The 72,089-nt window shown below is 43.4% G+C and overlaps 1 protein-coding gene across 1 annotated transcript; it reads right to left on the bottom strand.

Annotated features, from left to right (window-relative positions):
* Nucleotides 1–25,503: 25,503 nt before the first annotated feature.
* Nucleotides 25,504–62,027, bottom strand: Nr4a3 (nuclear receptor subfamily 4 group A member 3). Its single transcript, XM_051187774.1, has 8 exons — nucleotides 61,409–62,027; nucleotides 58,032–58,205; nucleotides 55,017–55,981; nucleotides 51,095–51,224; nucleotides 50,461–50,633; nucleotides 39,703–39,902; nucleotides 36,631–36,809; nucleotides 25,504–25,875 (listed from the first exon to the last, which is right to left on the bottom strand). Exons 3-8 carry the CDS (start codon nucleotides 55,977–55,979, stop codon nucleotides 25,628–25,630), a joined length of 1,893 nt encoding a protein of 630 aa, XP_051043731.1. The 5' UTR covers nucleotides 55,980–55,981; nucleotides 58,032–58,205; nucleotides 61,409–62,027; the 3' UTR covers nucleotides 25,504–25,627.
* Nucleotides 62,028–72,089: the final 10,062 nt, after the last annotated feature.

Genomic DNA, 72,089 nt, shown 5'->3' with positions numbered 1-72,089 from the left:
ACTTGATTGTTATTTCTTTAGACCTTAAGATTCCAATTTGGTTAATAATGTTTCTCTTTCTGAACCTAGCTACCTCAGTACTTGCTCTTGTGAACTTGGTTTTCAACAGAATACATTGAACCACTTGTTTTTTTTTTTTTTTTTCTACAAGAGTGTAAGGGGTGGGGCAGGGTAGAGGGGGGTAGCTAGGTATATACACAGCTTGGAAAATCCATCACCGAAATGAGGTGGGGCAAGAGGTATAGGAGGAGAGTCAGAGGAGGTGGAAAGAGACATGGGATGGGGGTGGGGGGTTGGAGGTGGGGAGAGGACAAATAAGCATAAACATAAACAAGGGAGTAAGGAAGTAATAGATTTTCAGTTCCCTATTGACCACTTTGAAGGCTGAAGTAGATTTCTGTTAGATGTTGATTTCCCTTCAAGAATGTTATCTCAGCCCTCAGATTTTGCTGTCACCTGGTACTAGAATGTTCCAGGAGGTGATGACTAAATAGTTTCACAAACTCCAGAAAAACCTAGGTTCAGAAGCAATATAAAGAAAGATGATGGATATTTAGTATATACATAAAACAGTTTTAAAAACTAGCTTAATAAAAGACCTGTAAGCATGGGGGAATTGTCTGGTGAATGCTGAAGCCACTGGATGGTGGGGATGGGGGGTATCATTTTGTGATTGCTGTCTGAGGCTCAGGAAGTGAGGGAGAAACCACTCCACCTTCCTCCTCATCTCCATTGCCAACACATCCTATTTGGGAGATACAGTTCTCAGCAATCCAGAAAAAAAAAAAAAACTAGCTTAATAGAATAAACAATGAATGTGGTAAGCCCATTATAACAAATCTATAACAGATATTAATGCAAATCACCATGTAATTTTAAGATATCAGCATCTCTGGGGGATTATGAGCCACACTGGCCACATTTGAGGCCACACTGACAAGTATTGCAGTTTATACATATTCACAGCAAATATTTTGTTTCAGTCAATAATCTCCTTCAGTGGGAAGTATTTGGCTCTTTGTTATCATAAAAATTCTTTTTCCTTTGTGGACTTCATTGGTTTCCTACTTCTGGTCCCCTGTGCTGCCTCTATTGTTCAACGGCTCCTTTAAGCAGAATCTGCTATAATTGTTTCTTAGTTTTTCATCATATTTGTCCTTGTTCCAATCTATGTATTTGGAAAACTTTTCCTTCCCAGACTAACTTCCCCAATCTAATTTTGTTGTTGTTGCGACATGGTGTTGCTATTTAGTCCAATCTAGCCTAGACTCATGATCCTCCTGCCTCAACCTCTTGAGGTTATAGGTGCATACCACAAACCCACCACAATTTAACTTTCAACAAAATGCTGTGCTATCAGGCTCCCAAACAGAACAGGATTTCTATGACTTGGCATGTATTGCAGTTGTTGAGGGACATGAAAAGAATTTCTCAAGGTCCAGATAAGAGAGAAGTTCAGTTGTAATATCATTCATCTGAGGCAAATTGAATTTTCCACAGATGACCAAAAGGGTTATCCTCACACCACCTGCTCTTCTTACAGTGTGACAGACTATCCTTCCAGGGAAAAGTAGAATCTGTGTTCTTTCATGATGTCTAGATGGGCCTTGACTTTGGAGGATGTTACTTGATTTTCAAGGTCAGATGAAATGTGATAACTGTTCTGTTTGGCTATTATGAAATACTTTCAGAACTTGGCCATGAAACAGCTACAAAGAAACTCAAATTAGCTCATGCAGGGACATCTTATCCAGAGGTCACTGGTACTTCTCCAAGTCAACAACCCGACTGAGGTCCCCACCAAAACTAGTATCAGCTATGGACACCCTTCCAGGCGATGTGATCCAAGCCACCATGGCCTGCAACCTGACCCCAGCCCTCATGCCTTCACAAGCATACACGAGCCTTCCTTGCTGTGGGCCCAGACTTCTGGGACATAGGCTGTGATGTTAACAAAGTTTTGGTTTACATCACTGAGGTTTTAGTGTGACTTTTAGGTAGACATAATTGAGGAATTGTCTTCTTCTTAGTGTGCTACAAATTATGAGGAAGTGCGGTGGCTCAAATTTCAGCTCCTCTGTTCCTTAGATGAGAGTTCCTTGCCATGGGAAGCATCTCCCTCAAACAGTTTGAGTCCTTTCTACCTGTGCTCTTATTGAGAGTTTCACTTTCAATATCCCAGAATCCTCACTAAAATTCTCTGTTTCTTTCAGGAGATCTGAAACTTCCTTGAAAATATTTCTGTCTTGTCATTTGCAGCCTGTTTCTCACTATTTATCATTGGCCATTCATTCTACCATCTGCCCCTAGGAGTCACATCTTGGTACAAGTGACATTGGGAATTTTACCTCTTCAGAAGACATTCCAACTGATTCACAGAGGTGTGACCTCACCTTCAGGTTCCAACAGGGCAATTATATGTTGGATGACCCAGTGTCAGTATTTTCTAGAGTATTCATTTTTAATGCTAAGATAATGGATCTAACATTTATTGAGATACTGTGTGTTGTGCTGAACTCCCTCCATGCCCCTTTGGTAATGCCTAAGATGGTACAGAATTGGAAATGGTTGAGTGGAAATGAGTAGCTTCGAGGTCTAACAGTTAGGATTGCTGTCTCAGTCATATGGTCCATGCATAGAGCATTAAATATCTGACAGTCAATGAGTCAATGAGTTTGAACTTTTTTAAAAAAAACTATGCCAGGGCAAGGTGAGTGTTTCTTCCAAGGCCCTCCTGTCTGTCTCTTCCTTAAATCTTCCCGTGTGTGCACACAAGGGCACTAGATGTCCACATAACCTGGGTAAGGGTAAGTGTAAGCCATGGTTCAGTTCTGTACAGAGAAAATAAACATTCTCCTAAAGATGCAAGAGTCGGTGAACCCGTCACTCTGGTTGCCAAAATCTTTCCAGGACAGTCTACATCAGAGCACATTCTTTTCACCTTTCTTTTTTCCTTCCTTCCTTCCTTCCTTCCTTCTTTCCTTCCTTTCTTCTTTCCTTCCTTTCTTCCTTTCTCTCTCTCTCTTTCTTTTTTTCTTTCTTTCTCTCCTTCCTTTCTTCCTCCCTCCCTCCCTTCCTCCCCCCTATTTTTCTTTAAGGCATCTGGGTTACATCATGAACAGGTGAATACTGCTTTTGAGTAATGGGCTGGTTGATTCAGGCTTTATCTGCCTGAAACAAAGAATAATCTGTTTCCACGTGTCTTCTTGAATGGCAGAAACTATTCATTGCTTCTCTGCAACAGTGCAAAACATTGTTGCATTGGCCAATGCCACTGGGGTGTGTAGCAGGCTCCCTGGGGCAGTCAGAACTCTCACTCCAAGCCTGCTACTGAAGCTGCAGCCAACACAGGTATTTTCCTGGTAGAAGTCTACCAACCATTCCTTCTACATGTGGATAGGAAGAAGATATTTTTGCTGAACATCTCTAAGGGGTTAATGAAAGAGTGTTTATATGACAAAATCATATTTCAAACTTTAATAAAAATATATTTAAAGGTATCTTCTCCACACCCCCCCCCGTGTTCTGTTGTGGGGTTCCTCTCCAGAAAAATGACTGTCCTCCATACTCCTGTAACTCTACAGCCTTATTCCACATCTGCCCATAACTCCAGTCTCAGATCTACCCAGAACAAAAGCCTTTCCTTTAGAAGAGAGAAGACCATGTATATAGCAAATATAGTTTTCCCCAGTAACAAATATATTTTTAAACATGTAACTTGATGGGAAAACTTTTGAACATCAATGTTTAAAGTTGATGTTCTTACACACAAAGAACAACAATTTTCAATTTTTACATTAATTTATTGATTTATTTACTTATTGTGTGTGTATATAGGTATATGTGTGAGCATGTGTATGTCACAGTGCATGTGTGGACGTCAGAGGCCAACTTGAGAGAGTCATTTCTATTACTCTGTCTTGTGGATTTCTGAGGATCCAACTCATGTTGTCAGGCTTGGTGTCAAGCACCTTTCCCCTCTGGGCCATCTTGCTGACCAAATATTAAGCAACGTATATACACATGCTAAAATTACAAAAAAAAAAATATTGATCCATAAAAGCCTTGTCTTGCTTATCTGAGTCATCTTGTTTGGCTGGGAATGGGGTTTTCTCAGTTCTGATCCAGACTCAGGGTCATCGTTGGCCTTACAGGGGAGTGTGCACGAACACACAATGGAGTTGTAGCAGCCTTTATACATTGAAGGTTGTCAGTGTCTGGATGAGTTAGGCAGAGGTTTCAAAGCTGGAACAAATGGCTAGGTGCCTACTTAACATATCAAAGCAGACACTGGCCTCCAGGTTCTCCCAGCATCCCTCAGTTCCTACACATTTCAAGGTGAGGAGGAGAGCCTCTTGGCTGGCATAACCCACCCCCTACCTTAAATATCTTTAGCCCAGGGGCTTGGCTGCTCTTTCCCCAGCTGCTGCCTTTCCCTATATAATCCAACCATTTTGGTTACCTGGCCTTTTCATCTACTCTCTTTGGGCCTCCTGGCTGCTGTACCTGATTTGCCTCTCTTCCCTTTCCTCTCTCTTCACATGACCCAGCTCAGTCTGGTCAGGTCGACTTGGTACTCTCTCAGATGTTCCTGCCTCTAGATATGAGCTCCCTCATATCTATAATAAACTTTCTTCTCCACTAGACCTAGGAGCAGTCGTGTCTTTCCTTCTTTCCTTCCTTCCTTCCTTCCTTCCTTCCTTCCTTCCTTCCTTCCTTCCTCCCTTATTCATCTGGTGCCTGGGATCAGTCATTTCCTTTCATTTATTTATTTATTTTTCTTTTGTTCACTCAGCACAACCCAGCTTGTCCTTTCTCTCTTAGCCACACTTTTTACTGCCTGTCTATTCCACTGTGACTCTAAAGGGTTCTTGGCTGAAGCAAAACAATGTTTCCTCTGATAAGGACTGATAGGGAAATGCCTTCTCCTCAATGTCTACCAGTAAAGGCCATGAAAAGCAGGAATTCAGGCCAACAAGATCCAGTGGTTCTCAGAATTTCTGGTCAGAGCTGTGAATAACAGGTCATATATATGTTGTGTGTATGCACACAGGAATTTGGAGCAAAACTGTGCCATTCTTTCCAAATTGCTATTCTGAAAACAGCCTATGGCATGCTCCTGGACCCTGATAGAGACTAATTACTTATTTGTGGTGAACCACGTTATCATGTGACCCAAGCTGCCCATCAAAGTAGATCATGATTGACTCACTAAGCTATAAGGTTGAGTTCATAGAAACACTTCATCATCAAGTAGAATCCATGGAATTGGCCTCAAATATACCCAAAGTCATAAACAAATTGCATTGGCAAGTAGCTCAGATCTCCATGAGCCCTGATTCTGTTATAGTGTCTCTCTTAACCTGTGTCCATGGTCTCACGGGGTATTCTTTATGGCTAGTTGATTGAGAAAGAATACAATAGGGTAAACTTACTGATGTCTTATAAGAATGTTAGAAGATGCTATTATTGATTGCTTATAGTGCTATAACTCCACTGTGATATAGCCATGAAAGATGGTGTTGAAATGAGAGTCTCAGGGCTAGTCAATTTGTCTGGTTTGTCAACTTAAGACAAACTAGAGTCATCAGAAAAGAAACCTCAGCTAAGAAAATGCCTCCATCAGACTTGCCTGTGGGCCATTTTCTTAATTGATGATTGATGTGGAAGGACCCAGACTACTGGGGGCAGTGCCATCCATGGGTACTTAGCCCTGGGGTGTATAAGAAAGCAAACCAGGGAAAGGGTAAAATAGTAAACTGAGACAGCCAGGAGGAACAAGCAATTAAGCAGCACTTCTCTATAGCCTCTGCATCAGTTCCTGCCTCCTGGTTTCTGCCTTCCCTTAGTGATGGAGTGTGACCCAAGAACTGTAAGCTGAAATAAAACTTTTCCTTCCCCAAGTTGCTTTTGGTCATGGTTTTCAATCACAGCAATAGAAACCTTAACTAATATAGACAGATGGTCACAGTCCCAGGTGTGTCTGTGAATCTATTTAAGAACAGTTTGGTTGACTGACTGGTCATAAAGTTAGAAGAAAAACGATTAGAAAATTGGAGATAGCAATGTCTACAGAAGTGTTGTTAATACAGGCTTTTCTAAATGAACACAGAATATGGCATTTGTGCCCGAGGTGAGTAACTTCACCAAAAGGTAGCCTTACTAGGTAGACAAGATGACTTGGTTTTTGGATGTCAATCATTCTCTTTCCTATTTACTTCTCTTCTTGCTCAGTGCACCCATAAAGTAGCATGGCTTCAAGGTAGAGGGTCTCAACCACCATTGAATTTCTCTAACTTAAGCCTGTTTGGTTTCTTCTATGGTTATCTCCAAAACTGGTACCATTTTTCAGGCCAACTGGTTGAGGATGATAATATTGGGTCATCTCCATCAAAGAAAAAAAGCGCATTGCTCCAACAGAATGCCTTGTTTGCTGTGACCCCTTAATTTTTCACACAGTCTTGTTTCTGGACTGAGGAATTCATTTTACAGAGAATTAACATACTAGTCTTGTCATGGAAGGAGTTGACCTAGTAGTTTTGTAATAGTGTTTAAAGATTCAGTTCAGTGCCAGATAAGTGGCAAAATACATTAGCTCAATCATGTTCTATAGCAGTGTGATCTTGCTTTTGTGTTCATTTGGGAGTTAAATATAACTAAAGAAGTGAATATATGAACATCAAGTTGACAAGGATGGACTGTTCCAGGTTGTACTGTGCCAACATGGATATACTGAGAAATACATTTCCTCAAATTCCACTTCTTAATGGGAATTTCAGAGCTCTCCAAGAGAAGAACCTGGGCTAGATTAGAAAGGCAAAAATGAATCCATTTTCATTGTTTCTTAAATGTTGCTGGGTTCGGAAGTGGAGATTCTTAGCTACAGAGGTGTTCAGAGGCACCAGTGTTATCACATATTAGCACTTGGCATGTCTTCCTTGTCTTTCAAGCCTCTGTTTGACCTCATGTTCTTCTATATCCCAGCTTTCCTTCTTTCCATCTAGCTGTGCTCATTTTCACCTTTCATCTTGATCTCCTGTTACTGCCTTGGGCACCTCCTTCTCGCTGAAGCCTCCCTTACCATTCTCTGTGTACCCATTCATTTTGAATTTTTATTCTATTATGGGGCTCTCAAGAATATATCTACCCATATTTGTATATTTGGGTACATATTCAGTGTCTCTCCTTGGCTGCAGGTAGGTTCAGTGTAAGTCTGCTTTTAGCTCATTTCATCGTTATCTCCCCTCAAAGGGGCAAGACTTTCATGTATCAGAGAATAGCACCACCATCCAACTTTGTGTCCAAATCAGGGACAAAGCCCGAGAGTTTCTCCATGTCTCCCTTTCCTTGTTTAGGTTACCTTTATCTCTTGTCTAGAAGAATGGAACAAGAGTTCTTCTGAAGCTGTAACTATATGATGCATTAAGAATGCACCACGCAAACATTATGGTTTGTCTTCAGGGTAGATGCATCCTAACCTGAGAGGATAGGAAAGAAATAAATTTCATAGCCATTCATGAGCTAAGATGTGCAAAAGGAAAATGCCTCTGTGTGATAGTAGTAGATCTGGTGGTAGCGCTGTGCTATTCACTTCACAAATATTTATCTAAAGTTCCTCTCATGCACAGGAACTGTATACCTTTAGGAGAAGCAGCCAAAGCAATGCTTCACTGTGCCATGTAGTTAGTACACAGAAACGACAAGGAGGAAAAATTCAAGGTCTCTATTCCTGAAGGGCACTTGACATCTTCCACTCTTGCTTCTGCTTAATGGTGTCTCAGATGGTCCCACCTAATGTGAGCTCCTCCCCTAGGCAGTGTAGTAGTGAAGTTCTTTCCAAGATCTATTATTTCAGAGAATAAATTAAATGGAGAGGAGGAGAAAGGTCCTATTTCAAAGTCAATCTAGAGACATGTGTAGGCTGTTGTCTAGATACAAGGATTCTTTTCCAGTGACACATAGGACCCACCTCCTTAAGACCTGAATTAAATTGCAAGCAATCTCAGTAATGAATTCAGCCTTGTGTTCAGCCCATTCCCAGAACCTCTGGCTTAATTATGAGAAGAAAACCTATTTATTCTGGGACATCACTACTTTGGGATAAATTCCTGGAAGCCATCAGAAAAGCATAGGGAAGATCTTTCTCAGAGTCGCTCCTTTGGATTTCTGAGAAAGGAGTATTTCATGTTTGGCCTGTCAAGTTGCTTTTAGTCTAAGCTTGTGGATTCACCCTTTATTTAATTCTCTTTGAACTTAGGTCTCCCTGTTCATAGAGAGGCTGCCTGTAAGAGACTAAACCAAGTTTTGTCTTTCCCTAAGCACGTGTTTATGTTATTGGTTGTAACAAAGTAATAGTTCTTCCATAGTACCTCATATTTTACAAAACTCCTTTCAAGTATTTTTGTTAACCTGCATCTTAACAGTAACCCAGAGAGGCAGAGCTATGAGGAAATGAAGCTTTGAAAAAAAGTAATTTTGTTCAAGATCACAAAGCTATGTTAGATCTCACAAAGGACCTGTCCACTCCCCACCTTTCCTTCCTGTATTCATCCAGTGACCAAGGCCATTGCTAGCCACCCTCAGTTTTGAAATGGCTCTGAAATCTGAATGAAACTTACTGACATGGGGAGCCAAGGAGAGCTGCTGTTTCTCATAGCATCTAGCTGAGTTTCGAGAACAGATGAATTCCCTGTGTAAGTCTGAGCTCTTTTTAAGAGCAAGGAGATGCAAGGTGGGGTCTGGAAGCAGTGGTTCTCACACTGATGATACATGAGCAAGGAGATGCAGGAGGACCTCTGGAAGCAGGGCCTCTCACACTGATAATACCTGGGAACCTTAGAAAGAATATTGAATCCTGGCTTACAGCCCCAGATTCTGATCTTAGTCACATGGTTAAGATCCCTGGGTGACACTTATGTGCACCAGGGGTTGAGAAATGCTACCTAAGAGCTCTGCCACTTACCTGTACCTTGTAGGACCTGTGGGTTCATTATTTCTTTTTGTCTTTGCTAAGTGTTTATTATACTAATCATAAATAGTCACAGAGTAAAATCTAGAAAGTACAAAATACTCATAGCTAGTGTTCATTATGTTATCATTTAGGTGAATATTCTCGTACACATACACACACACAAATAAACCTACATTCATTAATAAAGAAGAATATGCATAGTGCTGTATGTTTTCTATTTTTTTTATTTTGGTCATTTTCTTGTGAATTTCAGTAATTTCAAGTTAATACCATTGTCAAAGGCTTCATAGTAATCCATGGCTGTATTTCATTAGTCTTCAATAGTAGGAGTCTTAACTATAGCCACTAAATTTCTTTCTTTCTCTCCTTTGTTTTCTCTCTTCTTCCCTTGTGACCTCCTCCCCTCTTTTCCTTTCTACTTCTCAACCCCCACCCCGTCCGCGCTCCTGAGGGTTTTAATGTATGTGCATGGTGAATGGTTCATATAACCCATAATGCCAATGGATTCCTCATGTAGCAGAGAATAACCTAGAATTTCCAGTCCTCTTGCCTCCACCTCTCAAGTGCTGCTAGGATATAGGAGTGTACCACCATGCCTCTCCATTTTTACTTCCCTTTGAAGAGATACCTGAAATATTTTTAATAGAATCTGGTAAAGAGGATCAGATTTTGTTCATCCTCTCATGATCTGAGCTAAAATGTTAATATAATATTTTTACTTATTCTTTGAGAATATCATACATGCGTATGATTTTTTCAAACATGTTAAGTTGCCCTCCTCTCTAACTCCTCCTCTCGTCTCTCTCTTTTTCTTTTATAACTCACTGAATCTAATTGTACTGCTCATGTACTCATGAATGTAGGGCCACCCACTGGGTCATGACCATTCCACCCAGTGCCAACTGCTAGTGAAAACTAACACTCCCTCCTCCAGTTGTTAATAGTTCCTCTGTCAGGGTGGGGACTCATGAGCCAATCCCCTCAACTGCTGCACTTGATCATGTATAAGTAACCACAACTGCTATGACTTCACAAGGGCAATGGTCCTGTCATGTCCAGAAAACACTGTTTCATCCCATTTCTCCCTGACCTCTGGCTCTTAGAATCTTTCCACGCATTCTTCCATAATTTTCCCAGAGCTTTAGGTGGAAGGTGCAATAGAAATATTTCATTTAAGGCTGAGAATTCCACAAAATACTTGTTCTCAGCAGTTTGGCCACTGTAGTAATCACTGTCCACGGCACAAAGAAGATCCTCTGATGAGGACTAGGGGCTGTGCAGACGGGGGAATGCCCTTTGGTCGCGTTGGTGGACCTGCTGCTTTGTCTCCACAATCCTGGTTTGGGCTCCACTTGGTGCTGATTTCACCAGGCTTATTTTTCTGTTATGGACTTCAGCTCCCCTTGTGTTTTTCTGTTATGGACTTCAGCTCCCCTTGTATGTGGCATTTCTTGGTTTTGTGAGCCAGACAGCCCAGGCAAACTCGGCCCAGCTGCGGTTGTTGTGATCCCCACCCAGCAGGCAGTAGTGGTTATGCAATAGTGGAAGGCACTGTTTACCGCGCCTGCTTAGTTCTCTGTCCCAGTGCTGATTATGGTCTAGGCAGCAACCACTGGGAGCCCCTTCTATAAATCCCTATCATGGTTTGTAGATTTCCTCGTGAGGGTTTTTAATCAGCTTGCAAAAGGTCCAACATGATGGAAGAGAAGCTTCATGGATCTGATAGTAGAAGAGGTTTGTGGGAGTCCTGATTCGGGGACTGGAGAAGCCACTGATTGAATGACAAAATATTTCCACTCTCTTTTGCTTCTCTAGTTATAATCAGCTACTGGTTCTGAAGTGGTTTCTAAGTTGCCATCTTACCCAGAAGTCCTGAGCTAATTTTAGTTTCCCAGAAGAATCACAGGTAGTAACATTGTACAATAATTTGGGGAAAGGCCTTGTGGGAAGTGTCAACTTTATTAATACCTCAAACCCAGGAATTTTAAAGAGCAAAAGAAACTCTAGGTTTTACAACCCTCAAGGTTTCCTTATGTTTTTAGCTACCTGAATTTTTTTCTGATTATAATTTCCCCTTAACCTGGATAAGCTTACCAAGGAAGGCAATGTCATAATGCCAGCAACGATAGTCACTAAAACTGAAAGCAGAGCGCATGCTCAATCTTCAGTACCCAAACAAACAGGCATTTACAGATCATTTAAGAGTGAATAGGATAGTTCCAAAGTTAAATACAAACTAATATAATTTATTTAGTATATCTATTGAGAATCAATGTTCCAGGCACTGAATTAATTTAATACAGTGCTCCACTATGGTATATACAGTTTGTGTACAGTGGCATTATTATCCTCCTCCTATAGGTGAGACAGACAAGGCCCAAGGAAAACTAGGTTGTAAGCACAGATTGCATCAAAGCCTTCTCTAGTGTTGTGTTTTAGAGCCTAGCTCAGCCTAGCAAACAATAGGGCTTCAATATGCAGTGGAAGGATGAATGAGCACCTACCTGGCTGATTTGATTTCTGGACCTTCATTCTCTAGCAAACATTACAGGATGGTGACTGGGCAGCTCTAGAATCCTCTTTGTTTTCTAAGGCAAATCATTCTTAGACTAGGACCACTGACTCAACAGCATTGGCCTTGCCTGTGAACCTGTTAGAAATGCAAATTCATGGACCCATCTTCAGTCCACGGAATCAGAATCTCTGGGCATGAGTACTGACACACTCTCAATAAGCTTTCTAGATGGCTCTCTATGATTACAAAGATGAACATTACCATTTAAGACTACATGCTACAGCTGAATGCCTCTTTGTTCCGAGGTTCACAGTAGTTAGCTTGCATGGGTGGATGGAAGAGCCCTTTGCAGTGATTGGGAAGATAGGAGCAGAAGTGAGTTTGGAGCCAGAGAGTAGATTTGGGTCTAGGGTGGTGGATGGCCTTTGCAGTAGACTGATGAAGCTGTCTGGAAGCATCTGGTACTCCCCTCCCAGGAAAAGACAGAACTGAAGATAGGCTGACACCACAGAGAAGATGGCTCAGGAGAGTTGCAAGTGTTGATGGTGAGGTGGGCCATTGACATACCTGCTGCAGCAGTGTTGATTCAGGAGAGATGGGGAGGACGGCACAGAGGAAGAACTGGAGGACAGTCACTCTGCCATGTGAGTGACTTGCATTGGAATGTTTGCCTCATCTTCCCTAAGATCCTTAAAGACAGGGACTGTGTAAACTTCAATAAGTCCCTCAAACAAAAGTACATTGCTGCACTGTCTGCGAATAATCAGTGAATTCCCACCAGGATTCTTCTTTTGCAGGAATTCAATGTGATCAGAGCCACCAGTAAGACACATCCCCCCAAATCACTTATATAATTTCCCAAAGGACATCACGGCAGATTAAAAATAAGTGAGCAAACAAGGGGCATCCCATGTAATCCACCGATATCCATGCTAATCACATTAATCAGAGCGAATTAATTACACCTGAAAACAGATGCAAAGTTACATTCCTTAGAAAATCAATTCATTAAACTCATATTGGAATGCACAGTCAACAGCCCCCATGTTTCAAAACTATCAGCCTGATTTGTGGCAACTTCTGATTTACTAACGAAACTGCTTAAAACATTTTTAAAGGCAATTACAATTACTGTCTGGCATCTGACAGAAAGAAATCTCGTCAGCATTGTCCCTGTGTGTCAACTGTCACAATTTTCTAAAAATTTTGAGGCGAAAAATAGGCAGGCTCTACTATTTGCTAGCCTCGATTAGGGTTAATTCAATGTGTGTCTGCAAATAATAGTGTTTAATGTAATCTCTCTAATTACAGATAAAATGCATTTTCAGTCATGCTCATCACTGACAGTATTTTGCAATAAGTTAAACTGACAGCTGCTTTCTAAAGGGAAGGCAAAAACAAACCTTCCTCGGGGTTGTGTTGATTTTCTCTCGCTTGCTCACTTGCTCTTTTGCATTGAAGTTCAGAAAAAGATGAAACCAGACACTTTGGCTCTGGACACCAACTTTGAAAATCATGGCACACTTTCTTCCTTGGGGAATGTTCACATTTTTCCACTTCCATCCCCCATCAGTGAACATCTAGTCTGAATTCACTCAATGAGAATGTTCTAAAAAAATTTTCCCCTAAACCAGGTGTTGTGTTTGGTACTGGAGAGGGGAAAAAAATGACTCCATTAAATCCCATGACTGCCCATAAGCCAGGTCAAGCTTCCATCCACATCATACACAATACTTATCAGTGTCTCTAGCTTCTCCAGAGTGCAACTGTCCAAATCAAGCTATTTTGAACTAGAGAGATGGAGCAGTAGGTAAAGTGCTTGCTGTGCAAGCATGAGAACCTGAATTTGGATCACCAGTACCAGTATAAAAAGCTGGGCATGGTGGTGTGATCTCTGGGGCTAGGGACACAGAGGTAGGTAGATCCTTAGAATTTGCTGGCTAGCCAGCATAGATGATTTGGTAAGCTCTTGGCTTAGCAAGAGACCCTGTCTCAAAAAAAAAAAAAAAATAAGGTGGAAAATTATTAGGTAAGATACCTGACATTGACCTCTGGTCTCCATCTGAATGCATATGTGTACACATATATGAATACACACACACACAACCACAGATTTTCTAAAGGGTTAGTGGTTAGTGCATGCAGTGCTTGTCCCTCTTCAGCCACAGCTGAGCACACCAGATACCTACAAGAACCTACTACTGAATGTCCAGCATCTCTGTGGCCTAACATGAAGAGTTAAGCCAGACCAATCAGCATTTCCCTCTTAGGAACTGAGAAATGCCAAATGAGATGAGTAAGACATAATAAGAACATAATAAAAGAAAAATCATAAAATGGAAGACAATGTTGAAAATACACTACTAGGTCTACAAGTTATAAGGAAAGAGAAACACAAGGCCTTGCTCAACACTGAATGAATAAAGAAGAAATGCATGTGGTCTTAGATGGCGTCTTCGGTGGCTTCAGCTCTCAACTTGATACAGCAGAATCATCTGAGAGAGTCTCTGCTAAAGGATCGCCTAGATTAGGCTGGTTGGTGGGCAGACTGTCGTGTTGACTAATATAGGAGGTCCCAATCTACTGTGAGTGGTGTAGAAGAAAGCTAGCCGAGTGTGAACCAGTGAATGAACCTGAGAGTGAGCCAACAAGCAGCATTCCTCTATGATTCTTGCCTCCAGGTTCCTCCCTCTGACTTCTTTTAATAATAGACCTGAACGATAGGCCAGATAAATCCTTCCTTCCCAATTGCCTTTGGTCAGTGTTTCTTCACAGCAACAGAAAGAACACTAGGACACACATCTTGGTGATTTATTTTTAGTTTCTCCAAAGCATGAGTGACTCATGCTGAGTCGTTGTCCTTAACATTCCTGAGTCTTTCCCACCTGTCTTTTACAGAAGCATTTTTCTTGTATCCTGTGTGTTCTTTTTGGGATATAGTTTGTCTCCAGCAACAATGGTTTAACTCAGAGTCACTTTCCTCTCTCGGGAAGAGTTTATTGATCCAGGGCTGACAGGGTAGGTAGCTCTGGTTCATAGAGCCCTCAAAAACTCAATCTCTTCAGTTCACTTCTCTATGGTCTGTGGGAGGTACTTTTGTCTCCTTGGCCTAAGTGGCATCCACAGCCCTGATGGAAGGGTGGATAGAAGGATGGAGAAGAAAAGGCAAATTACCACTTAAGATAGTTTTGTAGAATTTGATAAAATCTTACCAGTAATTTGTAAGTGGAAATATGTGAAAGTTCTAAGTCCTTCTAGCAGCACAAGAAACAGACACAACACCAGGAAAAGAGCAAGAAGAGAGCCATGAGCAGAGCTGAAGAAACACAAGTGGGAGCCTGAAGCCAGAGCTGGTATAGAAACGGGCAGAATTTGTAGCTATCTTAGGAGGTCTTTGGACCTTCCTATTTGTGGAACGGAGTTTAAAATAATCTCTTCTAGATCCCAGGGAGAAAGGGTCTTAGCTAACATATGGGTTACAATTCAAATCAGACAGATTCCAATACCAGTCTTTCGTTTATTTATAAACCGTCCCAAGATACTGCCTATCATGAGTGTCCTTGACTCTCCTCCAAGTTGATATTTCCTCAGACAGAGCCATCGCTGGGCCAGTTGTACTTTCTCAAATGCCTTCTAGAAAATGCCATGGCATGTGAATATAGCAAAGACATTTCTAGTCTTCAAGATGGCAGAAACTATACCCTCTTGGAAATGGGGAGTAGTAAAAAAACTGGGAAGTGGAGAATTGGTTAGCTCATTTTGAAAGGTAAGGGGCATGCATTGTTTCAAGCAAATTAAGTTTATTCTTTAAAAAGAATAGATGTAAGACACCATAAGATGTTAATTTCTAATCACTGGATTAATAATTATAAGATAGTGTGAGGTAAAGTTTTGGGGAAGGTGCAGCCTAGTAAGTTCTCCTCTCAAAAGTTGCTGATTCCGTTGGTCTGGATGAGGGTCAAAAAGTTGCATTTCTAGAATAATTTCAGAGGCAGATTGCACTTTTAAAACAGAGAGGAGGTGCATAAAAATTCTCTAACATGAGTTTAACTGAGAACCTGAAAACAATGCATTGGCTGAAGCAATATGAATAGAGAATTATATCCCTTAAGAGAGGTACTATGGGACAGCCACAATTAGCCACAAGAGCTCTACACATCATAGACAGATCTCAAATACAGTTTTGAACTGAGAAAAAAATAGTTTCCAAACACTAATTATATACTCACAATATTTAAGCCATACCTTGCTTAGGTATATTTATCATAGCCAATGGTAATCTAATGTTCAGAAATGAGGGAAGAAGAGAAAGTTAACTGGATACTGGGAATTCTAGATGTTCTCATGTTGGTAATTAAGTTTAGAGATGTTTGTTACGTCATTTTGATTGTATAACATATTTTAGTTATTTTTGGCTTTTATTTTTATTTATTTATTTATGTATTGTTCTTTTTGTTTTTATTTATTTATTTATTTATTTATTTATTTATTTTTGAGACAGGCTTTCTCTGTAGCTTTGGAGCCTGTTCTGGAACTTGCTCTGTAGACCAGGCTGGCCTTGTACTCACAGAGATCTTTCTGCCTCTGTCTCTAGAGTGCTGGGATTTAAAGGTGTGTGCCACGAACACCCTGCTATTTTTGGCTTTTAAACAGATTTTATTTTGTGTATGTTAAAAGCTTCACCTTTAAATCAGTTATGTATTTCCAATTTTTATATCATTTTAATTTACCATAGAATCTTGGCAACATGAGAAATAAAGATATAAATGTAAGGTTAATCATCCTTTTGAAAGAAGAAAGACTGGGCCAGCAAAATGGCTCAGTGAGTAGAGGCTCTTGCTGCCTCTACTCACTGACATGAGTTCAATCCCCTGGACCCATGTCGCTGAAAGAGAGAAATGACTCCTGAAAATTGTTCTCTGGCCTCCATATGAGTGTCACAGAATTCATGTTTCCCATATGTAAAGTGCAAAAAAAATTAAATAAAACATTAAAAATTTGTAAGTGATTAAGATAGTAAAAACTGTAGAGGTCTATGAGATGACATGGACACTAAAATGATTGCTGTTCCTACATTTAGATCCCTAGAGCCTATGTGAAAATCCAGGGCCATGTGACCTCAGTGCTTGTGGGGGCGGGGCAGGGGGTGAAGAGGTAAATAGAGTCAGGAAGATTCTGTGGGTCTTGCCAGCTAGTTTGTCTAGATGAATTGGTAAACTCTGGGGTTCAGTGAGAGACCCTGTCTCTATTGTGAATGAATGAATGAATGAATGAATGAATGAATGAATGAATGAAATGAAGGGAGATAGAGGAAGACACCCAACATCAAGTTCTGGCCTCTGTATGCCAGTGCACAGGTACACACACACACACACACACACACACACACACAAAATCACTACCTCCCACAAATAATAAAAATAAAAATCTGCTAAATATGTATGTATTGATTAGAAGGATATACATGTGTGGATGTACTCTCAGACATAAGCACACTCTTGCACATTTAGACAGGCCTGAATTATTTAATGATAGGAATATTGTATTAGTCAAGATTCTCTAGAATAGCACTTCTTTTGGGGGATGTTTCAAGACAGGTTTTCTCCATGTAGTTTTGGAGCCTGTCCTGGCACTCTGTAGACCAGGCTGGTCTCAAACTCACAGAGATCTGCCTGCCTCTGCCTCTCAAGTGCTGGGATTAAAGACATGTGCCACCAGTGCCCATCTTAGAGTAGCCGTTCTTAACCTGTGGCTTGCAACCCTTTTGGGGGATGACGTATCAGATATCCTGCATATAAGATATTTATATTGCAATTCATAACTATAGCACACTTACATTTATAGAATAGCAATGAAACAATTTTATGGTTGGGGTTACCACAACATGAGGAACTGTATTAAAGGGTGGAAATATTAAGAACTTTGAGAATCACTACTCTAGAGTAACAGAATTTACAAAATAAATCTATATATATATATGTATATAATGCATACACACATACACATATATGTACATATATGTGTGTATGCATATGTGTATATAAACATACATATATGCCTTGCAGGATGTGGTCCCTCTAGTCCAACAATAGCTGGCTGTGAATGGAAAGTCTAAGAATCCAGTAGTTACTCAGTCCACAAGGCTGGATGCTTCAGTTGGTCTTCAATATACACTGGAATCCAGAAGTAGACTACAGTGCCAATGAAGGGATGGACTTACTTGACAAGGCAAGCACAAGCTGGCAAAGAGTAAAAGCTTCCTTCTTCCATGTCCTTTATATAGTCTTCCAGCAGGTGTGGCCCAGGTCAAAGATGTGTCTTCCCATCTCAAAGATCTGATCATCTCACTTTCTCACTTCAAATGATTTAATTAAGCAAAATAAATAAATAAGTAAAAATTCCTCACAGGTGTGCCTAGCCACTTTTCGGTATTAGTTAATTCCAGAGTTGTCAATATAGCCATCAAAAATAAGTTCTGAGAATGGTCTGTAGGTAAGTGCCAAATATGGAAACATAGTGTGTGTGTTCAAGCGTGTATGCGTGTGTTCACAGATGACATGGGTCAGTCACAATACATGGCCTCTGATACAAATAGAAGGCACAGTAAACATGAAATGCACAAAGTCACAGCTGGAATAACACTGCACACTTTGGTACAATAATTTGCTTTTCAAATTTATTCTTAGAAAATTTCATACATGTATACAGTGTATATTTCTTTTTCCCAGATAGAGTCCCACTATTTAGTCCTGGCTGGTCTGGCTCACCCAGATGTCCATGTGCCTCTGCCTTTCAAGTGCTAGGACCAAAGGTATGAGCCACCAGGGTTTATAATGCAGTCTAATATCTATTTTTCTTTCTCTGCCATCTACACCCTTCCTTTTTTTGAAATTCATGGCCTCTTTTTTTCATGAAATGTTGTTACACACACACACACACACACACACCTGTGTATACATACATATCCCTAAACACAAAGATATAACCTTCTCAGTCTAAGTGATTTTACTTGCATTTATGCTTCCAGGGATGACTGTTTGTTATTAGATAACTAGTTGGGGCACTCTTCCCTGGGGAAGACTATTTCTCTCTCTCAGAATTCCGTAGTTCCCTGTAGGTGTGGGAGTTGTACTGTAGATGTATCCATTGGAACTGGGCTCCACAACTCTGCATTTATATTGGTTGTGGTTTTCTGTATCTGTCTCCACCTGCTACAAAAAGATGCTTTCTTGGTGAAGGGTGAGGTTCATACTTATCTGTGGGTATGAGGACAATTATTTAGAATGTGGTTAGGGGTGATGTTGGTTTAGTAGAGTGTCAGTTATAGGTTCTCCTCCAAGACTGATGACTTCACTAGTCCCAGGCAGTGGGCTAGGTTTCTAGTAGCCAGCATGATTTCCCTCTTGTTGAGCAGGTTTTAAGTCCAATTGGAGAGCTGTTGGTAACCAACAAGGCATACAGTTCACTACTGCACCCTTAGGATTATTTATGCCAGTGCTGGTTATGGTTCATAGGCATCAGAGCTGGGAAGAACTGCTGGTTGCTTCTCCCTTCTGGAAGCTTGCATGGCACCTTCTGGTCCTCAGGGAGAAGGCTCTTATGTCCATTCCTGCACAGGGGCCTCTGGGCCCAGTGTCTGAAGTGCTTAGCAGTAGGGGCTTAACAATGTATCTTGATCATACCCATCCCTCACTTCTCCCTTCAAACTTCCCCCAGGAATCTGCATCATCTCTCCCTTTCCCTCTGGACTTCATGTCCACACCCCCCCCCCTTTTTTTTAAGTAGTATTTTACTTATTTATTTTAGCCCACTAAGTCCAATGCCTGCTGCCTATATACCCATAAGCATGGTATCATCCACTGGGGCTTGGGAAACCTACTGGTAGCCACATACCTAAAGGAAAATGATGCCCACTCCCAGCAGCCATCAACTGTCAATAACTCCTCAGATAGGGGTAGGGCCTCAGGAGTGGAAGTTGTAAGTCCTCTGAACCTTTGGAGGCAGTAGTGGTATGTGGGAGTCTGCTCTGAGAAGAGAGAATACTGGTGTTTTAAAGGAAGGACCTGAAAGGGGTCCAAGAAGCCAGTGCCTGGGCCTTACACAGTCCAGCTGGCATGAGGTTATCAAGGGATGGGACGTGAGAACTGGGGGCCTGAAGAGAATCAGGCAGTTTGAGGAGTTAGTAAAGCAGGAAGGACAAATGTGTGCTGGAGTATGGCTATGGTTCTGGGGTGGAGTTACTATTCTTTGCTCATGAGCAAGGAAGTGAGTTTAAGTGGCTCCACTTCTTTGCAGGCACAGGTGCTTAGTGAATGAATTCCAGAGGGCAATGAGGGGTGGCAGGGAGGTACCAGCCTATATTCAAATTCCATATGCTGTCTGTGGGATCTCGGGTTATAGCTTTAACCCCTCCCAGCCTCCTTCCTCCTTTTTAGACTAAGGAAAACCACATTTTCTGAGACATACTAAGCGTTAGATGGCACCATGGGTAAATAAATGGGCTTGCTAGAATGTCTGGTGTAAAGAGTAGGAGATTAGTCAATGTCAGGTCTCCCTTTTCTTCCCTGAAAATCAACTATCTCTGGAGGTGTGAGGGGTAGGCACATCATAGCAGGTGGCAGAAGGAGCTGATGATCCCTTGACTCTGATGGAATCATGAAATGGTCCTGGTACAGAGACTGGAGCAATACATAAGGTTAGGAGGGCATGAGTCATGCATGGTATCACCATCAGTGTCACAGAACTGACTTGAGGACAATGCTGATGAAGGCCCTAGGAAACATTTCCCGAAAAATTCTGTCTTCGTTAGGGTCTTTAATTGCTGTGAAGAGACACCATGACACAGCAACCCATAAAGGAAAATATTTATCTGGGGTAGCTCACCTACAGTTTCAGAGGTTCAGTCCATTATATCAAGAAGGGAAGCACGGCAGCATATAGGCAGACATGGTGCTGGAGAAGCAGCTGAGTACTACAGCTTGCAGGTAACAGGATTTGGACTAGACGGTATCCTGAGCATGGGAAACCTCAAAGCCTGCCCCCACAGTGACATACTTCCTCCAACAAGGCCATTCCTTCTCCAACAAAGCCACACCTCCTAATAGTGCCACTCCCTATGAGATTATGAAAGGCAATAATATTCAAGCTACCACACATTCTATTCCCCCCTGTGGGGGTGTTGAACAGTAGAAATGCAGAATTATCCTGTGACACTTGGGATCCTTCTATTGGCTGAAGGCTTTCAAAGACAATATCTGGACCAGTACTGAGAGCCTCTCAGATTTTAATTTTTTTCAGTTTTAGTCTAGCTGGAGAACAGAAGTTTGTAAATATCCATGATTGGGGAGAAAATTTCAGATCTTTTCCTGAAGGAAGGAACCTGGTGGGGGAATCCCCTGAAATCAGCAGCTAAGGCAAAGTGAAAGCAAAACAAACACAAAATGCCAAATCACCAAACCAAAACAATAACAAAATGCACATATAATCAAGACTGTCCCAGGAAAGCATTCAAGTCCTACTTAGGACCAACACTTAGCCAGAGAGAAAGCAGGGTGTGAGGACTTCAGAACTCCTCTTTTTGTTATTCACCTGCTACTTACCATAGCCAGAAGGTGGGTACAATTCAAGTACGCACTGACAGAGGAATGGATAAGCAAAATGTGGACTACACATTACACTGGCGTATTTAGTCTCAGAAAAGAAATAAATTCTGGCACGTGCTGCAGAACACTATGTGAAATCAGCCAGAGAGGGACAAATCCTGTGGCCAATTTACAGAGGCAGAAATGTCTCAGGGGCTCTGAGCAGAAAATCGGGAGGTGCTGTTTAACTGGTGCAGTTTCAGAGTTGCAAGGTGAGAAAATTCTCAAGACTGCTTGCTCAGTGCAAATGTACTTAACACTACTGACCTGTATGGTTCCCTGTACTGAACTATGCGTGGTGTCACGCACCTGTAATCCCAGCACTCGGGGGCAGAGGCAGGCAGATCTCTGTGAGTTCAACGCCAGCCTGGTTTACAAAGTGAGTTCCAGGACAGCCAGAGCTGTTAAACAGAAAACTCTGTCTCAATATATAAATACATAAATAGCTTTCTATGTGATGTGTGTTTTCCACAATGGAAAAAAGTTAACAATGAACTTTCTGTGTTTACCCCTGTACATTTAAAAATTTTAGCTACGAACAAATCTGATTTATTGTCCCTTCCTATTCAAATCAGGTCTTTGTCCTTATGGTCTCCAGAGAAGGGCTTTATTAATTATTACTATTATTGGTATTACTTTTGGCCTACTGTTTATTTCATACCCAGATGGGGATCTGCTGTATCTCTCCTTCGTTTCTTACTAAGCATATGTTATAGTTGAACTAATGAACCTGTTGACAAGTAGGGAGAATGGCCTGGCTCCTAAGCTTCACATTGGATTTAGTTGTCACAGAAAATGCCTAATGTGGGGACTGATGAACTTCCTTAGAACAACCACAATATTTCTACTTTCAAAGCATCAGTACATAAAAAGACAATTGTACTGAGACTTTATGAGGTTTTGGGAGGAGTTAGAATAAAAATTGAGTTTGTGGCCTTCAGAAAGAAGGAGCTTTGGTCCAGGCAGCATCAGTGAAATAAAGCAGGACGAGGGGATGGGGTGAAGCAGAGCACACTGCTCAGTCTTAGAAGACTACAGCTTCAATTCGCACAATTTTGGGTCCACGAACAATATCATCTTGATGCAAAAATGATTCTTCCTTGCCTCTAAGAAGACTGTTAGGCAACAAATGGTTAGTTCCAACCACATTATCTGCAGTTGGAAAGAAAATGTAGTTTCACACAGTGCTTGTGTGTGTGTGTGTGTGTGTGTGTGTGTGTGTGTGTGTGTGTGTCTCCTAGGTACACCCAGCATGCCTTGCCCCCAGGAAACAGTCAATAAATGGTTATTGAATTTAGAGCATCCTTCTTCCCAATCACTGAGGTTTAATCTATTCCCAATTCAGAATATCTATTAACTTTGCAGCATCACTAAGCCTTTAAAAATAATCCATTTGTGGATGCATTTAAAGACTTCTCAGTAAATATTACTATACCGATTAAGAGAAAGCCGTTAAAGGAAGCATGCCCATTCAACACACCGGTAGCCGTTGGTAAAATGTAATTTAATTTAATTATTTAAATTTACATTGTTAATGTACAAGAGCATTTTTTTTTTTTTCAAACCACAGGTTAACACACTCTAAAAAGCAATGTTGTTAGAGGAGAAGGGCTTGGGAAACTCAGCCATTTGAAACAAAAGCAAGGCACTCTCCAATAACAGTGGGTAGAGTCCCGATTTCCAGCTGTGGGTGGCTTCACACTGAGAGAGTACTCCCCCAAGGGGAGGACTCACCTGCCTTAATGCTTATTCTCCTCAGAGCTAGTAAGCCATCCACTCTGTGTACACTTGTGTGTCAACATTAAAAAAAAAAAATTGAACAGCTAGATGACATGAGAGGCTCTCATAGTTGTGATAACTATGGAAGACAGAAGAACACTGGCTGTCTAGTCTTTCCTTTTAGCACTAGTGTCTGGCCCTGTAACTAAAACAGCTCCATTATTTCTTCAAATCAGCAGGTATGACACCTAGACAGTCCTTTCCCTTCAATTCGATGGGTTGACAAAAAGGAACAGCATTTTCCTACAGCACTGTGCTGCTGTTTTGCTTTGCTTTTCAGACAGGACAAAAACAAGGATTAACTTTCAAATACTCAAGGTGCACAAGAAGGTTACATATGCTTAGTACTTCTAATTTATTCAAATTCAATTTGAATTTGGTCTGAAGCGATTTTGTGTGAAATGTTAGCTTTCCTGATATTTAATAATGTTTATTATGTTTGCATATAAGCTTAACAAATCAATGCCAAAGTACTACTTTATTCAAGGCTGTCTGCAGGTAAAATGTTAACATGAGTGACAATGCTTAAAAAAGTCTATTTTCCTATAGATGCAGTGTTATAGGAGAAGGACTAAGCAAAGGTAAATAAAGTCTTAGTCTCAATTCTGTTACAGTTGTTGGCCCTGCAACGGGGCCCCAGTTTTCTCCATTGCGAATTTCAGGAGATCTGATCAGATAATGAGCCAGGCCCCTTCCAAGTCTGAGGTTCGAACTCCTAGTATTCCAGGCCCTGTCATCTTGATAGAAAAGTAATATCTTTCATAAAATCCCACACAAACAAAGTACATGATCAAATATCTGGATGATTTGGGAGGGAAAAAAAGAAAGGATATGATTTGTTATCTGGGTTATACTTTGCAGCAATTAAGCAATTCATTTGGCATTTGTTTGATTGTATAATTTAATGACAATATAAACAGCATAGTTTTGTTATTTTTTTAAAAGACTAAAGCAAAAATGATTTAAAGCTAACAAAAGCTACTGTGACAACAGTTTGACATTCAAAGTTTGATTCTTAGCAAAACGGCCAAAGGTACCTTGACTTGATACAGAGTATATAATATAAAGACTTTTAGACCTAAAAATCTTCAAACATTATTTGAATTTAGCAAAACATAAGCAAAATTTTCATATCAAAGTGCTAAACAGTGCTGCCTTAAAGGTCACTGCAAATGAAGGATAAAATAATGGCGTGGGAAGTGACATTTATTGTACAAATGGTTAATAAAAAGACACATTATAAATATATATGTAACTGCTATGTTTATATATATATATGCTTATTTAATTTCTAATTGGTGTATCCAAGTCACCACAAACACCCCATTTGATTATTCTGTCACTCAGCCTCCAGGAGCTGGTGGTCTTGCAATAAATACAGGCAAAGCTATTACAATATAACGTGCATACAAATGTTCATACAAATAAGGACACTATGCAACAAATTATTTCATAATATGGCATCAACAGTAGAAACATATAAAAGGGGGCACAAACACGGAATGTTGAACTGCAACCCACTAATCTTTTCTAGTACTCACGTTAATACTATGTTTTTATTTTTTATTTTTTTAAAAAGATGATTCACTTGCTTCCCAAAATTGTCTCTTTAACCAATAACAAAAATTAAATTTTATATATATATATAAATCCTTATCACCTCTGGTGCTTACCCTGTATGACCCAGTTCCTACTCATTTGCATGTTCTCCTTGAAGGGAAGCAAACGCTTGATTGATTCACCCAACACTTCTTGGGCTTCTGAATGGATGAACCAGAAGTCGATACAACCTTAGTAGGCTTAGAGAACTATGTCCAGGTTGACAGAATACAATGAACGCAATTGTATGCAATCCATTTTAATAACATGATCCCCCTGCAGGAGAGCTGGATAGTCATCAGGGGGCAAATTCCATCAAGATGGCCTGAAAGTCTTAGATGGGCCACACCTCTGAAGATTTCTACAGGGCAGGCAGATCAAACCTTTGCTAGGAAAATGAGCATGTCATTTGCTAACATGACTGCCTCCTTATTTTCATATAAAATAAGGGAGAGTTCACAAACAAGACTTAGTAAGACAGCACTTTAAAAAATTGCACTTGTATATAGAAGCAAACAGCCGTTATCATTTTGCTAAGTCTGATTTGTAGATAGTCTTCCATCTTTTGCCATTTTTTTTTTCTGTTTTCTTTTTTAAGAAGAAGAAAGAAATGTAGAGAAGGGAATTTTCTGCCTTGTTTGCATGACATATGTACCCTTGATATAGGAAGTATATCATAAAGGGATCAGTCTTAAGACACAGTCTACCCTGGTGAACAGCCCTTGACTGTTCTTGTTTGTAAATACAAAGCAACCATAATTGTATTCCCCAGAAAGAGTTTTAAACAGTTACATTATCCTTCCCCCCCCCCCTGCTGGGACAGCATCATCCAAAAGTGCTTTGTCAGCAATTTCTTAGAAAAGCCTCATGAACTATATACCCCTCCCACCCCACCCACCAAAGCCTAAATACAAAACACAACCCCAACACAATACTCTGCAAGGTTTCTGGCTTTAGGTTGTAAGGAAAAGTGCCAGAAAAAAAAAAAAAAGAAAAAAAAAAAAGTCTTTGCTTTCTATGGGAGCTGCTTTTCCCCTGAAGGAAGGACAGAGTGCCAGGTGTTCAGACCCATCCTTTTGCTAGCTTAATGATCAGGTGGCAACAGAGCAAGGGGTTCTCTGCTCAAAAAGGCAGGGTATCAAGGAAGAGCTTGTCGATTATAGAAGGTGGGGCCACCAAGTCCTCCAGCTTCAGGTAGAAGATGCGCTGGAGGCCCTGGGTGCAGATCTTCCTCAGTTCCACCAGTGCACGAAGGACCTTGGGTTCGGTGGGCTCCAGGGCCTGCCCCTTCCTCTGATGGTCCTTTAAGCTGCTTGTGATCTTGTTGCATAGCTCCTCCACTCTCTTTGGTTCTTTTAACCCATGTCGCTCTGCAGAAGGACAGAGGAGGGTAAGTTTGGGTGGGGGCAGGTAAGTTTAAGGAAGGTCCTTCTTTCCTGTCAGATGGGTTAGGTATTTTACAATCAGAATGTCCTTTGTGGACTGGGGTGATAGCCCTGTTAGTAGCTCTGTCACGATCAGCTTTGGATTCTTCAGAACCGCCAAGTGATGGCGCATGCGTATAATTCCAGCACTTGGGAGGCAGAACCTGCAGCACTCCTGGGGCTTGCTGGCCAGCCAGTATTGTCTACTTGGCACAGAGTTAACTTTCTGTCCTGAAGCAAGAGGGAGCCATTGATGTGAGCCTCTCAATGCCTGATCCTATGTTTCCATGCTAGCTGGTTTTGGGAAAAGCCAGCTTCCCTTTCCTTGCTTTGCTTCTTCTCTCAGAACACTCTGACTTATGCCTGGCACTCGACTCTGGAACTCAGAAGCAGAGAAGGAAAATTCACGGCACAGGGGGCGTGGGGGAGCGGGGAGACAAGGAGTAGACACAGAAAGCACCTCTTATTTCCACAAAACTATACAGGAAAGTATTCCCATGTTGACGTTCTCCAACACACAGTTGCAGAAAGCTGGTGTTTAAAGCCCATTTTCCAGGCAGTTTGTCCTCTGGCTGAAAAGCGGGGTTGGGATCTCACTATGATACAGGAGCCAAACATCCTATACAAGTGACTTTGCTCTCACAGCCTGTGTAGAGCAGAACCTCTTTTCCAAGAGAAGATTGGGGTCTCCTTTATCCCAGTTTTCCTCTGTTGGTATATTTATATCCAAAAACCGTGTGTGTGTGCATGTGTGCGTGTATGTGTGTGCGCGCGTGCACGCGTGTGAGTGCCAGAGAGAGAGACAGAGAGAGAGAGGAAAACTATTTCCCTGAAGCAAAAGCAAAAAACAAAACACAAACAAACAAACAAAAACAAAAAAACAAGTATCCAGGCATTTTTCATTCTTGTCCCAAAAGGAAGAGGCTTGTAAACCAGGAAAATTGCCTTCTCAGTGTGGCTAGGGTGTACGAGTTGGTTAAGAGTTTTCCTCACTAGGGCCTTATTAAGGGAGGAGGCTGGACACTAAGGCCCCTTCCAGAGCTGATGGGTCAAGATGTATTGAAGTACAGCAGGGAAATCACTCCCAGTGTCTCAGTGGACTGTGGCTTGCAGGTTTCTGGTCTAATGAAGTGTTCTATAGAAAAGAAGCCTGGGGTTTAGAAGTGAATCCAGTTCTGACTCTGCCCTTTACCCTGTGTACCTGTCTCTTCGACTCAGTGTCTTCCTAGCAAAATGGGAGTTACAGGGTAGAAAATGCACAGGTTGGAATCCTACGCCTCCTGTTCAAACATTTTGTAGTGAATTGGCAGAAGAGTGTGATCTTATATAAATGTCCTCCAACTAAGATGATGTTACAGATGCCAACTGTAGAGTGCTACACACCAGGATAATCAACACCTGAGACAATGGCTGATGCTTGGTGAGTGCTGCAAGACCAAACAGAAAGCAGAGCCCCAACACCCCAAGCTCTGTGGCTCTTAACTTTGCATGCCCTCAGAAACTATCGGTTACCCAGGTGCAAAACTCCCCACTAAATGCATAGCCCTTGTGTTTCAAGCTCAAAAGAAACACCAAGAGTGAACCTTGAGGGATTCTGCTTTCAGTGGTCCTCTGCTGAAAGTTTTATTCTATGCCCAAAGTATAGAACCAGGTGGCAAATTTGGCAGTAAGTTTCAAGAGGTATAGTATGTTCATAGCTCTGACCAAGCTACCCCATTCTTGGGAACCTATCCAATGAAGAAAGTCAACAGAAAACAACATTTGCATTTGTGGAAATATTTGGTGCAGCATTTATCTATTATGACCCCACACCCAAGAACCCAAACAAAGGAAATACTGGGAGAGATACAGGGTTGGAGAACAGGGAAACTGTTGAGTAAATAATGGCATGTCCACACAGTGGAAGATCCTAAAACTATCAGGGATAATGAAGATTATTAAACAAGATAGAAAAATATAAATAACACTAAATGAATAAGAGAATATTAAGTAGCGCCTAGGCCATTATCACACCTATGCAAAAATAATACTAAAAATCTGGGCTTGATGAGATGGCTGAGCAGTTAAATGTATTTTGTACCAACTCTGATGCTCTGAGTTCAGTCTCTGGTCTCCACATGGTATAAGGAGAGATGTAGCTCCCCCATGTTGCCTTCTTGATCTCCAAAAATACACTGTGGAATGTGCACGCATTCCAACATACACACAAAATAAATAAGTGTATATTTTTCTTCACATAAAGGATGAAAAGAAACAAAATGTGAAAATATCCATGAGATAACTGGATGTCTCTCTTACCTTTCTTTTGGAATTTCTAGGTTAGTGTTATTTGGAGAATAATGTTAAGATAGAACAAGGTGGGTGATAGTCCTGCATGAAGCCCTGCCATATGTATATCACAGCCAAGCACTAACTTGCTGGTATTAAATTCTATTAGTACTGAGATACATTAAATCTGATTTACAAGCTCAGGAGAGGAGGTGTCTACCACAATCAACTACCAGTCCATTAACTGAGGCTTTCCCATCCTTCCAGGGCTTCCTGTCTCAGAGCATCCAAGATCCCACACTCATTATCAGGATGAAGAAACTGAGCAATTTGTCGGGTGTGATGCGGGAGGGGGGTCGATTGATCGTGGGACCTTAAAGCCAGACTTTCTCATGGCCAAACTCACAGACGGGAGCATGGAGTTTTCTCTGCTCTTCAGCCAGTCTGGCTGCTCAATAACTATGGTAACCATTATTTATTCAGCGAATTGAAGTGGAGATCGATACCTCCTGCCAGCTGGAACAACCAGGCCTGGAATTCCTTGAGGAATTCATAGACACTCCTATTAGGAGCCAAAGGCACCTCATTCCTTCTTTGTTGTTGCGAACACTCACAGGATCTGTGGCTTCTTTAGTTTTCCATAGGAGCTAAGATAAAATTCAGTCTCTGTGTATACTCCTGCCAGCAGCCAGCAAGGTTTTCAGATCACCAGGGAGTCACCAAGTATCTGGAACCTTCTCAGCAATTTAAAATTCCTTAAAATTCTAATTACTAACATTTAGTTGAAGGGACACCCTCCTGCCCCCCTTTGCAAATTGGCAAATAGCTACAGAAATGAAATCCAGAGTTCATAAATACAGAGGAAGAGGGAGAGTCAGATATTTGGATTTTCTTCTTTTCTAGATAATTATGTATAGAAGATCAAGCTTTTTCTGGGCAGGAGGGGTGCAGCTTGGTGGTAGAGTACTTGCCTGGCATGTGTGATGCACGAGGTTGGATCCTCAGCAAAGAAAATAAAATTTCTCCCTATGGTTTGATCCAATGAGCTTTTTGCATTGGATGTATACAATATTCATCCTGCCTTTCAGTATTTTAACACAAGCATTATGTTTCCAAGACATAAAAAACTGAATTCATAGTCACAATTAAGTATTGGCAATACGTCACAAACATTGTGTGTACATTGGAAGGGATTTAATCCGCTCTGTTTAAATTCCCACCTAAGAGAAGAATGTCCACTACAAAACCAGAGTCAGGTTCCAGCTAGACTGGCAGGTCAGTCATTTCAATCTGCTGAAATAATCATCTAATAGCTCTTGGATTATACTCTCTTACTTGGATTATTTTATCTCAGAAAGAGACAGGACTGTTAGCTTTAATTAATATATAAGAAGACTCAAAGAGTTAAGTGAAATTCACAAGTGGCCAGTTTCTTTCAAACCACATCTGAGAGAACTTCGCTCATGGCCGGCTGGCTATCTGCCTTTGACTGTCTTTAGTGGTTAGAAAGTTTCTCCTCATTTTGATATGAACTGGCCTTCCTTTAGCACCCCCTTACTATCTATGTATTTAATTACTAGTGGCTAACTACTTCTTTCAATAGATGTTTATTAAGGACCTAATCTGTGGCAAGCAGTGCTGTAGACAATGTGCTCTGAGCAGTGAAGAAAACACAGCACACGCCACCCAGTGGGGCAGTTCTCATCTTAAGACAAGTTTGGATTCCTGTGCCTGTTAGCTATCCATGCCCCCAGATGGCTCCCTCCCCCCCCCCCCCCCGCAGGAAGAGCTCAGGAGGGAGTTGGAAGAAAGATAGGAGGAGAGGAAGGAGGAGGAGAGTTGGAGAGAAGAGGGGAGGAGGGGGGAGCGGGTGGGCTGATTGAGTAAAATAATGAGACACTTAAGTCCATGCCCCTGTCCTTCCCTCTTCAGCTGGTTAAGATTCACTCATCTCAGATTCAACCCTCCATCAAGGAAACTTCCTTCTTGGCTCTTAGTCTAGGTCAGATCCTCTTATAATACAGGATCCTCTCCCTTCCCAGGACATGCAAGTTTGAAATCTGACATTCATGTGACAATTGCCTGTCTCTTTCATTAGTTTTAAGCTCCCTGGAGAAATGCCCTATATTTGCTCACTGTGGTCTCATCTCCTCTACCAACCCTAGCACATCAGGGACACCTAATACACATCTGATAGGTGAATCTGTAAGATGGAAGACCAAAGTTGTTTAAGAAGTGGTTAAATAAACTCTAAATGTGGAAGTTGCTCAGATTAAAAGGATGAGTTGGGAGTTGCTAAGACACCTGCTCACAATAGTAGAATTTTATAAACTCTCAGACTTCCCATGCAGGAGCTCTCTCTCCACACCTCTCAGCTCTGTCAGCTATTAGCCGGGTGACTTTGGGTCTGTTTTCACGCTTGTGAAAGAGGGCTAAAACGGCAGTCACCTCTTATCTTGCCGTGAGAATTAAATGATCTTTACATGCAGAGTACTTGGAATAGTGCCAGGCATATAGTAGGCACTTAATAAATACTTGCAAATACTCTGTGCATTTGAAACTCAGTTCATTACCTTCCATGTGGGCCATAGCTCTGAGTTCAACTGCATGGAGATCTCGCCCCAAACTCTTCTGGGGATCCCTTCTGGGGGCCATTAATTTAACCTACCCCAGTACCTTCAGTTACTGTCTGTGTGGTGTTCCTCACATCTGTGTTCTTCTCTCAATTCCAACTTCCCCTGGAGAAGATCTCTACTATCTGCTGCCTATATTGTTTTAATTGCTCTTGACGGGATCCTTGCTGGGATCCATCCCAGGTACTTCCAAATGTATTAAACATTAGGACTGCACATGTAAAACTCTTGGCACAGTGCCAGGTACTGGCTAAGAAATACTTGCTATTATTAATATCAAAGAATCCCAAATACCAATAGGTTCTCCTGTTCCTCCAAGAATGGCTGCCATCCCAGCAGCATCAACATAACCTAGGAGCTTGTGAGGAATGCAGAACCTTGGGCCCTGATCCCGGGCCACACAACCAGAACATGGAACCCTATATCTAGTGCTCAGTGCCCTGTATGCTGGGTGGGGAAGCTCAATCCTAGTACCGACGAGCTGCTGGTCAGCATCTCTACCCTGCTGTGGGCACCTAGTCTCAGTAACCTTCACTTCTCAAGGCAGCTTATTTTAATTTCATGTGGTTCCACCTGTGAGAACTCTCCCGAGGGAGTTCATTCCAACTACAGTTTTGCCTTAGCTTCTTATACTGAGCTAACTTCTGCTGTTTTACAGTTTTCATTTCTGCACCAGGTTCTCATCCTCAGAGCAGAGAGTATTGGATGGAGAAAGGGATGGACAGTATCCAGCAGCAGCCCATCCCCCTAGACAGCTTTTTGAGCAGGTCTTGGGACACTGGCCAGCTTAGAGATGACACAGTGCCAGCCAACAAGGAAGAGAAACGGGGCCGGTACTGAAGCAGCAAACATCAAACGGACTTCCTGCTCTAACCCCAGCCTCTTTCTCTAGGAAGTCATGCTGCTGCCCTTTGCTGTGTCACATGTCCTCTACTGACTGGTGGGCAGTCCCAGAAGTCACACTAGTCAGGAAGCCACAAGTCAGGTGGAGGTGGACAAGGGCTTTCCTCCTTTGAGTGGGTGTCTGTCTCTTTAAGACCATGACTCTTTAATGGTAAGGGACTATGTACCTGGCATATGGCAGATGCTCCATACGCATCAAATGAGTTCATCTGAATTGAAATTGGTCAGCTCTTGGGAAGTCAGACTATTTTCTAACAACAATGGTAGGCTAAAAATAATTTAGGTTTTCCTAATTTGAGACTTGCTGATATTTACAAGCCAATTATTCAACTATATTGGTCATGTATTAAGGTAATTTTAAAGATTAATGAGATCCTCTTTGCCCTAAGGCTTTTGTTTGAGCACCAATGTGTAACCCAAGTGCCTAGAATGTGCCACAGTAGGAAATCGTGTGTGTGTGTGTGTGTGTGTGTGTGTGTGTGTGTGTGTGTATTCATAAGTGCTTGTATGTATATGGAGTTGGAGGGGGAGGCGTAAATGGACCTTCTCTACAGTCTTTCCAACCATTGCTTTTTTGTCTGGGGGAAAGCATGTATGTATCATTGTATATTCAAAGACTGGAGAAAAATGAAGCCCATAAAAAGACATAAACAAAGAAAACCCCAAATGTACCATACATACATACATACATACATACATACATACATACATATATTTGTATGGGAACTAAGTATATTCATAGATTCTGAGAACAGTTAGCTCTTGCTGAAAAACAACATTTAGGATAATAACAGTGAAGGCCTGAATGCTTTTTTTCCCCCTTCTGTAGGGTTACACACTAGTTTATCTTTATAAGAATCCTACAAATACATGTTTTTGTCTGCTATAATCTGACTGTGCCCTTCATCGTGTAGTGAAATCAAACCTCAATGTGACAGTATTAAGAGGGGGTGCTTGGAAGGGGCCTCCAAAAAGGCGACAGGAGCTTCTATTGTTTATGTTACCCATGCTGTGGCTGTTTGTCATAGAAACCTAAATGGTCTAAGACCTTACCTCCATGAGAAATAAAAAACTGATTTTCAGAAAAGACAAGGGATTGCTCAAAATCATGCAGTTATGAAGTGGCCAGATAAAGATTTGAGCTTCTATCTCTAGTCTCCAAATTCTTCAACTGCCCCCTTTCTTTTCCAAACTACATTATTCATCCATACTTGCCTTTGCCTTGAGTTTGATGAAAATTCAGAAAGGCCATGTATTCAAAGTGAGCAGAGAAGCTCTAGAAAGACAGGTGGAGGGATCAGCCAACAATTGATCCTGCCATATCCCCTAGATCCTGCCTTTTTTCCTCCTCTGTCTTAGAGGTCATGTCTCAAGAAGATCAGGGAAAACAGATAGAACAGAAAGGACTCATTGTTTTACTTGACAGAAGGCTTTAGTCAGGAAAGGAATGCCTTGGGGGAATTATCAAAACATTTGGGCATCAAAATTTCCTCTGCAACATGGTTCCAAAGGACCTGTTTGATCACATTTCCCTATCAATCACTGATGGGAAATAAAAGCTTACAGTCCAAGGTTAATTCATAGTATGAGGCCACAAGGTAAATATCTCAATAAATCAGTTGTTTCCCTGAAAATCCTTTACACTTTCTGAGAGTTCAGAGAGTGAACTCAAGCTGGTGCCTTCGGAGGCAGTGAAACTGTCTCCCAGAGTGGACATATGTAGATTTAATGTCTGCCATGAATTCAGTTTGGCTACATCATCAACCTAGTTTTTTGTAACCTACACTGCCACCCTATGGAATGGATGTTATTATTCCTATTATGTGGATGAAGAAACGAAGCACAGAGAAGAGAAATGCGTTACTCAATCTCCTTTGCTGATGAAACACCAGAGTCCAGATTAATAAAAGAGTTGCTAGAACCTATGCTTTTCCTGCCATGCCAAACTGCCTCTTCCTCTAGCAAATGTCTACCTGGGCAGTGGGCTGGTCAACTCTGATCACAAAACAGCTCAAAGGGATGAAGAGACCAGCATCATCTTCCTCAGTTCCTACTCTGGACTCTGTGGACTTTAGGTTGGAAACACCTGGTACCCTCATGTCCATTAAGTTCCACAGTAAAACAGAACTAGAACTTGGCCTCATGGCCACGCCCTCCCTGAGAGCTGCGGTCCTGACACTGTGTAACTTCCTCCTACCCTAACCAACATTGTGCTCAGAGTTGCCTGCTATTGTAGATCATTCTAGAACGCAAGTCTGGCTATCTTGTTCCTCTGTGCAAAACTTTTTGTGATCTTCCACTGATCTCAGGACAGATCCCATCTGTTTGATTAGGTGTGGAAGGCTGAGGAAAGGCTCAGTATCCTACAACACTCTTCTCGTCAGTCTAGGGCTTCTCCCATCACTATTTCCTCTGTAGGTCAGCCATATTCACAATGGCTTCAGGAAATTTTCGTGTATGCCTATAACTATTATTCCCTCCACAGTAGCCTGGAAACACTTTCTGCTTCCTCGCCTGTGGTCTCTTGACATTTAGTCCCACTCAACCCTCTGCATCCTATGGATTAATTTACACACGCTATCTCCTCCAGGGATGTGTGCTGTCATCTTTGAAAACCCAGTGACATGTGAGACAGCTCCTAGACCAGTGAACATATATTCAACTCCCATTTCCATAGTGATAGGGCAATGAAGTGGTTTTAAAAGTTACAGAAAACTAACACAGGTTCAAAACAGTTTGTCTCTGGGCATTGGTGGTGCACACCTTTAATATCAGCACTTGGGAGGCAGAGGCAGGCAGATCTCTGTGAGTTCAAGACCAGCCTGGTCTACAAGAGCTAGTTCTAGGACAGGCTCCAAAGCAATACAGAGAAACCCTGTCTCAAAAAACCAAAAAAAAAAAAAAAACCAAACAAAACCAAATAAAACCAACCCCCACCCCCACAAAAACAAAATAAAAACAAACAAACAAACAAAAACAAACAAACAAACATTTTGTCTCTTGTAAATGAACTCCATTCTATACTTTCCAGTTTTGGAAGTCTAACTGTCCCAGAAATGCTGAATGGGTCTGATATGGATCTGAAGACCTAGGAGACAAGGTGACCTTGGGGCTAGTCTCATTAGTCTCAATAGTATTGGGAGTGAAGTGCTTGGGTCTTGCACACCAATTTTATTTGATTTTTTTTTTTTTTTTTTTTTTTGGTACTCTGCTATGACATCAGAAAGCCCTGTCAGTGGAATACATTTCTTCTGTCTTTGCTCTTGTTTCAGTTTTGGAAGACTATGACGGCCCTTTTAACAGCTGAGCTTCTTACCCTGGTTCAGACCAGGAGGAAAAAGTCAGGCATATGGCCAGCCTGGCATCTACAAACATACAAATGCATGCAAACCATGCTTAGGCTAGTGGTTCTCAACCTTCTGTAACCCCTTAATGCAGTTCCTCAAGTTGTGATGACCCTTAATTATAATATTATTTTTATTGCTACTTCATAACTATAATTTTGCAACTGTTATGAATCATAATGTAAATATCTGATATGCAGATTGCCTTAGGCAACTTTTGTGAAAGGGTCATTCGTCAACCCCTTCCTGCTTGGGGTCATGACCCACAGATTGACAACCACTAGATTAGGCAAAGCAAGGCTGCATCAGAAAGAAGAGGCCAGTTTGCTGAGGACACAATCAGTACCACCTATCTAGCTGGGAAATGTTTCTCTAGTCTAGAGCATATGCACTCTCAACTGGATTTGCAGTCAATCAGCCTAGCTGGGCTTGGGTCTGACCCCAAAGATGAGCTTCAAATCCTGTCACTGTCTCCCGATTAAGATGAAACCTAACAAGAAACTTCATGAAGGATTAAGGGGAGCCAGAGCAGTGCCTCCAGAGCACAGGGTGATGGGACAAGGAGCAGGAGAGCAGAATAATATAGAAATTGAACTTTCTTTTTGAGATAGGGTTTCCCTGTGTAACCCTGGATGTCCTGAAACTTGCTCTGTAGACCAGGCTGGCCTCAAACTCACAAAGATCTGCCAGCCTCTACCTCCTGAATGCTGGGATTAAAGGTGTGTGCCACCACTGCCTGGCTGAACATTTTTTTTTTTTTTTTGAATGTGTGTGTATTTTCTTGGTGTGTGTAAGCCAGAGAACATCCTTGCTTGGGTCCTTGAGATTATCTTCTTTAGGAATACCACCAACCTTTCTTATTAGCCTGGAGCTCACTGATTAGCCAAGACTGGCTTGCCAGCGATCCCTCAGGGATCCTCCTGTCTCTCCCTCCTCAGTGCTGGGCTCACCAGCCCACGCCACCACATCCAGCTTTTATATGGGTTTGGGGATTGAACTTGTGCTTGCAAGGCACCCCTGGAGCTAGTTCCTCAGCCCCAGAAACTGAATGAAGTTTACACTTCTGTTTTTGAACATTAAAAAAAAAAAACTGTGGAGTTGAGTCATTTTCATTTTTTTACAATAACACACTTTTTTTCCCCTCAATTCTCTCCCAATCAGGATTAGTAAATGAAGCTGTCTTCCCTATGCCTGTAGTTCTTTGATTTACTTTAAGTCTCTAGGCAAGAACAGGGAAGGGGCCCATAGGAATGGCAGGGTGGTTAAGGTTATCTTTCTAGAAACCATGAAGTAAAAACAGCCTTGAAGTAGCTAGGTCAGCTGCCAACAGCTCCAGAGCAATCGGGTTTTGAGGATAACTCAATAGCACCAACTCTTTCTCCTACAAGCTCTTAAAAGTAAGCTGGGGATGCATGTTTCCTTTACTTAAACTAGATAAAACTTGGTGGACTTCAGAAAAGTGGCAGTCATTTTCCTAGTTAGTTGTAAAGAAGTCCAGAAACCACCTGGACACAGGCAAGAGAAAAGGCTGACTTTTAGAAGCTGGCACTTACCTGTGATCATGCTCAGTGCTGACAGGCAGGCTAAGGCTTGGATATCAAGGTTCAGGCTCTGCAAATTTAAAGAAAAGTCTTTAATGGAGTCGAGCCACTCCCCAAATCCACGAAGGCACTGAAGTCGATGCAGGACAAGTCCATTGCAGAACACAAACTTATCTTCAGCAGTGTTTGACCTGGGGGGGGGGGGGTGGGCAGAGGAGGAGAGACACATTAGATAGGGCTTCTCAATCTGGCTAACACCGCAACACCATAGTGCGCAGGTACCAACAGCATCATTGGGCAGCAATGGAAACTGTGTGCCATACCACCTGGAAAAAGGCACGCTCCTGGGACTGAACAACCTGCACCGTCTACCCGTGATAACATCCTGTCCTTAGGGAATATGAGCTGACACACCTGCTGTCTGGTGCTAGAATCAGCTGCTGGCTTGTCTGGGATGGAATGTGGAGAAAGCAAGCCCTCAAAGAATATCCAGGGCAGTGGTTCCCAAACTGTAGGTGGAAACCCCTTGGTCAGGGTCAAATGACCCCTTTCACGGGGTCACCTAAGACCATCTGCATGTCAGACATTTACCTTACGAATCACAACAGTAGCAATATGAAGTAGCAATGAAAGTAATTTTATAGTGGGGGAGAGGGGATCACAGGAGTCCCTCACAACACCAGGCCCATTAGGGTCCCTCACAGGACTCAGGAGAGAGTCGTGAGATCCTCACCTGAGATTATAGCCACGGACTCCCTCCGGCCTTTCTACACTCAGAAGTGCTCCATCCTGCCACGTGCAGTCAAGAGAGCTGCTGATGTGGTTAGAAGGTAGAAAACTGACTTGGAGGGGGTGTCCATCTATGCAGCCTTTGCTAGGTCATTATCCATGCTAGATGTGACTTGTTGGTGATATGTCTTCAGGGGTGGGTGCGCATATTCTTGTAATCAAACCCTCATATATGCTCCTGTTAGTCTTAACCCAGTAAACATACTGGTTCCATCCTGAGCCTGGATAAAAGCACTTCCTTGGCTTATTGTTGGTCCCTGTCTGGGGTGAATAGACCCTTGTTATGATGTTTCCTCAAGAAAAGTCATACAATGGCCTCTCTCTGTAGTGAAGAGAAGACTTCCCTTTGAGGTTCTGGAGTCAAAGCTGCCCCCTTATTTTCTTAATTGCCAGAAGCTGATAAGGCCCAAGGCTAGACTCTACAATTCCATTATGAAAATTCAAAGCAAGTTTCTCCAAGTGACAGTCATAGAGTCAAAGGTAGCAGAACACATTGTCCCTTTGAACTTAAATGAGGGGGCTATAGAGGGCTATCTCTAAAACTGCCAATGGTTTATACTGTGTTTGTGATTGTCCCCTTTCTCTCTTATAAAACAGCGCCCTGGAACATGTACTTGCACGTGTTGGCTTAGTAGGGTAACCTTGGGCACCCCTTTCATCTCTCTGGACTTCCTTTCTCTTATCTATGAAACAGGAATTCAATCATAATTTCCTAAGGTTGCAGAGGGAATTAATAAAATGAAAGCTTTTTTTTTTTTTTTTTTTTTTTTTTTTAGCCCATGCACAGTGCCTAGCTCACAGGATGATTCAGAGAATATTAGGTGTAACTGATTCTCAATTCTGTGGGATCCTTACTTTAATCTTGGATTTTCCTAAATTTTAAGATACCTTGCTCCATATTTCTCTCTAGGTCGATTGCACTCATAATCCAGCGTCTTTCTAACTGGGCTTCTGGATGAATAGCTGTATTCATTCCTTCACTCAGCAGGTATTTACTGAGCACCATAGATGTGCTGCTTCTAGAGACAGGCACTGCAGAGAGCTTGGTGAAGTCTGTCGTCCACCTGCATGGGGCTTATCTTCTGCATAACCCTTTGTTACATGCCTAAGATGACAGGCACATCTCTACTGGCTCCCACATGCACTGGACTGGCTGAAGTTAAGCTAAAACCTGGCACTCTAGCCACAACTCCATCCCATCCTTCCCTTGGATCCCTCCACAAGGGGCAGATGGACAGAATGTTTCCATCTCAGGGTCTGAGCGTGGACTTCCAACCACTGGTTTCAGAATTAAGAGAGTATGAGTTAAAACGAAGATTTCAGTATTATTCTATACCCTACTCCACCTCAAGGCATAGCAACTACATTTTAAGCAGGGGTTTCTGGTGTCACAATATGAAATGGGACCAGGTGGTAGAGAGTAGAAAGGGGAGAATGATGGGTTTTCTTATAACATCTGGCAAAATGTAGATGCTATCTTTGAAATATATAATTGAAATGAAGCAAGGAAGATGGAATTACATATGCCCTGGGTCAATAAAAACTAATTGTGTGTGTGTGTGTATGTATACACACACACATACACACAAACACACATTTTTATTTAAAGGACATGTGTGGAGAGGAGCTTAAGTCTGAAGTTCAAGCTATTTGAAAAGTCACTTCCTATTGGTCAAGGCAATGCACATCTGGGTCCTAGCACTCTGGAGATTAGAGCAAAGAAGTTTCCAAGCTCAAGGTCAGCTGTGAGTCTAAGATCAGGCTAAGCTACGTAGTGGACTTATATATCTGTAAGTAAATAAATAAATTATAGATAGATAGGTAGAATTCATGTTTGCTGCCTGTTTGCTGCCACTGAACACTAGAGAATGAACAAAATCGTTTGACCCAAGAACTCAGCTGTGGAACTTTCAGAGGCCTTCAGGAATATTGCAAGTCACTTGTGAAATAAAAACTCATAAGGCAAACCCAGCATTTCCACAAACACCATCCGCACCCCAAGAATAGTCTTAGAGCCACAGACTTGAGGAACCACCAGATCCATCCTCTATTTTGCACAGAAAAGATCTGGATTTCTAGTGAGGCATCACTGTGCTCTGAGCCTTGCAATGTGTCTACTCCCATTAGACGTCAGTCACACTGGAACCCAGGGTCCTGAATGCCACCCCAACATTCTTTCTATTTCCCCACTGCTCAGTGTTTTAATGCTTGAATACGTTTCATCTCAGCTTCTTCAACAAATTCCCCATGGTTACAACTGAGAAGGCTGAGGGAAGATAAAATAATAACACATACCTGATGGAAAGTCTAAGAACAAACAGCTCCAAAAAGGCTGACTCTATAAGTAACGTCTGATCTTCTTTGGGGAGATCAGTGAATCCTGGGATCTTTTCTGCCCAGCTTCTGGATACATCAATAGAGGCCGTCAAGAGGTTGTAGAACTGCTGCACGTGCTCAGCATCTGTGCCTGCAGTGGCCTGGTCGGTGGGACAGTACTGGAAGGAATATACGGAGAGCATTAGCCTGATTGCATGGGGATGGTGCCATCTTTTGAGACTGGCTCTGCTCAGATGTCAATGCCTAAATCCTTCCCCCATTATAAGACCCATTAACATTCACAGCCGCATCTGATCCTCCAATGGCCCTGGGATTTATTGTTGTTATCTGACATATAGAAGTCCCTTCAAGTCCCATCAGGGCAGGGGGCTTGTTGATGTCACCTGGAGAGCTTTATACAGCACTTGTGTCTTAGCTCTGTCCCCAGAGAGGCCAATTTAAGTGAAGTCTGCCCTCTGGGAACTTTGAAAGCTCCTCAGATGATACCACAGAGCATCCCTCAGGGGAAACCACTGTCCACATGGAAACCATTGCCCTAGGGTTGGGGGTCTGAGTAGGCCTTCTGGCTCTGTGAGTTCTGCTGTTGCATTGTGGTCTCCCAAAAAGATGCTCCCAATAAGGAGCCAGGGATTTTCAAAGTATAGTCTCTAGATCAGTAGGGTCAGCAACACCTGGTAGTGTGCTAGAAATGACAACCCCAGGCCTGCTTCATTAGAAACTCTGGAGATGGGTCCAACATACTGCTTCGGATCAAAGCTTCTTATAAAAGCTGATGGCTTTAATGTACATGGAAGTGTGAAAATTGCACAATTAACCAATAAGAAAGAGAAAAGATGATTGGGTTTTGTTTGCTGCTGATGAATTTCTATGAGATAAATCTGGAAGTGTGTGTGTTGGGTGGGGGATTCCTCCATGGCAGAGCCTAGAGAGCTATATGCCATCATACTTGGGAATTATGGTTGCTTATATTAATCAAAATTAGATAAAGTCAAAAGTTCAGTTGTTGTTTTTAAATCACATTAGCCATATTTCAGGCGCTTAAAAGTCGAGTAAGGTGGGGTACATCCTCATCATCACGTAAAGACACACTAGACAGCACAGACCTAGGAACTTGGGAGCAGAAGGTGAGGAAGAAGAGGAAGACAGGGGAGAAAGACAACAAAAAAGAAGGGGGAGGAGTGGGAAGATGAGTGGGGAGGAGTTCTCACCCAAGCTTTTGGCCACTCTGGTAGAGGCACAGGTTTGCCTGACTCAATGCAGACAAAAACTTTCTCTGCATTAGGTGGGATGATCTATGCGGCACAGGAAAAATCAAGGGAAAACAACAGCACAGAGATGTGAGAGACGTGGTGTGAACAGGCGCATCCATCACTGCCCTCTCTATGTTCACTGTGAAGGGCAACTTTGTAGCACCCACCACTTGATCCTCAGGGAAGCTATGAAATGCTCCCAGGGTACATAAGTGATGATGGTAAGCCAGGGCTTAAGTGCCTCGGATTTTATGCTCTTTACCTCTGGACTTTGGTTTTTATATTTTGAGACAGGGACTACTATGGGGCCATAACTGGCCTGAATCTCACTACATAGACCTCAAACTTGCAGCAATCCTCCTGCCTCTGCTTCCTGAGTGCTGGGACTACAGGCTAACTGTTGATATGTCTGCTTACTACTTATATGGAATGATTAAGACTCTGATGTTTAATCCTCTGCATCCCTGAAGCATTCCAAAAAGGCTTGATGCCAAGGATCAAACTCACTGCCTTGTGCATGTTAGGTAAGTGCTCTATCACCAAGCTGCATCCCCACTGACTTCATTTCTTTTTAGTACAAGAAAGTGTGTCTGTTTTTGTTTGTTTGTTTTCCCCCAGAAGCAGTAACACCTAAAAGTACAGATATCAGATGTTGAGCCCATAGAATTTAACCCTAGTTTTATTTGGGCCCCTAATTTGTGAAATACTGTAGGGATGCCCAGTTTTCTTCTCCATGGAGTCGGGATAATAACATCAACACTCTTTTGTGATGGCCCTTCTATAGGAAGGGCCTGAGATGCAGAGAGAGTTAAATAGCAGATGATGATGATGTTACTGATAGAGTTCCCATCTATTGATTGAGTGGGAACTGTATTGTATTAAGCAGAAGCTTTCTAATTTTCACCTTAACCTTCTAAGATTTTGTAAAATCAGGTCTAGTTCAGAGCCCTGCCTCCTTTGTTCCCAACAATCCCACAGTTTGCCTAGGATTTTATGAAGCCCCAGATACCAGGTGGTATCATGGAGGGTGGGAAGAAGTCCAGGAGAAGGAGGCAGGTCCTTTCTGAAGGACATTTGAAAAGGCTATAAAACCCTGCCTGAGCCCACCATCTTTTTAAAAACGAAAACGAAAACAAAACCGCGAGCTCTCTTAACTGGAGGAGAGCTGAGAAAAGAGATTGGCTGTGCATCTATCTCTAGATGAATCACACAGTAGGGGCTCTGAGCCTGTTGTAGTCTCTGGGTGACCAGCAGATTAGCTAATTGCTATGATTCCCCTGCCTTATTCATTCAAAGGTCTAAATATTGCTAAGTCACACCAGGTATGATGTTATGGCGTAGAACTGGACAGTGGTCTTGCATGATTTTGTTTTTAGAAATGGGTGGAATGGAGGGAGAAAAGCCTAAAGGGCTTGTAAACTCCCTGCTGGGAAAAGGAGCCTCAGCTTAGCGCTTCCTGCATTGACTTCCCCCCAAACCAGGGCTCATGAATCAACAACAGTTCTGCTTCCAGTATTTGCTGAGAACCCACCAGAGCATGCAGTTTTCACCAGAGTTCTCTGCAGACCCAAGCCCTGCTGGGCTCCACAGCTCATGCCTCCTGCACTGCTTGGGGTGCTAATGTTACTTTGACAGAGCTCAGCAAGGAAAGAATAAAAACCCAGCAGGCCCAGTCTGCCTCACTGCAAACCCTTTGGAGTTCACCTGCATCATTTTTGTTCAAGTCCCTGAATTCTGGAAATTAGCACCCAATGATATGGGGAGAGAAGGATCATGTATGTTCCTCTGAACATAAAACTTACAGAAACAAACCAAAGATCCCACATACTCTGCCTGGCCTAGCCATTTAAATCTGGAAGTGGAAGAGTTGAACCTCATCTATGCCTTACAGTCCCTACAACTCGGGCAAGATAGGTTTAGGACCACAAAGACAAAAACAAACAAACAACAACAACAAAAAAACCCTAAGGTATTTGGCCATTGACTATCCCACTCAAACACAGACCAAATACAGAAAGATTTTTTTTTTTTTTAAATGAGCCTCTTTCTCTGTTTCCACCGATGTTTAATTCCAGCCTATCCGAGCTCTTGATCCATCAGGATCTGGCTTTAGTTCTAGTCAGAGATGTAGCATCCCCTTCACTAACAGCCATTGCACAATGGAGATTTCTACAAAGGCCACAGAAGGAGAATTGTTGTCTGCACACAACAGCAAATGGAGACGGGTTTTAACCCAAACAGCCTGAACACTGTGTTCAGCAGCAACTGTGGGGGTCAGGTTTCAGCAGTGGCCTAGGCCTATAAGTTATTCAACTGGAGAAAAGCACTCTGAAAAATTAGTGATGCTTTAATAGCAAAATGGAGCTGAATATGCATCACACATTCAGCCTTCAATAAATATGCGAAATATCCGAAGGAAATGAATTCCCTTCCCACCCACCCCCAGTATGTTACTTTTTCCTCAGCCTTTATATTTCAATAGATGATAGATGTGACCATTATAGGAGTCAAACTATATATACATAGTCAGGTTTTGTATGTTAGACAGGGCAATTTTAGGGCTGGAGAGATGGTGGAGTTCATAAAGCACTTGCCATGCAATCTCGAATAACTTCTATAAAACTCTGGTAGACATGATGGCCCACCCATAATCCTAACATGGTGAAGATGAAGTAGACAAGAGTTTCCTGGAGCTAGCTCCAGGCTCATGAGAGACCCTACCTCAAAACGTATGGTGGAGAGTGGTGGAGGAAAATACCACACATCAACCTCTGGACTCCACATGCTTTGTGCATGGTCACCTCTGCACCCATATACATTGGAACACATGTACACACCACACATATTTAGGCTAATAAATGTGATAAATTTAAAGTGGCAATGAAAAAAGATTGGTGATGAATATATTTCTCCCAGCTTAATTTGCTTTTATCTGTCTGTGCCCCTCTATTAGGAAAAAAAAAAGTGTCCCTCCTGCCACTAATGGTGTCACTGCAGGGTGATGCTCTAGAACCTTCTTTCTCTTTCACTGGCAGGTAAGCTCCAAGAGGGCAGTGCTTTGTCAGACCTACTATACATGTGCCCCCTGCCCTATATATTTGTTAAGTGAATTTAGTGCTTCCTGGAAATTTATAGCTCATCCTTTCTCATTCCTAAGAAAAATTGGGGCATTCAAAGTAATGTTGGATTGTTATTATTAAACTACATTGGTGGCTCTCAAACCTTACAATGCCAAGAATCATTAGAGGCTATTGTTAAAATAAAGATTATTTCTGGCATCCTGCTTTCAAGTCTGCAATCAGCAGGTCTGGATGCAACCCAGGGAAATCTGCATGTTAAAGCAAACACTGCCATTCTTTGTGGTTGAGGCAGTCTGGGTACTACACCCAGGGAGATGCTGGTCCATTCTCACAATGGACCTGCATGTAGCAGCTGTTATGATGGGAGGGTTAGGGAATAAGAGGACTAGAAGCAGTGTTCTTAGTCTCATCTCTTTACCATTCAAAATGAAGACTGTCATGGTAGGAACTGGCTGATGCCACCCAGTGAACTGACTGGGAAACATTTTCCCCAAAACTTCCTGAAATCAGTATTTGCAGCCTTCATGCTGTGGTCTCCATAAGTCTACCATGTGCTGGCCATGTTGGGTCTTAAGGCTATCTCATTAGCATTTAAGTGACATTTGCTGGTGTCTTGTTTGATGTGAGCAATAGTTCTCGTAGTTGCAGTCTGTTACTGCACTAAGTGGCACCGATTACCAGAAAACATCCTGGCATGCTGAAAAATACTTGGAATGACCAACTAATGAGGACATTAAGTATATTTCCTCATTAGTAATTATGCAGGCGCTGAAGCCAAACCCAGTATCTATATATACTTGTATTGCTAAATTAAAAGCAACTGTGGGGCAGGGAATAGCAGCATCTCGGGTAGAAACAAATCAAAAGTGACATGTTTTGACTGCGCTGATGTACAATGATCTGAGCTCATTTTTGAGGGAGAGAAGTTTGGCCCACAGGAGAAGTGAAGGTTCCAGAGCCAGGAATGCGTCACAGAGCTCAGGAGCACTTATCCCGACCTCTTAAAACATTCACTCCCTCTGTGACTTGGAACAAAACCCTTCCTTTTTCCACATTCAGGGAGAAAAGGGTTCACTCAGATTTTACCTTTAAGGCACATATCCCGCTACATGGAGATTAAAAGGCACTGGCTGGCAGACACTTTCTTCTTTTTCTGTTGACCTAATCACTGTGGTGGTGGTGAGGGGGAGCAGCTAGTACTATTAGTAAATTGTATTGGCCAAATCAACTGTCAGGCTCAAACTTGACAAGACCACCTCTTGTCTAACATGCAATAAGCTATGAATACATACTAAAATGTTAATATTAGTTGTTGAGAGAGGGATTGGGTGGTTGCCAATGTACATAAAACAATGTGTTTCTTTGCATTTACTTCTAAATAAGTTGATTTTTAAAAAGATATAAGGCTGGAGAAATAGATCAGGGGTTTAGAGCACTTTCTGCTCTTTCAGAAGACCTATATTCAACTCCCAGCACCCACATGGGAGCTCACAACCATCTAACTCCAGTTCCTGTTTGGGTACCAGGCACACACAGACATACATACATGCAGGCTAAACACTCATATATGTAAAAAACATTAATAACAATGATGTAATGCTACCATATAACATTATACCATAAGCATAATGGTGTAATATAAATACATATTACTATTATTGTACTTTTGGAAAAAATCAAATGAAATTTCTACTTTAAAAAAACTAATAAACTGTCATTAGCTAGCAGGGATATATGAAGACATAGCAGCATCCCTTGAGTGACTATCGCATCTCAACCTTGCCACCAGTCTTAGGCCACAGAACTAGCCCTGCTGAACTACCTCTGAAAACACAGTGGGGGTGTGGGTCATTCAGTGCTGTGATTTCATAATTATAAAATTTTAAGGGGAAGGTATTATATAAACTTAATTTCAGGCAATGACAATCTTTAAATAAAGTACTGATATTATAATTTTGGTGGCAGAGTTGAGGGCTTGTGGGAAAATATTTACCATGGTGTGTGCCTCAAAGTAGGCATTTTGTTTCATTCATTTAGAACATTTCTTTTCTTTTCCTTATTTATTTACTTGGGTGTATGTGTGTGAGCACTCCAGTGTCATGGTATGGGGTTTGGTTGTCTCCATGTATCATGTAGGTTCTGGGTATTGAACTCAGGCCATCAGGGTTGGCAGTAAAAGCCTTTGCCTATTGAGACATCTTGCCTGTTTCATTAATTTTGAGTTCTAAGTGTGTGTCTGCACATCTGTATATAAGGCATATGTGTATATGCTTCTGTGTGTGGATACCAGATGTCAATATCCAGTGAGTTTTTTAACAATTCTCCACCTTTAAAATTTTCTAATTATTTGGAAAATATTAATTCTTTGAAAATGTCACATCTTCATCATCTTAGTCACTTTCTATTGTTGTGGAGGCCCCATAACCAAGGCAACTCATAAAAGAAAGCATTTAATTGGGGGTTTGCACATAATATCACAGGTTTAGTTCATTATCATCATGGCAGGAAGCATTGCGGTACACATGGTACTGAAACACTAGTTTAGAGTTATATCTTAATCTGTAAGCTGAGAGAAAGAAACTGGGCCTGGTGTGAGCTTTTAAAGCCTCAAAGCGCACCCCTAATGCCATGCTTCCTCCAACAAGGCCATACCCACTCTACAAGTCCATACCTCCTAATCCTTCTCAAACAGTGCCACTCCCTGATAACTAAGCATTCAAATAACATGATCCTATGGGGGCCATTCTTATTCAAACCACCATGTTCATACAATGTATTTTGATAATATTCACCCCAACTCCTCTCCCCAATCAATTTTATTTTTGAAGAGGGGGCTCTCACATGGAACCTAGAGTTCACCACTGGCTAGGCTGGATGGCCAACAAACCCCAGAGATCCTGGGATACTGACACCTCACAAGCTCTAGAATTTCAAGTGTATGCTGCTAGGAATTTGAACTCAGGTAGGGTGGTATGCACTTTACCAACTTAGACATCTCCTTAGCACCAATTCTAATATTTCTGATAGATAACAAAGTCAAGTTACAAAATCATATGGATTTTATATATATGTGTGTGTGTGTGTGTGTGTGTGTGTGTGTGTGTGTGTACATACATGCATACAGAATTATACATATTCTTGTATATTTCTGCATGTACTTACATTAAGGAACTAAAAAGTAAACTTCAGAATCATAAGATCTTAAGAGTTAAAAGGGACTTTATGTCATGCAGACAACCTTCCCTTTGTGGAGAGTCCTGTCATGTGCTGTCCTTGATTATGACTTGGTTTGCTGACCTCACTCTGACAGTAGTTGGTGTGGGCCAGAGAACTTGTCCTCAGAGCAGCCCTGAAGACCTGCCCCCCCAACCTCTGATGCTATCTTCTTTCTCTAGATTTGCCAGGGGTAATACAGGGAAAAGAGTGACCTAATTTCTACCAGCCTCCCTTCCTGTCTCTATAACTTCCCCTTTTCTCCAACCACTCCTTACAAATTTCCAGAAACAGTGCATCTACATTCCCCTTAAATCTGGTCTTGTATTGGATGCAGTCCTGAAGTGTGATCCGAAAGGACAGAGTCCATGGGACCATATGGAAGTGGATTCTGGCTCCATACTTCTATGGCCACAGCAGGTAATTTAGCACCCCTCTCTGCTCCCACATACACACACTTTGCTGGATCATACTGTATGTCTGTGGAATAAACTCCTGAATGAACCACTGACAAGCCAAGCTTCTCCCCTTTAACAAAATCTAAATGTTGAGCTTCACATTTATTTTTGTTAACTTTCTTCGTGATGGTTTCAGCCCTTCCTGTTCCAACCTGTCGAGATCATTCTGCATGTTGATACTGACATCCATCATATTAGCAGATCCCTCCCAGCTTTCTGTCATCTGCAAATGTGATCAGCATGCTCCTGTGTCTTCTTCCAAGTTTTTGATGAAAGCTCACTGTATTTTTTAAAAAGTCTTTTAATTTAGTTGATTTTGGTCCAATTTTTGATAATTTTGTAGAGCTATCTAAATGCAGGAGAACCCAAGCAATGAAGATCAACCTGATTTCAAAACAATGCAATTAAAATAAATATGCTTTGTAAAATTGAGCTGGGCCTCAAAGGTAGCATCAGCATGACCCAGACTTTGGCATGGACGATCTTTTATTTGGGGCAAAGCTAACAATTAAATTGGATAAATGTTTGTTGATGAAGATGATGACTCCAGACTAACAGACTGAACAGTGCAGAGACAAGCAAACACACTGGATTGATTTCTTTCAATGTAGAGACAGTTCCCAGCTGGGACAACTCAACGTACTGGAGAGATATTGCCACTGCATGAGAAATTAGGCCATGGAGACTGATAATTGGATAGTTTGGGGATATAATATCATTCTGGGGGGGGCAACTTTTCTGGATTGACCATCAGTAGGAATGCCAAATGCCTTGGGAAGATGTCAGATTGCATGCCACAGTCTTAGCTAAAACAGCACCTATAGGCTTCACTGACACAGATGAATTGCAGAGGGAGAGGCAGAGGTGCTTTGGGGAGGAGAGTCTTCATGTCCAAATACCCTTGTAGTTCCTACCCTCGCTGCAACCAGAAAGTATGAAGTATGGCTCCTAATTTGACCTGTGATGGATGTGTTTCGCCTTGTGACCTTGGACCAGTCAACTTTGGTTTCCTTATTTGGACCATGGGGATAATAATACTTATCTTAATGGTGTTGCTACATGGCATTGGACAGTCTAGTTCCTATACTTATTAGCACATTTGAAAAATAGCCAGGGTAAAAAAGTGATCAAATAACAATATACAAGGTACCATGCTGAAGTTTTGACAAATGTCATCATATTTAATCTTCACAGACAATCCAGGGAAGCAGATAATATTACCAAATAACCAAGATGAGGAAACTGAAGCATTAAAAGGTCGGTTTCTCAAGGTCACTCAGCTAGCAAATGCTGGCACTGGGATTTTCACTTAGATTTGCCTGCTTTCAAACTCTGAGCCCTTAGTCAGAGCATTATTCTGTTATACTATTATACTATTTGAGACTTGACTTTCATCAAGAGATGCTACTTACAATCAGAATAAGAGTCCTCAACCTTTGGTGCTGAGAATCTACCAAGCTACTTATAGGGAGTCTTGTGATCAGGTGTAGAGAGGGTTTTGCTGCCTAGAATGAGGGTAGGGAGGAGGGCAAGAGAATCTCAGCATGTACACCATCATTTCTGTCAACACTGTAACCTAAAACGAGGCCACACATCAAGGGCATACTCCTGTTCTTTGTCAGGCATTCATCCAGATGCTGGAAATGCTGAAATAACCATGGAAAGGCAATCAGATCAACCAACTGGAGACCTCCACACCAGCATCTCTTCATTTGTGTTTCTAAGCATATCTTCAAGTGCAGGTAATGCCCCTTCTAGCTCATAGAGGTTTGAAGGTTTCAAGGGAGCAGTGAGATAGTGTGATATCGTGTCTAATGCAAAGAATTATTACTCAGTAAGTAGGACCATTCTTTCTCCTCTTCTATCTCTACTGACTGTATTTTACTAGAACTCTGCTTTTCAAAGTCCTACAAAAATGGCCTTATCATGTTTGTAATTTTTCTCAAAAACCTTCTATGGCCCTTTTGAATGCTGTTTAATTGAGGGAAATTTGCAGACTTCACACTGGTGATATTTTTTTATGATGTCCTATATTAAATTAAAATGTTGATATGTTTTGGTTGACTGAAATAACAACACTGGTAATCATTTATGTTTTTCAAAACGGTTTTGTCATCCTTGTGTGACTGAAGCTCAAAACCCTCCTCTGGTGTTAAATATGGTAATCATTTCCACTGCAGGGAAGAGAAAGCCAAGCACAGGAGCCAGGTGACACAGGCAGGAAACAGAAAAGGCAGCATTCCATCCAGACCTCCTGATGCCCCCTGATGCCAAGACCAGTGCTTGCTCCTCCTCATGGTCTAATCTTCCCAAATAAGCATCAAGTCAATAAATGAGGATGGAATTGGGTAGGCTGCTTAAGGATGATTTGGGTTTGATCACAATTATGAGAAACACAACAGTCACAATTCTAAAAGATGGAAGAACTACAAATTGTAGTTCGCCTGTGCAGCTTTTCCTTGGCACCGCCAGGAATCCTGCAACCATAGGTGTAACAGGTGTAGCCCTGTCAGGGTCATTGTTAAAGCATTTAGAGATTCAATAAGGCAAACATTACTTGGTATAGTGAACGCACTAGCTGCTAAATGAAACAACAACTATAGAAAAGGTAGGCTACTGACTAAGCACAGTGTCAGGCACAGTCATCCATCAACTCTTGTTACTCTTGCTGTGAATGGAGTAGCATAATCATTCAATAGTATCCGCAGAACTTACTCTGGAATAATCAAGATCTCTGGGTGTTGCATCTGTTAAAGCTCGGACAAGGGCATTCATCATACAGATTGGAGGAGATGGTGGGGAAGGCTGTGAGGGCTCCTGTTGTAGGGGGCTCTTTGGTTTGGAAGGCAGCCGTCCTCTCCTCCCTTTCAGACTATCTGTACGCACAACTGATAAGACAGAGAGAGAGAGAGAAAAAAATGTTTAAAGATCACATTCGGAACAGGCATAAATCACGAAAAGGAATCCAAACACATTAGAGTTTGGCAGTGATGAATGAGATCCACCATTTCAAAGCAGTGTTAAGTTTAGAATAATGCTCAACAGTGATTGAGCGAGAGTTGAAATAATGAGGAAACAAAGAAGATAACCCATACTTACACTTGCTGATGGGTTAGCTCTGAAAATCTCCTTCTCAAATAGAACAATGGCTTTTTAAAAATTGTTTTTTGAAAAATTAGAATAAGCAGTCCTTAATGTTACATTAGTATAAATATAAATAACCATTTTAAAAATGTTTGAAAGAAAGAGAAACTAGGAAAATTGGTTGCCTTAATATAAACATTAGCAGATTTCGGTGTTTGAGGATATGAATAAGCAAACCGGATGAGAAGCATATGTTCGTTCTTACCTTCTTTAACCATCCCCACACTGAGACACTTTTGAAATCGGCAGTACTGACATCGGTTTCGTCGTCTCTTGTCTACTGGGCAGTTTTTATTTGCCAGGCAAACATATTTTGCATTTTTCTGCACTGTTCTCTGAGAAAATAAAATACAGAGATAGTCAACTAATAGTTTCTGGAAAGAGGTAAGACCTGACAAGATGTATTTTAATTACAATGTGAAAAGCGACAGTGCAATTTGTATAATTAGATAAATTTAATTTCCTAACACGCTAGCCTGCAGGAAAAACAATTTTATTAGTGTTCCTGGCTGACAGTGAAAATCATCTTGGGTTGTTCCGAAGCGAGTCTCAGGAGGCACCCAACTCTGAATGATAAAATCATATCTGAAATTACCAGGTCAACATATCGTACCTCAGAGGATTAGATTATCTCCACTTTTAATATCCCCCTGGGAACAATTTTCTACTTGTTCTACTCCCCTGATTATCGCTGACCTTATTAAAATAAAATCAGAATTATCTGAGCTGTCCTATGCATGGTATCATTATTGTAAGCCAGATATCACAATAACTGATTTTGTTACTCAATAGAGATGGACTCATACAGAGCAAAATCACAGTTTTCCTTGTTAAAATATATAGGAAATGATGTTTCCATTCTAAAACAAAAAGGAAATCATGTTTTAATTAAAAAGAAATCCAGGTGATTGCACTACTTAGCTCACTTTATCTTTAAAGGACACATATAATAAACTGGCCATTTCCGACTTCCAGGTCTGAGAGTTGGATAGAAAAATCACTACCATATCCAAGAAAGAAAACCCAATGCTGAGTAAGAACAAGAGAAAAATATGAAAGTCATATACATCTCAGTATTTCATAAATGACTATTATTATAGACACCAAAGAACGACATTGTTTAAGACACATCATAAAACTTGATACTGGAGATAAAAATAACATCACATTTTTCTGAATCACATAGGATTTTGAAATAACACACGGATCAATAATTAAACATAACCTCATGCTCCAGTGTAAAACAATGCTTTAAGAGAGCAAACAAGCAAGCAAACAAACAAACAACAACAAAACACCCTGAAAACCTTTGTGTAAATGGTTGCATTTTTACCACTTAAGATGAATTGTTCTGAAAGGATCTGAACCTTTTCAACTTCACCCTGAGCAGAGCACTGAAGTTTATCTGGGATATCTGGGCTATATTTTTTGTTTGTTTGTTTTGTTTTTTTAATTTTATCTTTTTGAGACAGGGTTTCTCTGTGGCTTTGGGGGCTGTCCTGGAACTAGCTCTGTAAACCTCAAACTCACAGAGATCCACCTGCCTCTACCTCCCAAGTGCTGAGATTAAAGGCATGCACCACCACTGCCTGGCTTTTGTTTGTTTTTGTTTTTTGGTGGGCTATGTTTTAAAGGAAGTTTAGTGATCTGCTTGGTTTAATTTTGTTCTGTTTTCCACTCTTCGTATTTCCTTGGTTTCAGTTTTACACTGTCACCTGTTCATTTCATTTAAGGGAAAGATGACGCACATACAAAAAGCCAACCTATGTCAAGTCTAAGACATGGTTGCCGGTTTAAATGCAAAACAAAAAGACTTCTGGGTTTTCAGCAGCTCCATTCTTGGCAGCATATTGATAGGAGCCTTTGAATGAAGCTCCCCTTCAAGGACATGCCCATGTCTTTCTCGACACTACCCTCAAGGCAATGTGCCCATTTAAGCTTGCATGGCATTTTGCTTCAGGCATACATTTTCCCAAAAACCTGAAGCTTTCCCCACACTGGTGCATGTCTGCACAATGTAAGGACAGAGAGATCGTTACAGTTCAATCACCAAATTCCCATCATTAACTGCATGTCATGTCACATTTTTAAAGAATTCAATTTAATGGTAGAAAGCCACTGGGTAAATCCAGCTCCAGTTCCCTTAATTAACAGATCCGTGGGGTGGTCCTACCTCAGCCTGCCCCCCCCCCTTCAAGTATAGATCTGTTTTCAAGGGAATGCGGAAGAAATGGGAAGCTGTTGGGGAGTGGTGAATGCACATTTCTAGACTCCCATCACTCCCATGTTATGATGAGTCCTTTCTTATTGATTCAGGGGTGGCTCTATTGCAATCTTCATTCAACTCTTACTGGAGTGTCTCTTTTGTCCCTTCCTCTGAAATGTCATAAAAACCAAACCCGCTAAAGGAATGTAGTTCTGTGGAAGTACCTGTGGGAAATCTTGAGTAGGCAACCAGCTGGGGAAGGAAGAGAGAAGGGAGGAGGCTGGTCTGGGGTTGGGTTCTAGCTCAGTGTTAGAGCACCTACCTAGCAAGCACAAAGCCCCATCCATGTTCAGTCCCTAACACTGAGGGAAAAAGCAAAGGCTAACCTAAATGGCTTATTAAAAGGAGGTTCTGCCCTGAAATGCCATAAGCTTGTGCATCTGTGTGTCATTTAAGATGGCCACATCTTTATCCAAGCATTCTTTCATTTACCTAGAGAATTCAATGAGTGACATGATAATCATTGTCAAACCAAAAATAACTGCTTGGTTTTCATTCATTAATATCTATGGTTTTATGTCTCTTTAAAGACTAGGAAGTATTCTTGTATGTTGATATTTAATACATACAGCCTTTCCTCTGGGCTTGATTCACTGGTTGGGAAATTAAGATCTAAAGAAAGGACTTGTGTCCAATGTTACAAGCTGGTAGTGGTGACAAGTTAGGATTCCTATTTGACTCTCCCAGCCCCAAGTCCAGCATGATCCTAAATATACTCTATTTGCCTCCCAAATCCTAGTTACTCACTCAGCACTCCACTTCACCTATGCCATTTGTGTGGGTCTAGAACCACCTGAGAGTCAATGACAAAAGAAAGAACAAGAGAATGAGCAAGTTTACCCCGCCCCCAACACACACCAGGGGTGGAAAGACTATTGAACTCCAGAGTCAAGAGAAGCCAGCTGTCCCTACCCATCATACAAACCAGGGTACTGTCCAAGCCTGTCCAAGAGGTTCTTCTCTAGTGTTCAGTTTCTTTGTTGATAAATATGGGGAGGCTGATGACACTCCCCCCTGTAAAATTCTCCATTGTGTCTACGTGAGAATGACCAACATGGACACCGTGTGTGTGTGTGTGTGTGTGTGTGTGTGTGTGTGTGTGTGTGTATGTGTGTGCAGGGAGGCAAGTGTTTCTAGAGAACAGGGTAGATTGGCAAGGCCCAAGTTCTACCTTCTACCCTTCTACGGAGGAAGCTGTCCCAAAATGCCTTTAGTCAGTCACACTCTGCCACTGCAGAGCTATGAAAAGGAGTTATCTTGGGAGCACACAGGTATGAGCTGACCTCCTGTCTCTCCCTTATTCTCTGAGTATGAGTTCTGTGGCAGCTGAATGGCCTCTCTGAACCTCCATTTTCTCCTATAAGAAACAGGGATAATTATCCTCTATCTTCAAAGCACACTGAAACACTGAATAAAAACAGCAAAATTCAGTCTTAAGTGTGTCTGAGTCTAGGCTCGAAGCTCTTCCTGTGAAGATCGAGACACAAATGCCCAGGCCTGTCATACAGGCCATATTCTCTTAGATGCTCTGGGTATACAGGGAAGGGATAATGACATTTGGGCATTGTTGAACCTTAGTTCCTTCAGAGAATTTGCACAAGACCCTGCTCAGGAAAAAGAAAAAGGGGAAAAAAAAAATGCCCAGGAGGCAAGGTCAGGTCAAGAGGCCAGGGCAGACCCATCAAATGCCTGGACAGCTTGCTGTTTAAAAGCAAGATGGGCCCGAAGTTCCAGCCTAGGAATAGGAATGCCTAGTGAGTGAGTTTACATACTGCCAGGGGCAAGAGTGTTGCTAAACCCACTTAGATGCCCAGCAAGGACTGCAGAGCGGAGGAAGCACCTGGAGGAGGCATGCTCTCACCTTGAAGAAGCCTTTGCAGCCCTCGCAGGTGCGTACCCCGTAGTGCTGGCAGGCGGCATTGTCCCCACACACCGCACACGTGCCCTCGCCTGATGATGAGCTCCTGTTGGGTGGCGATGGCAGGCTGGGGCTCTCTCCCAGCAGACTGGACGCGGTAGGGGAAGCTGTGAGACCCAGCGGTGGGAAGGTCAGCGTGGCCGTCCTCTTGGCCAGCGGGAGCCCGTACGGGTGGCCCTCGAGCGCCGAAGAAGCTTGGCTGCCCGCGGCGGCTGCGGCTCCTAGAGGCAGGCTGAGCGCAGCGGCGCCAGTGGGGTCGAAGCCAAGGTGGTGGCCTCCCGCTGAGCTGGGCGCGGGAGGGTGCGGCGGCGAGGGCTTGAAGTGGAAGATCGGAGGGAAGCGCGCAGCAGCCATTGGGGGCACCGCCTTCATCTGCGGGTCCAGCAGCTGGCCGGGTGCGATGCAGCCAGGCGCAGAGGGCAGCTCCTCGTCCCACAGTGCCCCCGCCTGCGGGGGGAAGCCTGGCGTGGTCGGCGTGGACGGCGGAGACTGCTTGAAGTACATGGAAGTGCTGGGCACTACGTCGTCCTCTGGGCCAGAGGGAGGAGGAATGGACGGCTGCTGCTGCTGGTGATGGTGGTGATGATGGTGATGGTGGTGGTGGTGGTGGTGGTAACCATGCTCACGACCCTCTTCCATCTTGATCAAAGGCCGCGGCCCGGAAGGGGGCATTTGGTACAGGCAGGAGGGCTTGAGTTCGCAGCTGCTGGGGTAGCCTTCCATGAAGGTACTGAAGCTGGGCAGGGACGTCGTGGCGGTGGCCATGATCCCTGTGCTACCTAGGTCCATGGTCAGCTTGGCGTAGTCGGGGTTCATGATTTCTGTGGTGTATTCCGAGCCATATGTCTGCGTGGCGTAAGTGGACCCCGGGGGCGAAGGGCTATATTGGGCTTGCACGCAGGGCATATCTGCAGGGATGGAGACAAGGGCCCAGAAGTCAGCGACACTCCTTTGCCAGCTGGATTCACTGCTCTTGAATCAGGAAACAGAGGAAATGGCATCCTCTCCCCACAGCTGGCAAAGACTGAGTGCCCCAAGTTTACTTTCCTCCTTGATGGGGTGACAGCTGAGTCCCTGACTGACAAGTGGGGGGTAGGACCTGACCTCCTGGGTATGACTATATCCTCCCTTGCTCTGTTCACCAGACTGGATATAAATGTTTTCCTTCATAAGCCCAGAGATTTTTTTTTTTTTTTTAAATCAGTTTAAGTCCTAAAAACCAACTGGAGTGGTCTTCCTATCCATAGGCAGGGCTAATAGTTAATTTGGTGGAAGGAGGCCATTGGTCCCCCCAAGACATATACACATTAATTTGTAAAGCCATGAGTTAGTGAAAAAGATGTCCTGTGTGGGACAAGGGAGGCAGTGACATGCTAACATTTTATGAGTGCCAACTAAGGCTGCCCACACAAGTTGTGGTCCCTGCTTCCCACCCACTCCTCCAAACAGGATTAGCAGCCTGCACAAACTGGACCCCTACTGATGACTTCAGCCAGCTTAAGTGATGAGGTGGGCATGTAGGCCCAGGAAATGGACTCGGGGGAGTTGGTGCCATCTGCAAAGAAAAAGATCAGCTGCAACCCAGCACACCCACCCAACCCGCTTGCTCTCTGCTATACTGTGTGCTCAAAGCATATACATATACACTTCCCAATGCTGACTAATGCACTACTCTAATCTAGTAAGATTAAAGCCGTTTTATGACAACAGTTAACAGCTCTTCTAACAGGCAAGTTTGTCTAGGTATTTTCTCATGGAGGGAGGAAAAGAAGAGAGCTGTTTCAAAGCAGATGCAGCTTCTCTGCCAGATTGCCTCCATTGAGCCCTCAAAGCCCCTGGTATCTGAGGTACTTGCTATATTTACAGAGGTTGAGGTGGGTGAGAAGTTACTGGCTCTAGTGAATAATTTTTCTAATTTTCCCCCCTTTGTATGGCTAAATCAAAGTGGTAACATGGGGAGTTTCTGGTGGTTGGTTTTTCCAAGTCAAAGGAAACCCAGGTGCTTAACTTCTTGGAGGGTGTGGTGTGAAGGTGTGACTAACAGAGAAGCCAGTGCTTCACACTTCCTTTGACATCTTTCTCTTACCCACATTTCCAAGTCTGATTGAGTCATGCATGTATGGGATGAAATCTTGACTTGAGGCAAGGTGATGAGGGCCTGCTGGAAGAAGCAGCTGTGAGGAGGGCCCAGTTCAAGTCTGCCTTCTTTTTAAGGGAGGCCTCATGAGCTAGCTTGAATCTAAAGGATCACTTATCTGGTGTCTAGTTCTTAGGCTGGAATGAAAGCCGGTCATTTAAAAAGAAAGAACAGGGCCTGCCTGGTCTTTCCACCTCCCCTCTCTTTGCATCCCCAGCACTTCTCCCTTACCTGTCATCCTTCCTCCCTGTCCTTTCCCTATTGCTCTTTGTCTTTCTGAACGGTGAATGTATCTCTCTGTCTTTTTGGTGCCCACACTGGCTTGATTCCTCCCATCCCTTTAAAAAATTTGTACGAACCAAATCTGAGGCCCTTATATTCTTATAAGTGTCTTTAGTTCCCATGGGTTTTCCCTTGTCTCTGGGCCTCAGTCATCCAAACTCCTGCACCACTAAAGATTTGGGATTTAGACCAATAAAAATGTTCCTTATCTCTCCTAGTGATTCCTTAAATGAATATGTTGTATGTAAAAGGACAAAAATAAAGCCATGAAAAACAAAATAAACTAATCTCTTTGGAGTATTTGCTTTTCTTCTTAGGAAACACAATTTTGAGAAATGGTTCATGTAATCTCAATTGCTCCGCTTGGTAGCAACAGGGTGTGGTATACACAGGAGCTTCGTGCCAGGAAGCCACCTGTGCTGTGAAATTCGGGGTCAGTAGCTTTCTGTTGGTACTGGGCAAGTTGACCAGACTACCTGCTGGATGCTGGTTTTCCTACCATTTCTCTTGCACAGGAGGAATAAGGGCTTCAGACCTACCTGGAGGGTATCTTGCGCGCTGAATGGTGGGGCTGGGGGTCTCTCCAGCAGAGGCTGAGAGTGTAGGAGGCGGGGACGTCTGGATAGGCGAAGCAGCCGCTGCGCTGCCCGGCTCAGCTGAGGATCCAGGCTCAGCACCCGGGCTTGTCGGGCTGCACTCTCCCGCAGTGGGCTCTGCAGGCACCGAGAGAGTGAACAGAGATTGGGGTTAAGACTAGGTTGGGCCACCTTTCCCAGGGTTGGATGAATGGGGTGGGGGCGGGGAACCTGTAGAAATGCTGGTTCATTACAAAGAATTATCATAAGGTTAAGTGAAAGTGCTTAGGGCTCACAGAATCCTTTGGGCAAGGAACCTCACATTGTCGTGGGGTAGCTAAGGGAAAGTTGCAGTCACCCAGTGAGCTCACAACCCTTTTGTGGTACTCCATCTGATGCTTAGAAGCCCCATGGCCTATCGTAGCCCAAAAATTGATCTTTTCTACTTTCACTGTTGGTTCCCTGCTTGGAAAGTCAGAGAGACCGAAGAAAGGAGAACACTTGAGGAACGAATATGGCCCGAATTTGAGGGGTGGTGGTGTGAGTGAGTGTACAGGAAAAGAAAATAGACATTTTTCAACTCCAACGGCCCCCATTCCTCAAACACAAATTTTACATGCCGCGTAGGAAACGCACAAGGTCCGGAACGAATGCATGAATGCCCGAAGGAATTAAGAAAGTCTGAGCTTTTCATTCTAAATGCTAATGGAGCTTCCCTTCTATTAGTCGCGAGTTTCGGGGGCCAGGGGTCAAGCAAACAAAAGGGCACAGAGGAAAGAAGGCCTGTTCTGGGAGCCGCGCGCTCAGGCGGACAGCTTTGGCGGCGGCTGCGGCGGACCAAGGGAGGTCCCCAGCATTCAGCGGGCGGTATCCCCGAGGGTGGGCGGCTTTAAGGCTCCAGGCCACCCCGTGGCTCGGAGGGGGGTACATTCCGGAGGGCACCCAGAGCGGTTCCCGGGCGAAGGTCCCGGTGCACAGCTTAGTGAAACTTTGTAGCTGGAAGAGCAGCTTGCCTAGCAGGAAGGAGGGCTCCAGCTGCCCCAAACTCCGGCTTATAGCGCCCCCTTTGTCCGGGGTGGGCACAGCTCAAAGGTTAGGAACGTGCCCCCCCCCCGGGGGGGGAGACCCAACCCTAAAACTAACCAAAAGACCTCTGGTGAGCAATGGACCCAAGGGTGGGGCAAGTCTCATCTCCTGCTGCTCCTGTACCCTGAGTTTGCTTGTAGAGAGAAAGGGTCTGGGATTCCTCAGGTCTAGGAAATTCTCGATGGCCAGGAAATGGGGGATTCCCTTGCCATCCCCAGTCCGAGGTACTCCGACGGAAATCTTGCGCTTGCTGAAGCGCTGGCACGAGTGGATCTTTCCACAGCTGCAGCATGTGCTTCTCACCCTCCCCCTCTCGCATCTTCAAAGGGGGGGTGCTTCCAGCAACCCTCTTTCCACTGGGTTGCTGCGGGTACTCCCACCCTCCCCCGGGGCCTTTCAGGAGTAGTCTTTCTCTATGGGGCTGCCTCTGAACTCGGGTGGGCGGGGGTCGCGTCTCCCCAGGGAAGGTGTTCCTCTCAGGGGCCCTCACACCGCCCACCCTGCAGACCAGCCCAGCACCCCATCGCTCTCTCCGCCCCCCATCGGCCGGTTACCTAGGCAAAGCCTCTGCGCCTGGAAACACGTTCTGTCGCTCAGGCTCGTGGCCGCTGGGGCCGGGTGCACAGAGCCTCGGGGTTGTAAATTAGGAAGAAATAACTACCTCTGTCAAAGCCCCTTTCTTTCTCGGGGGCAGACGAAGGGAACACCCCCGTGCTCCCCTCCCCGTGGTGAAGTGTGTGGAGGAAACCGTGAAACACACCATTGTGACCCGGGCTCCTCCGCGGAGTTTCCAACCTCTGGGAGCGGGGGCGGAGGTTGGGCGGGGGCAAGAGAGGTGGAGGAGAGACCAGCAGAAAGGGAAAGACAGAGATTCTCAGAAAGATCGAGGGAGTCGAGACAAACCCCGGGGGGAGAATTTCTGCGAGCCAGTGTTGTGTCCCAACCTCCCCGTTTGGGGCGGGGGTGTCTGTGGAGGGAGGGAGCTATGGCCCTGAGAGTCTTGCTTATCTTATTCGGTTAAAACAACTCTAATAAAGTAATTTCATTCATTGTGTTCAGTATGCGCGTTTGGGCAGCTTTTCTTTCCCCAACTCGGTTCTATAAAAACATTTCCCGGTCGTTGGACAAGGACCACTAAGAGTTGGAACAGCGAGGGAATGGCTGAACCGAGCCCTATGACCTCTCTCCCAGCACCAAGGCCCTAGGACAAGCAGCTCCAGTGTACTGATGACCACACTCCTCGCGGCTCTTCCCTCGGGAGAACCCGGGCACATAAACAAAAGGCCACCTCCAAGAACGTTCTTGGAAATCAAGGGACCAATGATCATGAGCTCCCTCATGACTGCCGGAAGCCTCCAACAGGTTCGAGAGGTGCCTTTGAAAGCCACTCTCCGCAGGCTGCGCTCATCTGCTCATCTGACCCTCTCACCACCGAGAACTTTCCTTTCTACGAAGAGTAAAACACTCGGAGCAACTTCTCCGAAAGCGCATTGAAAAGTAACCCAAGCCTTTTCCACTCCAGCCAAGGCCTGGTACAGAGGGACGCGGTCCCCACGCGTGTCGGGGCGCGAGAGTCGGCAATTACTCCCGATTACCTCCGTGGGGAAAAGTGTAAACCAGCAAGTCGGCGACGCCAGGCAGACGTGCCTAGTGGAGTCCCGGTCTCATTTCAATACAATAAGCCACATTCCTACAATTACACCCTCTTTGCTGAGCTCCTCCAGCGCCTCTGCAAACTCTGGCCGCCGCTTCCCAGGCTCTGTCCCTCCTAAGCGTTCTCCCAGACAACCATCTCCGTTTCACCATTAGGCACATTAACTTGGACCCACCAGAGTCCCTATTTTCAACCCCACTGAAAAGGCAGGAAAATTACTGCCGTTCATCACCGGGGCTCCAACTCTCTGCCGCCGCCGTGGCCGCCGCCGCCGAGAGCATCATTACCATGACAACTAGAGCCGAAATACCCTGAATTACAACGCTGGAGCTGCTACAGCACACATCCAGGTCCTCCTCTTTGTTAGAGGCTTTTCGACTCTTTGGGTGGGAGAGGAATCTCACAAGCTCCAGAGTCCCCGAGTGCCAGCTACAGGGGAAAAGTTTCAGATTGAAACCCACTCGCCAAAGCCGAAATGGGGAGATCAGCGTGTGAGTGTGGGGGGCACCCCACACTCAAAGTTGTCAATTTAAGGAGCGACGCTTCCCAGCGCGCCAACTTTTAAGCAAGTCCCCATATTAACTGGGTAAATCATACGTACTTGGGTGCTGTGGCGGTTCCGTCTTTAGAGCGAGTTTCTAGAGAGCGGTCCCGAAATCTGGAGTGGGGGAGAGTCACAGCTGCTGTCCCGGAAGGGCTGCGGTGCCCAAGCCCAGCGGCTCCCAGAGGTGGTGAGCGGCTGGCGGGGGATGCTGCGATCCCAACTCATGGGAGAGCGCCGCCGAGAGGTTCCGCCGGCGTCCAGTCTCCTGCTGCGACCCGGGGGTAGGATGTCGCTGCCGTTCCCACCTCCACGGCCACTGCCCGCTCTGTCAGCGCTGCAAAGTGAGCCCAGGAGGGTGCCGCCGCGCGGCACCGGCGAGGGCGCCGGGCGAGAGGGGTGTGAGCGCGCGGGAGAGAGCGGAGTGTGTGTGTGAGGAGCGTGTGAGCGCGCGTGTGTCTGTGTGTGCGAGTGGAGGAGCGGGTGTGAGCGTGTCTGTGTATGGGGAACGGAGGAGGAGCAGGCGCTGGAGGGGTGGGGGGCGGGAGGCAGGAGACTCGGCTCTCCCGGCTGCGCGTTCGCTCGCTCTCTCGGCACGTCATTTATGCCACAGGAGCCCTAGCGGCCTCTCCATAGAGTGCCTGGAATGCGAGACGTCAATGTGACGCCATGGGACGCTACGTCACCCTCCTCCTCCCTCCCCTGGCCCAGCCGGTTCCGCGTGTGCGAGGGTGTGTGTGTGTGTGTGTGTGTGTGTGTGTGTGTGTGCGTGTGCACTCGTGCGTGTGTGTGTGTGTGCGGGCGCGTTCCCTGGTCATTCGCACAATGGAAACCGCGGGGAGCTGCCGACCCCGGCCCCGAGGCTTCTCAGACCCGCGCGGCCGGCCGATCTCTCCGCACCCGAGCGGCTCGCCAGGGCGCTCGTCTACCGGAGGGTGCCGCAGCCAGCCCGCGGGTCAGGCGGGACCGCCCAGCTGTCAGGCTCCGGGTGGAGTAGAGTTGGAGGAGTGCTGCTGGCTGGCCTCCGAGGCTGCCCCGAGGCATCGAGCCAGGTCGAGGGGGTAAGAGAGAGGACAGCTCTTCCGAAAGGGAAGGCTCCGCCAGCCAGCTTCTCCGAGTGACCTGGCAGTCACTGCTGAAGGATTCTGGCACCAGCCCGAAGACTCCCCGAGGTGCAGCTGTGCTTTCCTCGTGCGAGGGCTCTAAAGCTGTTTACGTCTCTCTGGCCCTCTGTGCCTAGGCTAATTTGCCGCCTCCTCCTCCTGTCTGTTGCTGGTATTTCCCACTGGGATACAGATTTTATTTCTTTACAGTGATGGTGTGGGGTGCCTTATTGGACACTTTATAATCCAAAGAAGTGCACATCCAGCTAGGCGCGCGCTGTACGAGAATATATATATATATATCACACCACACGCGTTGAGCAGCTGAGTGTGTTAAACAGAGCGTCTCTCCTCCCCAGAGCCCGGTCACATAGGGAACTCTACTCGCACTTTCACTTTTTTTTTGAGGGTTGTAGACGCCTCTCCTCCTTCCCATCTCTCAAATGAAATATTTCAAAATCAATCAACAGGATTTATTAATATGTCTCTAGGGGATGTCCTATGGTCACCTGGGACACATTTGTCTTCTTAGTTATGCAGAAAGCCTAGGCGATTGTATGAGGGACAGCAATTTCTTCTTGGAAATGAACTTAGGGTGTCACTTTCATGCTGTAAACAAAACAAAACAACAAAGACGCATCCGAGTTAAGAACTCTTAGTTCCAAAGGCTGCTGCTAAATGAAAGTAACCTCTCTTCAGAAATAATAATAATAATAATAATAATAATAATAATAATAATAATAATACATTATTATTATTATTATTATTATTATTATTATTATTATTATTATTATTTACGATGGAGATGCTTGAATGAAACAATTCCGACAGCTGCGGTCTCTAGTGGCCTGCTAGAATCTCAGGTGGCATTTTCTTTTGACCTGTCCCAACATTTGAGCGTGTGGATTTCATAGTTGGGAGAAGAGGATCCCTTTGTCGTAGCACACGCTTCAGAATCGGAGAAGGTTCGAGTTAGGACTAGAAACTCGAAAAACAAAACATGTGCATCATGTGTCTGTTTAAGTCTACGCCTCCACTTTCACTTCGGCAGGCAAGCTAGTGTGCTAGAGGCCAGGAGAGGACGCTCCGAAAGTTGCCCTAACCCAGTGGAGACGAGCCCCTTGTCGCCTGCGGGTGCGTTCCCATCCCCGCCCAGAAGGAAGGAGGGCGCTCCTACATTGTATCCATTCAAAGGCTGGGGGTTGGGGGAGCAGGACCTGGAGCCGCGCGGCGCTGACGCACGCGAGGCGCGTGATTGACGCAGGCGATGTTACTAAATTGGGCGGTTGGCCGGGCCCAAGCGGCGGCGCGCGCGGCAGATAGCGGAGTAGGTTCCCCTCGGTCACCCCCGCCCGTCTCCATTCAGCGCGGCGTGGGGCGGGGCGGGACGCGCGCGGCCGCCTCGGGATCCGGCGAACCAAATATAGATGGGCCCCGGCTATTTTTAGTGGGGCCTCGGGAGCGCGCTCGCTCCGCAAGAAGGGGCGCCCCGACTCGGCCCGGAGCGCGGACGGTGGAGTCGCCATCTTGTACTCCGCTCGACCCTGTCTGGTGCCGGGCAGCGTGGGACGGAGGGCCGGGGAGGGAGGGCTGGAGGGAGACGCGGGCGCGAGCCGGGCGCGCTGCCGGTGGCACGCGCGCGCGCTAGGCCGAACGCGGTGATCCCCATCCGCCCGCCCGGGCTTTGCAAGCCTCTGGGCCAGGTCTCGCTACCGAGCCTGCCGGGCAGGCCCTGACTCGCGAAGGGGCGGAGCTGCCTGCGGCCACCACTTCCTGAGAGCCGGGGATACCCATCCCGGACGTCACGGAGGAGCCGGGGCGGCGGTGGCGGCCCAGGACTCAGACTGCACTTGCATCATGGGTGCAGCAGCAGCTGCCCCGCTCCTTTGTGCCTTTTTCCCCCTATTGAGTAACTGCTTTGTTAACTGAAAATACCATGACGGACCAGTGTGATCACCAGTTCCAGACCTCAAAGAAAGTGAAGCTGTCAGGCAAGAAGAGGGAGACTCCCCCAGCCGGCTGTGATGGTATCTGGTGGGTGGGTGTGTAGAGAAGCACTTGACAGTTTTCCACGTATTACTTCTTGCCTAACTCTTCACCCTTAAGAAAGTTTAAAAATACATTTATTTCCATGCTGTAAAAGTTTCATCTGTGTTCTGCACCCTGCCCATTCCCCTTCACTTTAAAAAGCTCATACAGGCAGGAATCACTAACCAGGAACCCTAAAATCAGGTATAATTTTTAGGAGACATGCCATCTTTCCATGGACTTATAGAATACCTTAGTAACGTTTTCTGACTTAATAAGTAAAAGGTCCTTGTTCACCCAGTCACTAACTTAGTTCATATGAATTGGAGGCTTTGGAGATTGAAGTTCACTTTGTTGCTCTGGCAGAGAGGCTAAACATTGCCATAGTTTACCAAGCATATGTTTATACCACTTGCACGTGTGTTGGCAATAAAAACAAACATCGTAATGCTCCTGGATTGAAGAAGTATCCTCTCCCACTCTGAGTGCTGAAGGGCATATAGGGCTCTCTACACATAAAAACATTGCAGTGATTACCCCCTCCCCCACGTGGTGGTAGTGGTGGGGAAACCATTATCCTTGTTTACCTTAAAAAATAAATTTCACCTTTAATCTGAGAATCTCTATGTATAGATTCTGTCTGTGAGTGAGTATGCCTTTGGGACCTATCCTGGCTAATTCTGTGTTACTGTTCTCTTGTGCTTTCTTTTAAATTTTTTTTCCTTCCTGGGTATCAGTCATAGTTCCCTGATGCTCAGTTGGGATGAGCCAGTCTACTGTTTCTGGCTGGGGCTCCTCAGAGTGGGAAGCTGGATTTACCAATGGAGAGTTTCCAGTGGTCACTGGTAACTGACAAGTCTTTGAAACTCAAATGAAAGCCATGGGAGTAGATACAGGCCTTCCTTATAGACCAGGACACCCTCTTCTGCTCAATCAAAGGTCCCCAAACAAATGCAGCTCTTTTCATGACCCAAACAGAATTTTTCTGTTTTTTAAAATGTATGTTCACAATCTATTCTTTTCTGCATTTAAAGGTCTGGCTTATTACAAATAGGAAAGAATATCCTGAGTCTCATGTAATTTTTTTTTTAGAAATCTAGATTAATTTTTGGTTACAATATTTTAAAATGAATTCAGTACTGGATACAGCTGAATCTCCAATTTTGAGAAACTAAATAGGATAAGTATCTAAATCTATGGCATAATGAAAGACATTCCAGGTTTGGTCCTTTTTCTAGGAAAAGGACATTCATTCATGCATGTTCTAGTTTGTACACATAAAGAAGAGAAATCAGTTTCTACTTTTAGAACAGCCAGTCTGTTAAAAACTTTCTATACAGTATAGTTTTGTAAGATCTATACGTATTTCATTTTGCTGTGGATTTGTAGCTCTCATCTGCCTGTAGGAAAGAAAGATATATTTCTCTTGAAAAAATAAGGATTTTGAGGAAATTATATGTGTATGATATAAAGAAATTATTTTCGAAAAGTAGAATTAAAAACCTACTCTAAGAAGAATGACATGCAGTCTTGTTGATTTTTCTAGTGTATAAAGAATGATTACTGTTAAAAATAAGGAAAAATGAAAAAGAAATATAATCTAGGAGCTGGGCAGATGGCTCAATAGGTAAGGACACTTGCCATGCAAACATGAAGACCAGGGTTTGAATTTCCAGCATGTGTGTTAAAAGCCATACATGGCTTCATGCCTGTTCCTCAGCTTTGGGGGATAGGAGACCTGCAGATCCTGGAGGCTTGTTGTCTAGCCAGTATAGCCAAACCAGCTTGAAACTCTGCTTCTAAGAGAGAGGCAGTCTCAAGAGAACAAGGTGGAGAGCTACAGAGGGAGACATCATATCTGTCTCTCTGATCTCCACATGCATGTGCACCTACACATGTTCATGCCCTGTTCATGCATCATACATGCACTTGCATGCATTGTACACATACACACTGAAATTGTAAGCCAGAAAGTTGTCACCTAAGAAAAGTAAGTTTTGAATTATCAGCCTGTGTTTTCTCAAACCAGTGCAGAGGGCCTATACTAAACACACACATACACACACCAACAGGTAAATATAAAATTTACTAACTTCAGCTGACACACAACCATTCTCTCTCCTTGTCTCCCCCTCCACCCTCTCCCCAGCTGTACCTGGATAAGGAATCCAGGACCACTGTAAACTTTTAAATCAATTCTATCAGTGTCACATTAGTCTTTCTTAAATACACCTTTTGTTTTGTCATCTAAAGCCTTAAGCTGGATTTTGTCTCCTCAAAGCCCACAGGCCTATTGTTTCTAAACTCTTCCAGTCATAGCTAAGCTGCTGTCCTCACCATTCTTCACACAGCTTTCAACACATTTCTTCATTCTCTCTCTCTTTTTTATTTTATTTTTATTTATTTTTTTCTTTCTCTTTTATAGACACCTTTCTTCTCTTTCTCCACTTACTGAAATCTTACCTGACCTCTAAAGTGAGCTTATGAAGAACCCGAGTGTGCTTGAGACTTTCATAACATTCTTATTTCCCTGATGTTTAGTTCTCTTTTGTCCATAACTTACAACCCTGTCAAATCATAAGCTTCAAAAACCTGCCTCACACATCTCTGAAATTTCTGTAGGACCTAAGAATGTTGACAGATAATAAATAGCTATAAACCATGCTCCATCCAACTTGAATGCAGACAGGCAGCTACCACAGTAAGCCCTATGGCAGTTATATGGATAGGGCATTTTTGGCGTGGATGGATGTATTTGAGGTCACCGGCACTGTTTTCTTTACCTGAACTTTTCCTATTCCTGACAGAACACAGCTTGTCAAGGTGCTTGCCAGGAGCACAGACAGCTACGTGGTGATACAAGGAAATGACAGTTTGGCTTGTTGCGTAGGAAGCTTTGCTATGATCTTTTCTTTTCTTTCCTGGCAGACTTTTGGTTTGACTCTTACTGGGCTCTAAGTTCTTTCCTCTCTATGTGTGCTTTCTCGGATGCTGCTTTCAACAGTAGCTACAAAAAATGCTGCAAGCTTGCAATGGCTGCTGTCCTGGGGGGGGGTGAGGGGGAGATACTTAATGTGGAAAACTGGGAACTATGACATCTATGTTCAGTCAGTGAAGTGCAAAACTTCTTGAATTTCTGGGTTTTTTTTTTTTTCCTTCTTGAATTTCTTACCTTTTCAAGTGTTGAAGTGGATTTGAGTACCACTCTGTTATGTGGGGAGATGAAGTGGGCAAGGATTTTGGGATTATGATTTGTTAGATGTTCATGTGGCTTAGAATCTTACTTTACTTGGTTAAAGTAAATCCTACTTTAATAAAGAAAAGGCAAAACAACAAATCAGAGAGCCTTCTGATTTTATAGAAACCTGAGATGGAGAGATTACTTCAAGGTATAAGGGCTAATAATGTTTTACGATCTCATTAATGGCTTCTCATCCACCTGTAGTGCTAATGGCTAGGATAGGCTTGTAATCCAGTTTAAAAGATAATTTGATTTCTCAATCGCATTCTCCCTAGTTACTGGTAGCTGGAAGACTGCAGTCATTTAGAAGGGAAAGGTTATTCACATTTATAATAAGAGAGTTTAGGTTTTAGCTAGCTGCTTCATTCTTGTCTATTATCCCAGCTACAAAGAAAAAAACAAATACTGCCTCACACATACAAGTTCAGTCCCCTCCATATCTGCAAAAGTGAGAGGCTATGTGGTATAGAGCTACTGGCTATTTCTCAGAGGATAGCTACTGTGAAGCCACCTAACCTTGGTAAACAAATCTTTTAGGGGCCTGTCAGGATCTGTAAATGACAGTGTTGAGTTCCCTTTAAGGTCTTGTAGGTCCTAAAGTTGAATGCTGTTTTGAACTAGTTGAATTCTGTGAATCATGAGTCTTCTTGCTCCAGACCTTAAGTAACTACGGCCTGCTGTGGTCAGGAGGTTCATTAACTCCTCTCGGTAACACATGTGCTTTTAGTAGTGTTGTTACATTGGTGGTAGTATTTTATTCAGCTGCTTTGACTTGCATGGTAATGAACTCCAGCCATCAAATGAGTGGGATCCCAGTGGTCTGAGAGAGTCAGCATACTGCCAGCACCACAGCCCTTTCCCTGTCCGCAAGCTAGAAATGAGCAGAAGCCTGGAGAGTCCAAAAGTCATTTTATATTTAGTCTTGGAATTTGTCTTTGAACATTCATCTGAATATGGATGAGTCACAAATCGACTTCATACAAATTAGCAAACTTTCTTGGAGCTGATTCTGTTGTTTGCTGCTCTTCATTCCTTCCTGATCCTTCCTGCATGCTAGGCATAAGCCATTTCTCAAGAGTAGCAGCCGGGCCAGAGCTGTCCTCTGGCTTTTTCCTAGAGAAGGGCTGATATGGGGTGTGAGTCTTTCTGTGTCCTGTTGAGTGTGAGCAGAGAAAGTAGACTCTAAAGGCAAGCCACTGGGAAGTTCCAAGAGCATATCAAGTAGAAGAAATGCTGGCAAGGTGACGAGGAAAAGTACAGTGGATTCTGATTGGGAGCTTGCTTGTTCTGTGGTTGGATTCATCTTTTGGATGAATAACCCAGCTTTGCAGGCATTGGGAAGTTCTGAATTTTAGCAGATTGCAGGTTTCTGTGTTGTCTAAGTTAGCTTTGGATAGTAAAGACACAGTTTGTCCATTAGGGTTATTTTTAAAAAGCCCGTCCCACATATTTAGGTATCTGGTTTCCTACTTAGATCATGTAATTAGTAACTGATTCTGATTTTTTTTAACCATAGTACATTTTCCAGTATTTATTCTGCATGTTTATAGTTCAGTACTGGAAAAATTCCTTCCTGACATCTGTTCTAGATTAGTTCCCTATTCCAGTTGTGTTTTCCTGTTTTATCAACTGTGGTGAGGAGACTAGAAAACCATATTTTAAAGATTCCTGCTATTTAAGTGGAGTAAAATTGAATAAACTGTCTTATTTTTCTAATTTCTGAAAAAAAGTATTTTAAATTCATGTGTTAAATCACCATCTTAAAAACAATAGAACAACTGAATAAAAATTTGCCGTGTATTTACTCTAATACCTTTTTGTAGTTGTGAAATTGATCTTTTAATTTTGAAATATATATGTATGTACATATATATTTGTACATACATACATACATACATACATACATACATACATACATACTTTTTTTTAAAGACAGGGTTTCTCTGTGTAACATCCCTGGCTGCCCTGGAGCTCACTTTGTAGACCAGGCTGGTCTTGAACTCACAGATCTGCCTGCTCTGCTAACCCAGTGCTGGGATTAAAGGTGTGTACCACCACTGCCTGGCTCAAATATTTTTTGAGAGATGCTTGTCTCAAATTCTTTTAAAATGTCTTTTTGTTCCAGTTGCCTTGGGTCTCTGTATTTTTTTGGAATGACTGTTTCTTTTAATGAATTTACTAGATGCTCAGAGTAGTTCTTTATCAGAGTAAGTGCTCTGTAAACATTTGATGAACGTGTGAAACTGTATTGTAAGAAGCTTATTAATAATATTCTCTTTTCTTTACCCTTCCTTCCCAGCCTGTGGCTTTATTAGCTTTCTGAGGTTGTTTTACTCATGGTTCAGGCATAAGAGGTGCAGGGAAAGCCTGCTTTGTACCCTGTGCTATCAGTGCACCTGGCCTGCAGAGACTTTCTGGTGTGCCTGAGTAACGCATACTGACATCTGTGTTCCAGTGTAGAACCAATTCAGCTTTTCAAAGGACTTGCTGCACTGTTTTTGAGTGTACACAGGTGTGTGTGTGTGTGTGTGTGTGTGTGTGTGTGTGTGTGTGTGTGTGATATGAGTATGTCTTTGGTTTGTGAGAATGTGTATTCATATCTGGGGTAGTGGCCGGAAGGCTATCCCTCTTTACTTTTTTTTTTTTTTTTTTTTTCTTTTGAGTCAGGGTCTCTTACTGAACCTGGAGTTAATAGACTGGGCTAGGCTAGCTGGCCAATGAGCTTTGAGAATTTCAAGGTTTCTATCCAAGTTCCCCAGCTCAGGGAGCATGGATGTAATAACTGTAGGTAGTGTGGCTTTCTGTTTGTGTGTGTGTGTGTGTGTGTGTGTGTGTGTGTGTGTGTGTGTGTGAATCTGAACTAAAGATCTCATGCTAACCATCTCCATATCACTGACTTGTTTGAGACTCACCCCTGCCCCCAAACTCAAGAATTCATCTCTGGCTTCTCTCTTTATTTTGGTGAGCCACTTGTGATGCTTTTGCGAGATTGCACTCTTCCTTCTCTTCTTTACTGTCCTTGTCCTTGGTATTATGTGTTGGCATCAGTGACTTTCTCACATGTAGGTGTCAGACTTGCAACCATGACTCTCACTGTGCTTTCCAGGCCTTTATGCTTCTGTTCAAGGCCTCCTAGTCACTTATGTATGTGCTAAGGGTCCATAGCCTGAATAACATTGGCTAGGTTCTTGAGTTATAGCTACATCACACATTTAGTCATTTTAGGACTAAATTTTGAAAAGGGGATATAATCATATGGTACAAATAATAAAACATTGAGGAGTGAAGTCAAGTTTCTGTAGTGTACTGGTTATCTTGTTTGCCCAACACATGAAAGGTCCCTGGTTTGAAACCAGGTGGAAACACATGCTTCTTGCTGAGTGTTGGTGACGCAAGCCTTTAATCCCAACACTTGGGAGGCAGAGGCAGGTGAATCTCTGCTGTGAGTTCAAGGCCATCCTATTCAACTGAGTTAGTTCCAGGACATGCTCCAAAGCAATACAGGGAAACCCTGTCCCAAAAACCAAAACCAAACCAAACCAAAACAACAACAACAAAAAAAAAAAAAACCCCACCAACCCCCCCAAACCCAACAAAAAACATTGAGAAGTGAAAAGTTTCCCTTTCTCCATCTCCCACCTGCTGAGTTACCCACCTTACTTCCAAAGGTTATTTTCTCCTTGAGCCAAGGTCTCTCACTGGAGTTCTAACTGGTTTCCAGATTGTGGCAGTCCTGCTTCAGCTTCCCAAGATAGCAGCTGGCACCATCATGCCCAATTTTTCTAGACGTTTTAAATACATCTCAGAGCTATTACAGACATGGTCAGTTTTCCTTTGCTATACAAATAGGGCATTTCCATATTGTTCTATCTTTTTCACTTAACAACATATCTTGGAGTTGGTTCCACAATAGTGGGAGGAGGCCTAGTATCTTCCACTTTACAATGTGTCTTAGAGATTGCCCCACATGGTCACCAGTCTTACCATTTATTTAGCTGGTCCTGTACTGATAGCCATTTGGGAAGCTTCAAGTCTGTAGTTAAGAGCATTGCCACAATCTGGTCATGTGGCACACGCCTTTAGTCATAGCACTTGGGAGGCAGAGGCAGATGGATCTCTGTGAGTTCAAGGCCAGCCAGACCTTCAGAGTGAGTTCCAGGACAGGTTCCAAAGGTACATAGTGAGATCCTGTCTTGGGAAAAACAAACAAACAACAAAAAACCCAGGGCCAGACAGTTTTAGCCCAGTGTGGTGTGGTGGCACATGACTAGTCCCAGTACTTGGGAGGCAGAGACAGGTGGATCTTACTGAGTTGAGGCCAGTTTGGTCTAGAGTGAGTTCCAGCACAGTCCTGTTATACAGAGAAACC

Source organism: Phodopus roborovskii, unplaced genomic scaffold (assembly GCF_943737965.1).
Source record: "Phodopus roborovskii unplaced genomic scaffold, PHOROB, whole genome shotgun sequence".
NCBI classification, from domain to species: domain Eukaryota; kingdom Metazoa; phylum Chordata; class Mammalia; order Rodentia; family Cricetidae; genus Phodopus; species Phodopus roborovskii.
The sequence above is the reverse complement of the archived record's forward strand: the minus strand, read 5'-3'. Positions and strand labels throughout refer to the sequence as shown.

Excerpts from the sequence above, each read along its gene's own strand:
- Nr4a3 (XM_051187774.1), bottom strand. The coding sequence starts at position 55,979 with ATGCCCTGCGTGCAAGCCCAATATAGCCCTTCGCCCCCGGGGTCCACT. Across the intron at positions 39,903-50,460 it reads GAGATCTTGATTATTCCAGA|TACTGTCCCACCGACCAGGC; the intron begins GTAAGTTCTGCG and ends TATTCCTTCCAG. Across the intron at positions 36,810-39,702 it reads GTTCTTAGACTTTCCATCAG|GTCAAACACTGCTGAAGATA; the intron begins GTATGTGTTATT and ends CCCCCCCCCCAG.